The sequence below is a fragment of the Triticum aestivum genome, chromosome 1D (genome assembly GCF_018294505.1).
Source record: "Triticum aestivum cultivar Chinese Spring chromosome 1D, IWGSC CS RefSeq v2.1, whole genome shotgun sequence".
Lineage (NCBI taxonomy): Eukaryota > Viridiplantae > Streptophyta > Magnoliopsida > Poales > Poaceae > Triticum > Triticum aestivum.
In genome coordinates, this window is record NC_057796.1 from 182,245,709 (window position 1) to 182,317,797 (window position 72,089).

A 72,089-nucleotide genomic window follows, 5' to 3' on the forward strand; every position below is an offset into this window, starting at 1 on the left:
TGTTGAGAGGCGAGAAGCAAAAGGTGAACCACCCATCACCACTTGGGCGCAAATGAAAGATGTCATGAGAGCACGGTTTGTGCCAACCTACTACAACCGCGACCTCTTCAAGAAACTCCAACTCCTCAAGCAAGGAACCAAGAGTGTTGTAGAGTACTACAAGGAAATGGAGATTTCCATGTGTAATGCCCCGGATTCGATGCGCCAGGTGTCTTCCAGTTATTCGTTGTTGTTGCCATGTCATTTGCTTGCGTGTTGCATCTTGCCATGTCATGATCTGCATTTCATCTGCATGTTTTTCAAAACTTGCATCCGGTCTTTTTCCCCGTTGTCCGTTTCGTGTTTCGACACACTCGCCGCACCCGTCGCCCCTCTCAGACCTTGTTTCGTGAGAGGGAGAAAAACGTTCTCGGAATGGGTCGAGATTTGCCGAGTGGCCTTGGTATAGCACTAGTAGACCGCCCGTCAAATTTCGTTCCATTTGGAGGTCGTTTGATACCCCAACGGTTAACCGCGTAGCCCGAAGCCCCCTTCTCTTTGCAGCCCAGCACCCCTTCACCACAGCCCACTAGCCCATCCTAACCCCCTCCATGCTCTCGGTCGTTCGATCGCGATCGTGTGGGCGAAAACCGTGCCTCATTTGGACACTCCTAGCTCCCTATGCCTATATAAACGTCCCCTCCCCCTCCATTTTCGGGTCCAAAACCCTAGTCTATCACCTCCCCGCGCCACCGGACGCATCCGCCCCGCGCCGGACATGTCCGCCGCTCCCCTCCACGTCGCGCCGACCATTGGCAGGACGCCACGTCAGCAGCACCGCCGCCCTCGCCCAACCCCGTCGTGCCACGTCGCCGTCTCCACCCCCCCCCACCACCACCGCGGCCCGCCAGGCCCATCTCGGACCCGCTCGGGCCCGGACGAGCCGCCGCCGACCCCGCGCGCCCCGCCGCCCTTCGCCGGCGCCGGCCACCGCCTTTGCCGCCCGGCCCCGTCTCCGCGCCCCCGCGCCCTCCCTCACCGGGATCCGGCCGGATCCGTCCGCCCCCGGACCTCCCCGACCTCTCCCTCAACTCCGGCCGCCATCCCCTTCATCTCCGGAGAGATTCCGGCGAGATCCGCCGCGTTGACTCCCCCCCCCTCGAGGTCGATTTCTTCCAAGTCCCTGAGATTTTTGCATTATATACCCATGTTCATCGCATCATAACTTCATGTGTGAGGCTCCGTTTTGTGCGTGTGATACATCCAAATGTTCATCATGAGATTCTCTTAATTTCGTTCCATTGTGGAATGCTTGTTTGAGTTCATCTTGATGCCCTAATCATCGTTGCAAGAGTGCTATGTGATGTTAACTGCTGTCTATTATCAGAACTTGGTGATTTGTCTTTTTCATTGTATTTTGTGTGTGCATCCTATGAGCTTGATGTATACATGAGTTTTTAACTACATCATGCTATATTTACAAGGGTGCTTGTCTTGTATTTTTGTGCTCTATGTGGTGACTAGCACAAGCATGTCAAGTAGCCTCCGTGATGTTGCTGATTTCTGTGACTTCGTGATTTCTGCAAAGTCTGTAGCTGTAGCATTGTGATGCCATGTAAACCTGCTGCCATCATGAGTTCTATGCATAATCTGGAGATGTTCACTAAGGATGTTTTGTTATACATGTTATGATATATCCATCCATGCCCTTTTTTGCATTTATAGCCTGCTTTAGATTGTTGTTATCTTGCTCTCAACTTGCTAAATAATGTTGCTGTCAGCCTGTTAACATTAAGTTCAGTTTTGACATATGTTTTGCTAGTGATCCATGCACCCTATCACCATGCTATTGCCATTCTTAGCTTCATATTTATGCCATCTTGATGTTGATCACCTTTTCATGCCATGTGTTGCTCTGTGGTGAGTGGTTCAAGCTCACCAACATGCCTACTTATCGTTGTTTCTGCCATGAACTGTTATTTTCACTGTCTGAATCTATTTATGAAACTTGCTATGTTTACATGGGTGCCATCATATCTTTTGTGCCTTTTTGGCTCATGATCATTAAGGGACTTTTGTTCTATGAAATTAGTAGATTCAGGCCATGCCTTGTTTTGCTACTATCTGTTCCTGTAACATGTTGTTTGATAGCTCTAAACATTGCAACCTGATGTTATTTCTGCCATGTCCAGTGAATTCTGCTAAGTCTGTGAATCTGTTATTATTTGCAATCTTGCCATGTCCTTTTGAGCATGTTATAGTGGTTTTTGGAGATAGCTCAGTGTTCATGTTTTGTCATGATTTACCTGTACATCACGTCCATGCCTTTTTTATCATGTTGGATTGTTGTAGCATGTTGTTTTGATGCTTGCAAGATGCCAAGTTACTGTTTTGGACAGATTGTTGTTATATCTTGTTGGGAGTGTAAGTGTTGCACCGTTGCTCCGTTTTGAGCATGCTCTATATGAAACTTGCTTAGTTTTGCATGTAGCTTCATATTATCATGTTGCATCCATGTTTTGGAGTGTGTGCTTGATGTTTGCATTTATTTTGCATCAATGCCACGTTTATCTTGTGTTGCTCATATCTTCTAGGCCGTAGCTCCGAATCTAATGAACTTTATATGAAACTTGACTAGAATTTCGTGTAGATCATCTTGGTGCATCTTAACTTGCTGTTTAACAACTTAAACATAAGGTTTATTCAGATCTGGACCAATTTCTAAATTTGCATATGAGGACTTACCGGAATTGTCATATCTTATTTCCGGCCTCATTTAAACTTGCCTTGATGTGTTGCTCTTGTATGCATCATCTCTTGCCATGAGTAGCTTCAGGTAGCTTTGTCATGCATCATGCTTGGTTTTGTATCATGCCTTGTTATGTGTTGTGTGTTTACCTTGTTGTTTGCTTCTTTCCGGTTGTGCTTCTTCTCAATAGTTCCCGTTTCGTTGCGTTCGTGAGGATCCGTTCGTCTACGTTTGGTTCGTCTTCGTGGCTTCATCTTCTTCATGGACTCGTTCTTCTTCCTAACGGGATTTCAGGCAAGATGACCGTTACCTTCGATCTCACTACTATCATTGCTATGCTAGTTGCTTCGTTCTATCGCTATGCTGCGTTACCTACCACTTGCTTATCAAGCCTCCCAAATTGCCATGAACCTCTAACCTTTGTCACCCTTCCTAGCAAACCATTGTTTGGCTATGTTACCGCTTTTGCTCAGCCCCTCTTATAGTGTTGCTAGTTGCAGGTGAAGATGAAGTTGTTCCATGTTGGAACATGGATATCATGAACTTTGTTGGGATATCACAATATTCTATTATTTAATTAATGCATCTATATACTTGGTAAAGGGTGGAAGGCTCGGCCTTATGCCTGGTGTTTTGTTCCACTCTTGCCGCCCTAGTTTCCGTCATAGCGGTGTTATGTTCCTTGATTTTGCGTCCCTTACGCGGTTGGGTGATTTATGGGACCCCCTTGACAGTTCGCTTTGAATAAAACTCTTCCAGCAAGGCCCAACCTTGGTTTCACATTTGCCTCACCTAGCCTTTTTCCCTTGGGAGTCACGCATCCCGAGGGTCATCTTTATTTTAACCCCCCGGGCCAGTGCTTCTCTAAGTGTTGGTCCGAACCGAGCTGCCTGCGGAGCCACCTCGGGGAAACTTGAAGTCTGGTTTTACTCGTAGCTAGTCTCATCCGGTGTTGCCCTGAGAACGAGATATGTGCAGCTCCTATCGGGATTGCCGGCGCATCGGGCGGCTTTGCTGGTCTTGTTTTACCATTGTCGAAATGTCTTGTAAACCGGGATTCCGAGACTGATCGGGTCTTCCCGGGAGAAGGAATATCCTTCGTTGACCGTGAGAGCTTATAATGGGCTAAGTTGGGACACCCCTGCAGGGTATTATCTTTCGAAAGCTGTGCCCGCGGTTATGTGGCAGATGGGAATTTGTTAATGTCCGGTTGTAGAGAACTTGACACTTGACTTAATTAAAACGCATCAACCGCGTGTGTAACCGTGATGGTCTCTTTTCGGCAGAGTCCGGGAAGTGAACACGGTTTTTGGGTTATGTTTGACGTAAGTAGGAGTTCAGGATCACTTCTTGATCATTACTAGTTGACGACCGTTCCGTTGCTTCTCTTCTCGCTCTTATTTGCGTAAGTTAGCCACCATATCATGCTTAGTCGCTGCTGCAACCTCACCACTTTACCCCTTCCTTACCCATTAAGCTTTGCTAGTCTTGATACCCATGGTAATGGGATTGCTGAGTCCTCGTGGCTCACAGTTTACTACAACACCAGTTGTAGGTACAGGTTTTGCGATGATCATGACGCGAGAGCGATGTTTCTTGTTTTGGAGTTCTTCTTCTTCTGCTTCTTCTTCGATCAGGGGATAGGAGGTCGGCAGCCTGGGCTAACAGGGTGGATGTCGTTTGAGTTTCTGTTTATGTTTCATCCATAGTCGGATGTTGTTCTCATGTATATTGATGTATTCTTGCGGCATTTTTATGCCTCGTATGTATCCCCATCTATTATGTAATGTTGATGTAATGATATCCACCTTGCAAAAGCGTTTCAATATGCGGGTCTATCCTTGGTGGGACCTTCGAGTTCCTCTCGGATAGGGTCGCATATTGGGCATGACACCATGATACGAGCCAATGTCACGGAAGATGATGAGCAAACTATGGCACGTTTCTTGAATGGACTCAATCACCCTATCAAGAAGATTGCCGACTTCCAACCATACTCGAACCTCATCGAGCTAGTACACCAAGCTACAAAAGCGGAACGGCAAGTGCAAGATGACTTCAAGTACGCCAAGTACTCATCCAAGTCCTATGGCTTCTCCAACAATCAAGCGTCAACGACTCCAACACCTTCTACCTCAACCAAGCCATCTACAAGCAACGGCGACAAGTCAAGTTACAAGAAAACTTCGACAAGCTCAAGTCGTCATCCTACTACAAGCAACTTCAAGCCGAAAGCTTCTTCATCATCTACCCCAACCGATGAGACAATCAAGACAAGTTCCATCAAATGCTTCACATGTGGCGGCCGAGGCCACAAGTCCTTCGAGTGCACAAACAAGCGCACAATAATCCTCAACGATGACGGAACCTATGACTCAATGAGTGAAGGAGAAATGGAAGCCCTTGAGCAAGTGGCCATGCACCGGCAAGTGAACAACGAAGATGAAGATGATCAAATCTTTTGTGATGAAGATGATCAAATCTTTTGTGATGAAGATTCAAGTCCCGCTCTCGTTGTCTCCAAGGTCTTGACTCTTCAACATCAACAAGAAGAAGACCAAAGATGCCATATCTTCCACACCAAGGTCGGAATCAATGGAAAGTTCGTCAAGGTCATCATCGATGGAGGGAGTTGCCATAACTTAGCAAGCGAAGAACTTTGCTCTAAGCTCCAATTGGTCAAGATGAAGCACCCGCACCCCTACAAGGTTCAATGGCTAAGCGACAATGGCACCATCCAAGTCGAGCATAGGGTACAAGTTTCTTTCAAGATCGGAGCTTATGAAGACACTTTGGAGTGTGATGTCCTCCCGATGACCGTTTGCCAACTTCTTCTTGGACGGCCATGGCAATATGACCGAGGTGTCATCCACAACGGGCGCACAAACCACTATAGCTTCAAAATGAAAGGGAAGGAGTTCGTGCTACGACCTATGTCTCCAAGCCAAGTGCTCGCCGACAAGCAAGCCACCCATCATGGAGAGAGTAGTGAGAAAGCGAACCACCAAAAAGAGAGTGAGCGCCACAAGCCAAAATTGAGTGCCTCCACGATGAGTGACAAGAAAAACTTAGTTCTATTTGCCACCAAACATGAGATGAGAGAAGTGTGTGAGAACCCATCAAGTGTCCTACACTATGTCCTATTGTGCAAGGACGAGGCACCAAAAGCAAACACATCTCACAATCTTCCTCTAGTGTTGTCTTCTTTATTGCAGGAATTCCAAGATGTTTTCCCCGACGAGCTACCTCCGGGTCTACCTCCACTACAAGGCATTGAGCACCAAATCGACCTCATCCCCGGAGCACCTCTACCTAACAAGGCCCCATATTGCGTCAACCCCGAAGAAACCAAAGAAATACAAAGGCAAGTAAAGCATCTCATAGATCATGGACATGTGCGTGAAAGTTTGAGTCCTTGTGCCGTACCGGTCATTCTTGTGCCAAAAACAGACGGTAGCTTTCGCATGTGTTCCGGTTGTAGACCTATCAATGCTATCACCGTTCGATATAGGTACCCGATTCCACGCCTTGATGATATGCTTGATGAACTTAGCGGTGCCACTATCTTTTCCAAAATTGATCTTAAAAGTGGTTACGATCAAATCCGCATACAAGAGGGTGATGAATGGAAAATCGCCTTCAAAACTAAGTTTGGTTTGTATGAGTGGTTAGTCATGCCATGGGTTTATCGGAAGCACCCAGTACTTTCATGCATCTTATGCATTATGTGTTTCGCCCTTACATTGGTGAATTTGTTGTTGTCTACATCGATGATATCCTTGTTTTTAGCAAATCTTTCAAAGAGCATGTCACCCACCTTCGAACCGTGCTACAAACTCTTCGAAAAGAGCAACTTTATGCTAATATGGAAAAATGCATCTTTGGTGTTGATAAGCTTGTTTTCTTGGGTTTTGTAGTCTCTTCTAAGGGTGTTCATGTTGATGAATATAAGATCAATGCTATTAAAACTTGGCCCCAACCAACTAATTTGCAACAAGTGCATAGTTTTCTTGGTTTAGCCGGTTTCTACCATAGATTTGTGAAGGATTTTAGCACCATTGCTTCACCTTTACATGCCTTGAGTAAGAAAAATGCACCGTTTGTTTGGGGATCATCCCAAGACACCGCATTCAACGAGCTTAAGAATTTTCTTACTCATGCTCCCGTGCTTGCATTGCCCAACTTTGACAAACCCTTTGAGATTCATTGTGATGCTAGTGGTAATGGCATAGGAGGTGTGTTAACGCAAGAGAAGCGCCCCATAGCATATTTTAGTGAGAAACTTTCCGGAGCGCAACTCAATTATCCTATCTATGACAAAGATCTATATGCTTTAGTGTGAGTTTTGCGTGAATGGGAACATTACCTGCGCCCTCATGAATTTATCATCCATACCGACCATGAAACGCTTAAATACCTTAAGGTTCAAACTAAGTTGAACAAGCGTCATGCTAAGTGGAGTGAATTTATTCAGTCTTTTCCTTATGTCATCAAGTATATTAAAGGTAAGGAAAATGTTGTGGCGGATGCACTTTCCCATATATGCATGCTTGTTACTACACTTGAGTTAAATGTCATTGGCTTTGAGAATATAAAAGACTTGTATGAGCATGATCCTACTTTTGCTATCCCTTATGCAAAGTGTTTGACGCATCCATCTTGGGAACGATATTACATCAAGGATGGTTATCTTATGAGAGCTAACAAACTTTGCATTCCCGAGTCTTCTATTCGTTTGTTGCTTTTGCAAGAATATCATGGAGGAGGACTAATGGGACATTTTGGACGCGACAAGACACTTGCTACGCTCTCCAAGAACTATTTTTGGCCAAAGATGTTTCGCGACGTCAACCGCTTCACCAACAGATGCTCTACATGTCGCAAAGCTAAGTCTAAAGCTCAATCTCATGGCCTTTACATGCCACTTCCAATTCCATATCAACCATGGGAAGATATTAGCATGGATTTTGTGCTTGGTTTGCCTAGAACTCGAAATGGCAAGGATTCCGTGTTTGTTGATGTGGACCGATTCTCTAAAATGGCACATTTCATTCCTTGCAACAAGATAGATGATGCTTCACATGTTGCCAATCTCTTTTATAGGGATATCTTGCGACTTCATGGAGTGCCAAAGACGATTGTCTCAGACCGCGATGTCAAGTTCTTGAGTTACTTTTGGAAGACTTTATGCGCCAAGCTTAGAATCAAGCTACTCTTCTCCACGGCATACCATCCACAAACCGACGGCCAAACGGAGGTGACGAACCGAACACTCTCCACTCTACTATGCGTCTTGATCAAGAAGAAAATCAAGGAGTGGGAGGAGTGCCTACCTATCGCCGAGTACGCCTACAACCGTGCAAGACATAAGACTACCGGCAAGTCCCCCTTCGAGGGCGTCTACGGCTTCAACCCGTTGTCCCCATTGGACATTCTACCTCTACCACTACAAGAGCGCATCAACATGGACGCGAGTGCCCGAGTCAACTACCTCAAGAAGATGCATGAAGATACAAGGCACACCATCGAGCGCCAAGTACAACGACTCGCGACCAAGCTCAACGTCAACAAGCAACCCATGATATTCAACATTGGAGATCTTGTGTGGCTACACCTTCGCAAGGAACACTTCCCTCAAGAACGCAAGTCCAAACTTCTACCACGAGCCGATGGACCCTTCAAGGTGCTTGCACGCTACAACAACAACGCCTACAAGATCGACATTCCATGCGACAAGTACTCCGTGAGCGACATCTTCAACATCAAAGATCTTTCACCGTACCATGGTGATGAGGATTTCGATCCGAGGTCGGATCTTTCCCAAGGGAGGGGAGATGATGCGGAGCATCCCAAGGTCATCCCCATGGACCAACCTACGTCTCCCATGACACCACTTGGACCCATGACAAGAGCCCGAACAAAGGCTATCGAAGATAAGGTGAACTCGCTCCTTTCCGAACTACTACTTTCGACACATGAGACATGGCTACTACCTCAAACGGAAACACTATGTGTGCTTAGGTACTTGGAGGATAACCATGGAACATCTACATCCATTGGACAAGACGGCGAGGACACCAAGTGCGAAGGACAAGAAGAAGGATTGTCGAAGAAACTACAGCCACCGGACGACCGGTCGGGACCGGACGTCCGACGCCTGAAGCTCCACATGGCCAAGTCCCAGCCAACACAGGCTACAGCGAGCGGACATCCGGCCAGGACCGGACGACCGGCCACACCCTCCAGCTAGCGGACGACCGACAAAGTCCGGACGTCCGGCGACTCCGCACCCGAGCCAAAATTAACGGAAGTCCGAAGCCACCGGACGTCCGGCGCATCCTTCACAGAACGGATTTAGCGGAAGTCCGACGACTCCGGACGTCCGGTTCCCCGTGAGCCACCGGACGACCGGTCCCCAGCGGACGTCCGGTACCTGTCTGCGCACACTTTCGTGGCCGAAGCCCATGTACCCCTTCACTTCGCCCCTCTTTTGCACTAAGACTATAAATAGACCTCTTCCTCCTCCTAGTTAGGGTTAGCATTGGTTTAGCTCATATGTGAGATAGAGCATTGCTCATCCATTACGGATCTACTCCACGAGAGAGACTGCGGCCCCTCTACGGAGAAGATCCCCTTGGATTCAAGACCCCCTCTTGGGTGGCCCCATCAAGACCTCCTCACGGAGAAGAACCGGTTACCTTTGTATCGTCCTTTGTTGATAGTGGATCTTGTATCTCCTCTCGTGTTTCGAGAATCTAGCACATGTGTGACCTAATCTCGTTGGTTTGAGTGTTTTATCTTGTGTTTTCCCTCGTTTTCCCCTCGTGTTCTTCATGTTCTTAGTTGGGATCCGCTCCTTTCGTGAAAGATCTGCCGTATAGGGTTCCACCCTACATCACAGGTGTAGAGGCCCGCTGCACGGGCTCAATCGCATTGGAGGTCGTCTTCGGATCCCCGGACAACTTCAGAAGCGAAGAGTTGATCTTCGATATCGTCCCCTTCCGCAGTGGCTACCACGCACTGCTCGGACGAACCGCATTCGCTCGATTCAATGCGGTGCCACACTATGCTTATCTCAAGCTCAAGATGCCCGGACCACGCGGCGTCATGACAGTCAATGGAAACACGGAGCGCTCCCTCCGTACTGAGGAGCACACCGTGGCCCTGGGAGCGGAAATACAGAGCGGCCTTCTAAGACATAATTTTAATTCAACGACCAAGCTCCCGGACACTGTCAAACGCGTCCGGACTACTCCGCAGCATGACAAGCCGGGTCATCAGGAGCTAGACTAGCAATTCGACCTCCGTCTCAGCCCCGACCAAGTGGCGGCATACGTACCACGCGTACATAACTATGCACTGAAAATACCATGGGCAGAGACGGAGGCATAACCAGATTGTGGTCGACAATATGGCTTGGCCTTCTCTGGACACACATACTTTCACTTTTCTTTTTTATCCTTTTTAGGTTTCTTTTCCACAGGCCCCTCGCGGCGGCCTGCTCAGCGGTCCTTTCGAAGGACGGATACACCAAGGCAGCAAGTAGCACATACGCGTGGGGGGATTTCTGGATGTCACCCTCGACGATCATTCTACCTGTTTTCAGGACCCGCACGCAGCTCCCCCTTGGCCTTGGCATGTTAAATAGCCAGGTTGCTTATCGCACTATTTGTACAAATACGTTTTGACATATCAATCAAATTATAACGAGAACTGTTCACGGCCCAACTTATGTGGCACTAGCTTACAATTTCATTTTATGTCGTTATTCTTATCAATTGCACACGTACACTTTGGTACGTTTTAATTGGCCAGGGGCTTCACTACGCTCCATACTATGGCAACAAAGTCCGAACACTTTTATAGTACAGTTCGGCGCCCCAAATTTCAGCATTATATGCATTGGCTCCGAATCATGTCTTTGGTCAATAGTTGGGTTGCCCGGCTCCTGTGCTTAGTACCTTACGTTCCGCTCTATCGGCTAGGGTAGTAAAGGGAGAACTACTGCGATTGTGTCCTAGTTTATCCAGATGAGCACCTCAGTAGAGAAAGCCGAAAACTGACTGTCATGATGCGGCGTGAGCCGGTCAGCTGTTCGGAGGTTACAAATCTTTCGCGATTTTTTTCCGCATTATGCGACGGATCGGCCTTAGTCCGATCAGGTGTTTACATCACCCTAGTCCGGATTAAATGCTAACTAGGGGCTGCACCTACATCTTTATTGTCGAACTCCTATGGCTAAGTGAGGGTGATAAAGCCACATAGTCCGATTGCCTGGTTCGTTGCGCTAAACACCTCCTTCAAGGACCAAATTTTTGGATCAAGAGTGTTTAGATTCCATCCCGAACACCCCCGTACTACCTACGTGGGGGCTGAAGCCGACGACTGGCCAACTCTCAGATTTAATAAAAACGGCCGCACAGGAGATAAAATTTTAATAATAACAAGCATTATATTACATGACAGCTTTGTTCCACCATACAGGACAGGATAACATGAAAGTATTTCATTCAAAAATAATGTCCTTAGCACATTGCTCCGCTACAGTGCGGCATCCCTCCAGGACATCTTCAAAATACCGCTCGGGCGTCCGGTTCTCCTTGCCAGCGGGTGGTCCCTCGGTCGCGAGCTTGACAGCGTTCATCTTCGCCCACTGCATCTTGACGCGGGCGAAGGCCATCCGCACACCCTCGATGCAGACCGACCGCTTGATGACGTCAAGCTGGGGGCAGGCATCGACCAGCCGCTTCACGAGCCCGAAGTAGCTGCTGGGTATAGCTTCGGCAAGCCACAGCTGGATTGTTAAATCCTTCATGGCTAGTTCTACCACCCTATTCAGTTCGACCAGCTGCTTTAGCTGGTCGCTAAAGGGCACCGGCTGTTCTGGCGCAAGGTATTGCGACCAGAACAGCTTCTCCATCGAGCTCCCCACTTCAGCTCGGAAGAACTCTGCAGCGTCGGCCACACTACGCGGCAAATCCGCAAATGCTCCTGGAGAACTCCAAATCCGGGTTAGTAAGAGATACCTCTTCTTCACATATTTGCTCTACATAATGAAGGCCTTACCCGCCGCAATCTTCTTGGCCTCTTGAATCTCCTGGAGAGCGCCCTGGGCTTCAACCCGGGCATCTTGTGCGCTTTGGCGAGCCTTGGCGAGTTCAGCCTTTTGATCCGCAATATTGCGCTCCAAGGACTCGCATTTCTTCACGGCGTCCTGGAGCTCTTGCTGGACCTCACCGACCCTGGCCTCGTGTTTTTCACGGGCGGCCTGCTCCTTTGCCGCTTTCTCTTGGGCCTCGGTCAGCGCCTTCTTGAGGGTTTCCACCTCAGTCGCCACTCCTACAAATACCATGACACTATAGTCAACATAAATCATCAATCCTTTCTAATATACAGCAGGTCATTACATACCTTGCTTATCCTCCAGCTGCTTCCTTGCTTGGCCGAGCTCCTCCTCGGCCCACTCCAGCCTCTGCTTCAGTCCTGAGGAAGCATGAGAAGTCGCGGCCAGCAGCGACACCTGCTTATTCACATAGACATATATGGTTAGTCTCTTGCGAAAACTATTTGATCCTCTGTTCGGCTCTTCTTTCCGAACACCGGACAGAGTCTCAGGGGCTACTGTCTATACTGTGACTTTCTTTTTACATAATTGCGTCGCTTACCTCAAAGCCTGTCAGAAGGTGGGTGCAGGCTTCGGTCAGTCCGCTCTTAACAGACTGAACCCTCTCAATCACCGTACCCATGAGGGTGCGGTGTTCTTCCATGATAGAAGCGGCTCGCGGAGCTTCCATTAGAGTATCCGGTGCCTCTGGATGGACAGAAGTCACCAGTGGGATAGGTACACCCCCTTCTTTCAAAGGAGGTTGCCTGCTTGATTCCGGAGCCGCATGGGTCTCTGGAACAGTATTCGGCTGGGGGCCGCGCTGGATATGGCCCCCATCGCCAGTCTCCAAGGGGACTTGCTCCCCCAGGTGTCCGGCAGCCAAGGTTTCGCCCTCCGGCACCATCCTAATAGCCCTCTGCGTCTCTCCCTGGCCCGTGAAGATCCTTCAGGACACCGCCTCGGCGTCGTCCGTGGCCTTGGGAGAGGTGACTGTCGCCAGCGAATCCCTATCCATAGCCTTTGGATCCAGCGAACCCCTCGATGAGGATCGCTGGGAGCTGTTGTGGGCCGGACTGCAGCACGTGATTTGACGTATTAGAATTACGAGATAGAAGAGTCGGACATATAAGTACGTTAGAGCCCTCGAATACTTACGACGGCCGGGGGCCGGCTTATCCCTGGGGCGCCACTCCGAGCTGTTGTCGGTGTCCGGCGCAGTGTCGTCCGCAAGGGAGGCTCTCCCCCTCTTGGACACTTCGGCCTCCAGACGCATGGAGGCCGCCTTTTTCTTCCTTCCCCCCTCAGGGGGGAGTTGCTTTCTTCCTCTCCTCCTCCTCGTCGTTGGTGGCGGGTGAGGACTAGGTCTCGGCGTCTTCGGAAGTCACGTCCGAAGTACCCTTGTGACGAAGGCCACTCTGGCCCCCTTGGCCTTCTTCTTGGCCTTCTTCTCCGGCGCCTGGTAGGGCGCCGGAACCAGCATCTTCGACAGAAGTGGAATCGCTGGGTCTTCGGGCAGCGTAGCCGGACTCTGGATCAGCTCCGCCTTCTTCGTCCAGCCCTAAAAAAGTAAAGACGGGGAAGCTTAGACATGCCCCTCGAGTATGTAAGTAAAGGATACACCTTGAAAACATGGAAAAACTTACCGGACTGGCGGGGTGGGTCAGGTTGACCCACGGTCTTTGGTCTCCTTCAGCCAGGTTTTGTCGTCCTTGAAGAGCACCTTCCAAATGCCTTCGTGCGTCACGCCGAAGAAGTGTTGCAGGGTCTGGTGCTTGGCCGGATCAAACTCCCACAAATTGCAGGTCCGGCTTTGGCATGGAAGGATCCGGCGAAAGAGCATCACCTCGATCACATTGACAAGCTTGATGTTCTTGTCGGCCATGCCCCTAATGTGCGTTTGCAGCACTGTCAGCTCGTCCGACGAGGCCCAGTCTAGGCCCTTCTCTAGCCAGGAGGTGAGCCTCATCGGGGCCCCGGACCTGAACTTGGGAGCCTCGGCCCAGGTGGTGTCACGGGGCTCTGTGACATAGAACCACTGTTTTTGCCACCCTTTGACAGTCTCCACGAAAGTGCCTTTCGGCCATACGACATTGGGCATCTTGCTCACCATGAAGCCTCCGCACTCTGCGTGTTGGCCGTCCACCACCTTCGGTTTCACATTGAAGATCTTCAGCCACAATCCGAAGTGGGGTGGGATGCGGAGGAAGGCCTCGCACACGACAATAAATACCGAGATGTTGAGGAAGGAGTTGGGGGCCAGATCATGGAAATCCACCCCATAGTAAAACATAAGTCCGCGGACGAATGGGTGGAGTGGAAATCCTAGCCTGTGAACGAAGTGGGGAATGAACACTACCCTCTCATGGGGCTCCGAGGTAGGGACGATCTGTCCCTCGGCCGGAACCCGGTGGGCGACCTACTTGGCCAAATATCCGGCCTCCCAGAGCTGGGTGATGTCCTTCTCCTTGACGGAGGAGACCATCCACTTGCCCTGCACTCCGGATCCAGACATGATCGGAGTGCTTTCTTGAGGCGGAAGAGATGAGGACTTGGGCACTGGAGCTCGAGAATGGGCGGGCAGAGAGAGAGAGAAGGCATGGGTGAAAGGGGATGAATCCTTATCCCTTTATAAAGGCAGCGAATATCAAGCGCCTCCCCACTCGCCTTAAAACTCGCCTGTTTCCCAAGGGTCGCGTAGACAACACGGTTGGATTACCCACACCCATATTGATGAGAATCCCGCAATAAGGGGACACGATCTCTGCTTTGACAAGACGTGCCAATGAAACCGCATCTCAAAACGTGGAGCGGCAGGCCGAAAAACGGTTTGAAATAATGACCGGGTGGTGACGTGATGTCACGCTACAAAAAGTTGTCAGTAGATTGGACTCGTGAAATATTATACTCTCTGTGGTTGTGTGTGGTACTTGTTTTCCAAAGTCGAACACGTTCTTTGTGTTCGAAGGCTGTTTTGGAGTATTCGGAGGAGGAACCCACCTTGCAATGCCGAAGACAATCAGCGCGCCGGACACCTCGTCATTGAAGCCTGGTTCAGGGGCTACTGAGGGAGTTCTGGACTAAGAGGTCCTCGGGCGTCCGACCTATTGGATATGGGCCGGACTGATGGGCTGTGAAGATACAAGACCGAAGACTCTTACCCGTGTCCGGATGGGACTCTCCTTGGCGTGGATGGCAAGCTTCGTGTTCGGATATGAAGATTCCTTTCTCGGTAACCGACTTTGTACAACCCTAGTCCCCTCCGATGTCTATATAAACCGGAGGGTTTAGTCCATAGAGACAATCATAATCATACAGGCTAGACTTCTAGGGTTTTAGCCATTACGATCTCGTGGTAGATCAACTCTTGTAATACTCATATTCATCAAGGTCAATCAAGCAGGAAGTAGGGTATTACCTCCATAGAGAGGGCCCGAACCTGGGTAAACTTCGTGTCCCCTGTCTCCTATTAACATCGACCTTAGACGCATAGTTCGGGACCCCCTACCCGAGATCCGCCGGTTTTGACACCGACAGCTAGTAGGAAGACGATGCGGATGATAACCCGACAGGGGGTTTTCTCCTTCTGGAGAGGTGTCTTTGCAGTAGAACCAGGTGAAGTTCCAATCCTTTGGGTGAGTCGGCAGGGTGGCGGCTGGGAAGGTCACATCTCTCCACCTTTGAATTGAAACGCCTCCGAGTTCAAGACTAAGCCCGTCGGGCATCTCAGTTTTGTGGTTGATATAGAAATGATCTCTGAACAGATCTATAGAGGGTTCTTCGCCAAGGTATACCTCATGGAACACTTGAAAATTGCATATATTGGAAACAGAATTGGGACCAATATCTTGAGGATGAAGGTTGTAAAAGTGCAGCACATCTCGAAAGAATTTTGAGTCGGGCCGGGAAAAACCATGGAGCAAATGATCTGTAAAGACTATGACCTCACCCTCTTGAGGTTCATGAGGGCATTCAAGACCTAGAACCCGCCAATGAATGACCTCTCTTGCGGCTAAAACACCCATGGTCACATATTCATTAAGGGTTTCTTCGGTGATTTTGGAAGGGATCCAATCGCAAGTGATGGGTGTCTTAGTCATGATATGGTGGAAGTAACAAGGTTGTGGACAAGAAATAAATACGGTGAATTAAATATTGCAGTACAAGAGCTGTTTGCAAAAAATTTAAGCCGGCCAGAGGCTGGCGGGTCTCAAGAGTTTTATGTAAGCCGCCATATGTGGTACGGCGAGTCAGCAATCTGTAAAGATGGAAGTGCTAGAAATTCTGCTAAGTGTTGCATAAACAGATTTCCCAGATCGTAGCTATATTCATGGATCTATGGCAGTTCAGAAAAGAAAAGCTATTCTTAAACCTAAAACATGGAGGATGGACTACTGTGTTGAGAGATGAATCTCAGAATAGAGGAATGGATCTACGATGAAAGGCGGTTACTAAAAATTGCCACCGCATGGTTCTTATGTTCTCTTGGGATCCAAACAAGCAGTGTATTGGACGAATCACAGGCGAGCGCGTTGTATGCCGACGAACACTGATGAATGGAGAAAACCCTAATGCTGATTGAAAGCAGGGGAAGACGAATAGGGATAGGTTGATGCAGATGAACAGCGGAAGGGCGCCGTGTTTTTTCTGGTCAGACTCAGGTTGATGCAGCTGTCGAGTGGAGTCGTTGGTGAGAGTTGAGAAAAGGGCCCCCTATCCCTATTATTAAGGAAGTGATAAAATGGCATGCACGAAAATCGAGGAGGCAGAATGATTATCTTCGCAATGCGGGCGCCTCGATTCTTGGAAGGCCCATTAAGATAAAGATTCGTTATGATATCATGGGTTCTGTGCATATTTAATGCGCATGAGGTCATGGAGGGTTACAATGATTCCGTTTACATGATGTCACGTCGGCTTACGATGGTTCGGCTCGTGTGGTATTACGACAGGTTATAGTGGTTTATTTCAAGGTTTAACATTGGTGGATAGTCTGTTAATTAAAGCAGTGAAGATTGACATGAACAAGTTCAAATCAATCTGGGACCTAATGTTGGGGATATAACCCCGAGGTGTGACCCGCCATGCTGGGGCCGGGTTACACCGTTGGCGATTTAATACAAAGAAGATTCAAGGAGGCCCAAGAAGAAGTAAGAAGACGGCGACTCATAGAGGCAGGCCTAGTGGGGGCCCAAGACCCGAACGCGTGAACCGCCATATGGTGGCTTGCCTGCTAAGGCAAAGCGATTTAGAAACCAGGCCGGTCACGTTGTGTGATCCGGCTTGGACTCTTGTAAGCCGTCGGGCTTCGACCTGTGTATATTAAGGTGAAACCCGATGGCGGAATAGGCCAAGAAACAATCAATTGAGAACTAGGTCAAGCGTATTCGCTCCCTTGTAACCGAAACTCAAGCAATACAACTAGAAGCAGGACGTAGACTTTTACCTCATTGTGAGGGGCCGAACCTGGGTAAATCCTTTGTGTCCTTTGTCCCGTTCAATCCCTTCGAGCTAACCTACGTTGCGATGGCTCCACACCTAAGTCCTTTTGATAGAGGCAAAGGTGTCCCGTCTTTCGATGAGATGGTGGCTATCGTTTTTGATGGAGTAGACTTTGACGATCTGACTACGAACGTGCGAGGACATCGCGCCTTAGCAATCGCTAAACCAACTCCGAGAGGTTATTGACCACACCGGAGCACGATCAACCTCACCACGAGGGTCTATTTCCTGCAAGCAAACAAAGAACAAGCAAGAAATTAAGATTGCAATCAGGATATTGCGAATATAAGAGGAAAGCTTTATTGATCAAGGTGGGGTTCTGTGACATCTTGGTCTGGTCGTTGAACACAAACAAAGTGCGCGAAGTTGCAGCTATGGTGAACTTTTAATCTAAACAAAACCCAAAGTCTAAACGACGCCCTAAGGGTTGTATATAGGGAGGAAGAGGGGGGAATTTCGTGGCCCTTGGGGAAGGGGTCCGAAACCAACCCTATCTCTTGTTTCCCCACACATACGGACTCTAAAAACAGCCTATACTTATGTATTTCAAAATTACATGGGCCTAGCCCAATAATAAGGTGACACAACACCTATAATAGCCTCTGGACGAAATTCATGAAGTGGCATCTTGTATATTTCATCCAAGACTTCATGCACTCATTACGACGGCTTCAAAGTCCTGAAATCATCACTTGAAACTCAGTTCTTGTTTCCCTCGTGCATGCCATCATCTCCATGCTTGTTCTTGCTCCAATATTCATCCTTCTCCAAGCTAGGCCCTTCATTTGTAAGCAAAACAAATGTATCCAATTTAGGCAGCATCATATTCTCGTGAACATTAGAATCATTACCAAGAAACGAAAGTACCTGGTAATTTAATTGACGTGCACGAGCTCTAGTAATTGGTCCCGTATGTATAGTAGCAGGGGCTGTGGGTGTGATAATGGTATTGATGTCCTCATCATCCTCCCCTTCTTGAAATGAAGTTGTCCTCGACGGAAGCTCATCTTCCTCACCAAATAAGGCTTCAAATCTGCAATGTTAAAAGTGGGACTAACCCCAAAATCTGCAGGCAGCTCAAGTTTATATGCATTATCATTTATTTTCTCTAATACCTTAAAAGGACCATCAACACGTGGCATTAGCTTTGATTTGCGCAAATCAGGAAATCTGTCCTTATGCAAATGTAACCAAACAAGATCTCCAGGTGCAAACACAACATGTTTTCTACCCTTATCTCCAGCAAGTTTATATTTAGCATTCATACGCTCAATATTTTCCTTAGTTAATTCATGCATTTTTAAGATCAATTCAGCACATTGTTTAGCATCAAAATTAACCTTCTCCGAAGATGGAAGAGGCAAGAAATCAATAGGTGCACAAGGTAGGAAGCCATACACAATTTCAAAAGGGCACATCTTAGTAGTAGAATGCAATGAACAATCATAAGCAAATTCAATATGAGGCAAGCATTCTTCCCACATTTTCTTATTATTCTTCAAAATAGCCCTAAGCATAGTAGACAATGTTCTATTGACTACTTCAGTTTGTCCATCAGTTTGGGGGTGACAAGTAGTACTAAAAAGCAGATTAGTCCCCAACTTAGCCCATAAACATCTCTAAAAGTGGCTAAGAAATTTAGTATCACGATATGAAACAATAGTATTTGGCACACCATGCAAACGAATAATTTCACGAAAGAACAAATCGGCAACATTAACAGCATCATCGCTTTTATGACATGGTATAAAGTGTGCCATTTTCGAGAATCTATCCACGACAACAAATATGCTATCCCTCCCCTTCTTTGTTCGAGGTAAACCTAAAGCAAAGTCCATAGATATATCATCCCAAGGAACACTAGGTACAGGTAAAGGCACATATAAACCATGAGGATTGAGTCGTGACTTAGATTTTTGACCTGTAGTGCAGCGAGCAACAAAACGCTCAACATCCCGTCTCATCTTTGGCCAACAGAAATGTGTAGCAAGTATATCCTCCGTCTTCTTCACGCCAAAGTGTCCCATTAATCCTCCTCCATGCGCCTCCTGCAACAACAGAAGACGAACGGAGCTAGCTGGAATGCAGCTTGTTAGCCCGAAACACAAATCCATCGTTAACGGCGAACTTGTTCCATGTTCTCCCTTCCTTACGATTCTGCAATACATCTTTAAATTCACCATCATGCACATATTGGTCTTTGATGGTCTCCAAACCAAATATTTTAAAGTCAAGTTGTGAAAGCATAGTATAACGACGAGACAATGCATTGGCAATAACATTTTCTTTACCCTTCTTGTGTTTAATGACATAAGGGAAAATCTCAATGAATTCAACCCATTTAGCATGTCTCCAGTTCAGTTTTGCTTGACTTCTAATATGTTTCAAAGATTCATGATCAGAATGTATAACAAATTCTTTAGGACATAAATAATGTTGCCATGTTTCTAAGGTCCGAACAAGAGCATATAATTCTTTATCATAAGTAGAATAGTTCAAACTAGGCCCACTCAATTTTTCAGAAAAGTATGCAACAGGTTTGCCATCTTGTAATAACACACCTCCTAATCCAATTCCACTAGCATCACATTCAAGCTCAAAAGTCTGATTAAAATCAGGAAGTTGGAGTAAAGGAGCATGTGTCAACTTATCTTTCAGTATCGTGAAGGCTTCTTCATGTGCGGTACCCCAAACAAAAGGCACATCCTTCTTTGTAACCACATTGAGAGGTGCAGCAATGGTGCTGAAATCTCTCACAAAACGCCTATAGAAACTAGCGAGTCCAAGAAAACTCCTCACTTGTGTGACCATTTTGGGCTGCGGACAACTCTCAATAGCTTCAATCTTGGCTTTATCAACTTCAATTCCCTGTGGAGTAACAACATAGCCAAGAAAAGATACTTGGTCGGTGCAAAAGGTGCACTTCCCAAGTTTACCAAACAAGCGTGCATCACGTAAAGCAATAAAAACAGCAGGTAAATGTTCCACATGTTCCTCCAAAGATCTGCTATAAATCAGTATATCATCAAAATAGACTACCACAAATCGTCCAATGAAAGCACGTAAAACTTCATTCATTAATCTCATGAAAGTACTAGGTGCATTAGTTAACCCAAAAGGCATGACTAACCACTCATATAATCCAAACTTAGTTTTAAATGTTGTTTTCCATTCATCCCCAATTTCATACGAATTTGATGGTATCCACTACGCAAATCAACTTTGGAGAATATTGTAGAGCCACTCAATTCATCAAGCATATCATCTAGCCTAGGAATAGGATGACGAGAACTAATAGTAATATTGTTAATGCCTCTACAATCAACACACATACGCGATGTACCATCCTTTTTTGGCACTAGAATAATAGGAACAGCACAAGGACTAAGGGACACGAATATAACCTTTGTCGAGAAGCTCCTGGACTTGACGCATAATCTCCTTCGTCTCCTCTGGATTGGTACGGTATGGTGCACGGTTGGGTAGCGATGCACCGGGAATTAATTCAATCTGATGCTCAATCCCTCGAATAGGTGGTAATCCCGATGGCACGTCTTGTGGAAAGACGTCAGCGAACTCCTGCAAAATGTTAGTAACAGCAGGATGCAAAGAGTAAGGCACGTCCTCGAATGAAAATAACGCCTCTTTGCACACAAAAGCATAGCAAATAGATTTGCTAAAATCTAGCTCATCAATATCAGATTTGGTGGCAAGTAAACATGCACTTTTTAATTTAAATTCAGAAGCAACACTAGATGGTTTATTATCAGGCTTCATTTGTTGCTCAAATTCTTTTGCCACAATCTGATTTTCACTCTTTTTTTTCTCCTGTTTTGCTTTATTAGCTCTATTAATATCATCTTTCAAAATGGAATCAGGAGACATAGGAAGCAAAGTAATATGTTTATCCTTATGAACAAGAGTATACTGATTGTTTCGACCATGGTGGACAGAATTTTTATCAAATTGCCATGGCCTATCCAAGTAATAAGGAACTTGCTTGCATAGGTACCACATCACAATCAACATAATCAGCATATGTAGAGATACTAAAATGCACACGAACAGTACGTGTTACCTTAACCTTGCCGCTGTTGTTGAACCATTGGATGTAGTAAGGATGTGGATGTGGTCTTGTGGTGAGAGATAGCTTCTCCACCATCTCCATGCTAGCCAAGTTGTTGCAGCTCCCTCCATCTATGATGACAGGAACAGAACGTTCCTTCACAACTCCCTTTGTATGGAACAAATTATGCCTCTGATTTTGCTCAGCTTGTGTGACCTGCACACTCAAAACACATTGAGCAACTAAACATTCATACCTGTCAGCATCTTCAGGAGCCATGTATTGCATCTCATGATCAGAATCGTCTCCACCGTGTTCTTCATGTGTAATAAAAGCCAAAGTCTCCTCATCATAGTCACTAGTGGACTCATACCCACCATCCTAAGTAGCAATCACCACACGCTGAGATTTGCATTCTCTCGCATAATGACCTCTTCCCTTACAACGATGACAAATAATATCACTTGTGTGCCCTGTTGATGCCATGGAAGAAGAAGAGCTCTGTGCATGCCCGACAGGTGTGCTCTTGGCAGATAGTGGTGGTTCTGCCAGCTTTCTTGTATCACGGCTGGAGGTGGCAGCCGTTGGAGGTGCTGGTGCAGTGGAAGTAGAGGATGCAGGTGGTGTCCATGATGAAGGTCGACCTGCAGAAAAGTTAGTTCGCGCCAATGCCTGTCGATCCTGCACTTCACGTTCAGCTTTACAAGCAAGATGGAATAAATGAGTGATATTATTATACTCCTTATACTCTAGAATGGTCCGAATCTCTCTATTTAATACACCCATAAATGTGCAAGCATAGCTTCATTCTCCTCAACAATACCACATCTAATCATGCCAGTTTGTAATTCCTGATAATATTCTTCTACAGAATTTTTCCTTGTCTTAAACGCTGCAATTTTTGAAGTAATTCACGTTGATAATATGGTGGAACCCAACGAGTACGCATAGCAGTTTTCAAAGTAGCCCAAGTAGCTGGAATAGGATATAATCTACAATGTTCAGACCACCAAACACATGCAAAGCTAGTGAAAGCACAAACAACAGCAGGAACACGTCTCTCCTCAGGATATTGTAAACATGTAAATCATTGTTCAGTTTCTAACTCTCAAGTAAGATATATATCAGGAACATATCTACCCTCAAATGGTGGAATATTCAATTTTAGTTTAGGAAGATGGTCATGATCTCGTACCTTAGGTGGTGCAGCCCTACCGTTGCGATGATATGCATGAGGACGGCCTGGTGGTGGTGGTGCTGGTGGTTGCACGTAGTTCTGATTTTGATCAACCTCGTCCTCGTAATGGTCCTCCACCTCGGCAGTAGTAGCAGGAGCTACAGAAGCATCAACAGTAGGTACAGAGGCACCAGAAGTTTGACCAGGCTCAAGGGGAACGCGCTGTGCTCGTCCCACTTGATTTGGAAGGCGAGGTTGTTGTTGTTGTAGAGGTGCAACAGGTGCAGCGGGCGATGGTTGTGGAAGACGCGTGAGCAATTCATTAAACTTGTTATCAAGCTTTGTTTCGAACGCCTTCTCAATTCCATCTATCTTCTCCATGGCCTCTTCAAATCTGTTTAGCACATCTTCCACCTGTTCACTCATCATTTGCTGAAACTTATCATGTAACTCTTTGTTCGTCATGTTCTCCCCGTCAGTCTTGTCGGCTTGTGATCCTGCCATGGTTAGCAGCAATAGAAACACACAAGAATATGGTCCTACAGACTACTAGGAAGTGGTGCTGGTGTGTCACAAATTCGTCAAGCGAATCTCAAAATCTTACCAGTTCTTACCAAGCAGCAGGTGGTGATCGGCAACCGTTGTAGTAAAAACTCTCAAAAGCTTGGATAGGGCGATTGCCAGGGAGAGTCAAACGCTCGATGTAGATGTATGTGGAGCTGGGAAGGCTTATGATATGGTAGCAAAAAGGGTCAGCAATAATCAATTCAGAGATGCAAAGTTGAATAAACGCTCAACGACGGTACTGTGCTGGTCCTAGGCTAGACAGTAGTAGAGATGCGAGCCTAGAACACTAACAAAATCACGACACGGCACACAAACAAGGCAAAAGCCCACTCTAGGAAAAAAATTGCTCTTTTTTCGAGCTCTTTTTTTTCCGAAAAATCATAATAATGTCGAGTGTCTCAAAACTCTTCCCAAGTCAAATTGACAGGATAGGCACGAAATTTTGTTTGACTAATTTTTTTTTCCGAAAATCAGGGCAGCGACGACGAAAAAGTGCGACAAAAAAATTACTATGATGGCGAGTGTCTCAAAAGACTCGGAAAAGCCTTAAAACAGGATAGGGAAAAAAAATCCGGTCGCCGAAATTTTGGCCTAAAAACTGCCCGGGGGTCTCCAGACTTTTTTTTCTGAAACCTACTCAGGCAAGGAAACACGAATCGGAAAATAGATGGATCTCGAAGACAAACCTAATATGAAAAGATCTCGGATTGGTGGTGGATATATGGTGGTAGGATATGGCAGTGGTAGTGGTATATGGATACAGATCGGTGGTGGTATATGGATACGGATCGGTGGTGGTATATGGTAGTGGTGGTGGTATATGGATACGGATCGGTGGCATATGGCTGCTTTGGTGGGGTATGGCAACGATGGTGGTATATGGCAGCAGTGGTGGGATATGGCAGCAGCGATGAAGATGGTGCGGCGGCGGCGTGACAAACTGTGACAGAACTCGAAACTCTAAAGGTCTAGACGCTAAGACCAGCAACTAGACACGACGATGCAACCGCAAATTCAACAAAGCAAAACCCTAAAAAGATTATGCAAAGGCTTAGATTGGTTCAGATATGATGAACTAACCCTAATTTTTTTGGCTTTTTCGTGGACTGTAGGTATGAAGAACAAACTCGATCTAAACTACGAAAAACTGTAAAATCTCACCGAGCAACCTGGAAATCTGATACCACTTGATAGAGGCAAAGGTGTCCCGTCTTTCGATGAGATGGTGGCTATCGTTTTTTATGGAGTAGAATTTGACGATCCAACTACGGACGTGCGAGGACGTCGCGCCTTAGCAATCGCTAAACCAACTCCGAGAGGTTATTGACCACACCGGAGCACGATCAACCTGAACACGAGGGTCTATTTCCTGCAAGCAAACGAAGAACAAGCAAGAAACTAAGATTGCAATCAGGATATTGCGAATATAATAGGAAAGCTTTATTGATCAAGGTGGGGTTCTGTGACGTCTTGGTCTGGTCGTTGAACCCAAACGAAGTACGCGAAGTTGCAGCTTTGGCGAACTTTTAATCTAAACAAAACCCAAAGTCTAAACGACGCCCTAAGGGCTGTATATATGGAGGAAGAGGGGGGGGATTTTGTGGCCCTTGGGGAAGGGGTCCGAAACCAACCCTATCTCTTGTTTCCCCACACATACGGACTCTAAAAACAGCCTATACTTATGTATTTCGAAATTACATGGGCCTGGCCCAATAATAAGGTGACGCAACACCTATAATAGACTCTGGACGAAATTTGCGAAGTGGCATCTTGTATATTTCGTCCAAGACTTCATGCACTCATTACGGTGACTTCAAAGTCCTGAAATCATCACTTGAAACTCCGTTCTTGTTTCCCTCGCGCATGCCATCATTTCCATGCTTGTTCTTGCTCCAATGTTCATCCTTCTCCAAGGTAGGCCCTTCATTTGTAATCAAAATAAATGTATCCAATTTAGGCAGCATCATATTCTCATGAACATTAGAATCATTACCAAGAAACGAAAGTACGTGGTAATTTAATTGGTGTGCACGAGCTCTAGTAATTGGCCCCGTATGTATAGTAGCAGAGGCTGTGGGTGTAACAATGGTATTGATGTCCTCATCACCTTTCGCAAGGGCATCTGACGTGACAAAACCATGACACATACGGTTAATAAAATAAAATGTTTGCGATTTAATTACCTACTACCTTCATCCTGGTTTATAAGTCCTCTTTTTATTTTTGTGCCAAATTTTGACTAGAGATTTAACTAATAAAATACGAATGCATGTCACCAAAGATTATATCGTTCGATTCGTATTTGAAAATAGTTTCCAATTATATTATTTTTATAACATGCATTAATATTTTGTTAGTTAAATTTAAGGTCAAAATATGGCACAAAATATAAAGGGGACTAATAAACTAGGACGGAGGTAGTAGCACACGACCGCTCTCTATGCAGCGTAGCGAACGATTGTTCGACCGCCGTGTGATGTGGAACGCGACATAGTTTCACATCTTGCCGCCGGCTCACAACTGCCGGCCAGCTTGTGGACGACCATTCCCTGCATGTTCAATTGCTCTATGCGTGTGGTTGCTCGCGGTTGAGGCGGCTGCGGCGCGCTCTGCTCTCGCGTCCCTCTGCGCGCTCTGCATGCATCCCTCCACATGCGCTGCTAGTGTTTGGGGCCGGCGCATGATTCACGTGCATTTGTGCTGCCATTATGCATGCGGTTGCGCCAAGCGCGGCGCCACGACGCAGTTACCCGCTGCAAAAACTGCCATGCGGACGTGCCGAGAATCCAACGGCCATTTATTCCAGTGGCCATTTACCTTAATCTCTCGCGCCACACGACACAATAAGCACACCCATGACAACACATACAGAGGGGAAATCCAACGGCTCTAATGGCGCTCCTCGTGGCTCCAATGGTGCTCCTAGTGGCTCACGACGACAACGGGCGACAGTTCACCATGCATCACGTAGCGGACACCCACATGAGGGTGAAGGACCTCTTTGTGGTGTACACGAACGAGCCAGTCTCGGTGGAAAGCTCCATCCAAACTATGGAGCAGTTGCTTGCTGAGGACAAGTACCAAGTGGTCGGCTTCAACCTCGAGTTCATCGGTGGTCATGCCGGACATGATTAGAAGGTTGTCGTCGCCTAGTTGTGCGTGTGACATGACGTCCTCGTCTACCACTACCACCTGGCCACAAGGCCTTGTGAGCGTTTCGCCAGGTTTATCAATAGCCTCGACTACAGTTTCGCTACGGTGGACACCACCAACGATCTAAAAGTGCTCGAGGTTTCAGGCTTGGCCTGTCATAATCTTGTCAACATCCGTGACCACTACAAGGTCTGGGGCAGCACCAAGAACAATCAAAACTCCTTGGTTGACCTCGTCTCAGCCATCACCGACCCCTACTACATGAAGATGAAGGATGAGAGCAAGAAGAACATGATCGCCTGGCACAATGCCTGGGAGCAGAGACTAGATGAAGAACACGTCAAGTACGCGTCCAAGGATGCGTACACAAGATACGAGATGTACAGGAGGATCGTTGACATGAGGAAGTGCCTTCGTCCTGCCCCAGACAAGGGATCAAGCCACAGAGAAGTGGCGGCAGCATCACAAGAAGTAGATGATTAGATGATCATTTCTCCTAGTTTATATTGCATGTAATTGTTTATTGAGGTGTGTGCGAATGATTTGTATAGTCACTTATGTAATTGGATGTTTACTTTGGTTATATATGGTGTTCTTCCGTAGATATAGCAAGTCACATCGCAGACAGAGTAAACTAGGGCACCCTTCGGTGATGAATTCATCAACCGCTGACAATTGTATACCAGCAATTGTTTGCTCACAATACACATGGCTTATTAGCAGCAATCGTCTGTGTTATTATCGGTCTTCGCACACATCTCTGATTACGGATCTGTTTGTCGCGTATCACACATATGTTGTTCAGTTGAACCGTTTCTGTTGTCTTGGCTCATCGCAAATAGTTCACTAGAGTGAACTGTATGCCCTCTATCGCACACACCTTGATTTGACTGACCGTTTCTGTTGTGTTGCCTAATCACAAACAGTTCATCCGAGTGAATTGTATGTCATATATCGCACACACCCTCATTTGGCTGACCGTTTCTTTTGTTATGCTCATCACAAGCAGTTCGTATGGACCAACTGTACGTAGGATGGTGAGCTACTCGACCATGGAGAATGAGTTGTTGTGCGATGCGTGGCTGGCCATATCCGCGGGTTTCATAGGCAGGAGTAGAGGGAGCCCTTCTGGGAGCGAGTGCATGAAAAGCACATTGCGCCCTACGACATCTACATCATTCAACCACGCAACGTGAGGTCCTTATCGTATTGCTGGCACGCTATCCAAATCAGCGTCATCAAGTTTTGCAATGTGGTTCATCATCTCGAGGCAAGGTAGGCATTGCACGTGGCAGAGGACGAGATCGTAAGTTTTACTTTCTGTTGCTCAACTTGTTGATTGATTCACTCACTCAATGTTGGTCTACACATTATAAGTAGCTCGCACGCGTTGCCGTGTACCACAGGGTAGAGGAACGGCCATTTATGTGCACACACTCTTGGATGAAGCTGAAGAGGAGTATGTGGAACGACATGATCTGTTCATGAAAAACTTATTGGGGCATCCAGGATCTAGTTGAATTAGAGACATTATTGTACTAGAAATTTACATGCTGTATAGATGATTTGTGCTATTTTCTATCCGAATATTGATGAATATCGGCCGCTTTGCATGAATTTCGTCTGGTTAGTTAAAATACAGTTTGAAATACATGCGGCTACATTTGGATGGCATCCTTCTGCATCCGTGTCCGTGGACTGGTCCCTCTGTTTGCAAAAGGATGCGGGAGGAAATTTGCAGGTTGTATTGAAGATGCCGGCCTAGTATCTTACATGTTGATCCCCACTACTAACAATTCGCTTAACATGCACACTGTGCACATCAGCAGCCACGTCAGCTTTCAGCTTGCATAAACCAACCAATCGCATTGATTCCTACTACGGCCTTGCCTTACAGCTACGGACGGCGGTGAAAAAGACCAAAAATTTCCCGTCTCGCACGCCGCCGCTCATCCAGCACAGGGCATCCCAACCCAATCCGCTCGCTCAACCCGCACTATCGCTGGTCTTCGTCGCTCCTCCCGCACACCAACGCCGGAGCGCTTCCCGTCCGCCGCCCTTCCTCCTCTCCTCCTCCTCCGGTTGCGCCCTGCGCCCGCGGCGACCATGCCTCCACCGTGCCTGCCATGTGCGCCGCCGCCCGGCCGAATCCCGCCGCCACCTCAAGGCCAGCGCGGCTGCTAAACGCGCCATGGCCGCGACTTGGCCCGTGCGTCGCCCCGCCTCACAGCACATCATCATCCTGCACAGCCACCGGTCTTCGACGCTGCCGGTACAGTGTCTTCGTGGGCGCTGGCATGCGGGCCGGGCACGGTTCCATTGCTTCCCACACCAGGTCATTGAGGAGCAAGCCGGCTTGGGCTGGGGGCACCCCGTTCCTCTGCTCTGTGCCTATAGGCGCGATTGGGACGCGGGTCGTCCCCCATTCAGTCACCGCACCTGCCGCCTAGAATGTCAGGTTGTCGAGCCTCTGTCCGCCGTTGCTCTCCTCTGCTGCCGTCATCGGTGGCGAGGAGCCCGGTCCCATTAGTACCAACGTCTTCCCTGTACTCAGACATTCCGGTTTGGCACATATCTTATCAGGTGAGCACCGCCGCATTTACTTCACTGCTAATGACTAAGCGTCTGAAGTTGGAGGTCATGTAATCCTGTTGTTCTTCGCTAACGTTTCTTTTGGTGACGCTAACCACGCAGCCCAATCCTGAACGCCTGTGCAGCACAATGCTCCAAATGGCCACACTTTTGTCTTCTCCGTTGCCAATACGACCAATGAATAAACGCTTCTCCTAAAAAGCAAAGCCAATAAACCCTTCGGCTGCAGGTCATTGATGATTCACACTTCACTTCCTCTCCCCATGACCTCCACAAGAAACTGATGGATTCCCATTTAAATTGGGTGCTCCACCTTATCTCATTTTATTCCCATCGTCCTTCATACAGGTGGCCGCCTGCCATCCCAACTCCCTCCCCTGTCCTCCTCGACATTCCCTATGACACATGGCCGATTGAATCATATTTGGGATTCCTCGGGTACTGTGGGAATTGGACGCTCAGACCCCATCTTTGTTGGAACCGCAGCCCTCTAGCTACCTCTCCTCTCACTTGAATGGAGGTGGAAGAAGAAGAACAGTGGACACAAGGTTTTCCGGCCGGCGCACGAACGTCCCAATCCTTTTCTTCTTTACAGTGGCTACATGGCTACACTCGGCTCCGCTCGATCAATACATCAGGGGGGCCTTTTATACCCGGCTGCACACACCAGCACACGCACCGTCCGTCACACGCGGCCACTAACAGCACTAACTAATTAGCTCACGCATGCACCAACTGCACGCTCACCGCACCAGCCACTACCTACATGCACGCCTAGATCCATCCTCTTCCAACGGCCACATGACCCGCCATGCATGTAGCTAGCCAGCCACGGCTGCGCCACTCAACGCGGCCAGTCCAACTGATCCCTACAGCCGCTACTACACACACGACTAAACACAGAGCTACGGCCGCGCGCACGACGCATGCAGTGGCATGGCTTATTTCTAACAATCTTGGTTTCATTCCCATCTCCCATTTCTCAGTTAATCAAGCCTTTTGCTGTTCATAGTAGTACAGTTGCAGATCATCTCCTCACGGAGTGACGGTGAGGGTGGATATGGCTTATTGTTCTTCTTTCCAGTAACTTTGCAGGTATATACTGAATTCGGCAGAATTCTCAGTATCCAAGCCATGTAATCACATCGCCATGTTGATAGCTCAGGTACAGTCATCTCCAAGTATGCGTATTGATTATTTATAGAGATTCGTTGAACTATTTTCTTCAGAGAAAAACCTTTCATTACTTTCATTTGTTAGTAAATATGTATTTCGTCAACCAGTATATGAATCATGCCTTTCTCAACATACTCATTGATGAGATCAGTTTACTAGCCATGAGATATCCCAATCCGATGCCTTCAACAATAGGATATTTAAGGCCACTTAATTCTTACAAATCGGACATTTGCACACAATGTGTCCGTTTTTATCTCCTAATATTAAAATAAAATTATCTGTAGCGAAGTCCCACTACAACGTGTACCAGGGTTTTCATGGTCCCTCCATTCCCAAACTTCCTCTGCTATGTTGCTTCTATATTATATCGTGCACTTGGTATGCTGATTAGTTTGGCAGTGCCTTCCTTGGATATATTCCCAAACTTCCATTAGCTGATTACAGGTTTCTAATAATTAATTTTATCAAAGCCTTATGTTTATAAGACTGAACAAAATGGATGTCCCATTTATTCACAGGGTCACGCTGTTCGACGGGTTTGTGACGTCTACATGGACCACGCCACCGATCATGACCACATAATCTAATCCCTCGACCAACTGCAGTTACTGCTACCGAGAAGTGAGAACCGCCGCAGGTATATATGCAACTCAACAGAGATTTGTTAGGTTCATGAAGCAACCTAAAATCTTCAGTTCTGCGGTATGATATATTCAATTTCTCGACAACTCATTTGATTATCATGTTCTTGGTACCAACCAAACAACATCCTCTCAATGCTAATGTTCACTAACTCAACTGCCAAACGAAGAATCCTCATCCAAATTGAACCTTTATCCGTATCCGTCAGTTTTTTATCCCCTTCTTGGTTCCTTGCAGGTTGAGGTACTATTTTGAAACAAATGGCATTTAAAGATCCATCTTTAAGGAGCAATCTTTGAACCCTTAAATCTCAGGGGGTACTCAACATTCTGGAAGACATTTTACTACCATTCATTTTTACTACTATTTTCTTAGTTACATGTATAAAACTGAGTAAATAGCTAATTGGGGTTTGAACGAAGAATCATATTTTATTTCATATATTTTTTCATGTTACTTTGTTCTACTTTATTATGCCTTATGCTGCTGATAGTCACTATTTCTTTGTCGCATGCCTGAACTTATTAAACACACATAGTCTCTGTTTCTTTGTCACAATCATGGCCACACATGTGTGCTCTTTAGAAAATTTCTACTGCATTCTAACTTCACTTTAGGTAAACTTATCTGTACAAATTTCTGCACCAATGTTTTGGTATTGTAATATTAATCTTGTCTTTTGTACGACAATAAACTACGTCGATTCTACCCTCTAATATCATTTATTTTGCGATAGATCACTATGATTTATTTCTATACCAAGGGCTACTATACTGAATGATTTAGTTCCTGATGTTAATCCTTTTTATATGGCCTTTTGACTATTTCAGAAGCAATCGGTGCCAGAACTATTCCAACTTTTGGGCCATATTGCTATCTTCACTCACATTCCACGTTGTGTTTTCTAACATCTTATATTAGCAAATGTAATTATCATTTTTAAATCATCATGGCGGTGTGTTCATGACCTGTTAATGGTGATGTAGGTCATAGCGTCGGGTATGCTCAAAATTGCTTTCTTTCCAATAAATAATTAAGGCACTACATTGCAGTTCATGATTGCTAACACCATTGTTAATGCTACAACGTTCCACAATACATTATATATGTATACCACAAATGACCACATTTGATTCCATGTATGTGAAATCCATCATATAATTGATTCGAGTTGTTATCATCTTTGTGATGTGGATGTTGCTTGGAAAAATTACAACAAAGTCCCGCGGCAACATATATAATGTAAGACGTTTTTTGACACTATACTAGAGTTAAAAAACGTCTTACATTATGGGACCGAGGGAGTAGTTTTTTTCATAATGTCACTCCCTCCCTGAGGCAAATTGTACTGAACTTATGTTTTTTCCATGGCCTTTTTGCTGTTCTGAATCTTCTGTTGTTGAATCTGAATCTTAGTAGGAGTAACATTATTTTCCTGCCGTCATTTTCAGTATTTTATTTGCATCTATCGTTTCAATGTCCTTTTCTCATCTTTTTCTAGGATATTTTCTTTGTTTTCTTTCAGAAAAGTTATGTTTACATAAAAAATAAAATCAACGGTTTTTTGATTCCTTTGTTCACAAACCATGGAAGGTAACATGGAGTGGCTGCTTACATGGGGTATGGCCGTATGGAAGGTAACATGGAGTATTGTTCACAAACCATACTTCGAATCTTCGATGGTTTCAGTGTGTTTGTTTTCTGTTGCTGCATTTTACTGCTTCGGCTACCCAGCTCAAAACAGAGAACTAGTATGGGTAGGGGTGCAACACGGTGCCCGATCCGCCCCGCCCCGCCCAATATTCAAACTTGGAGAATCTAGTTCTAGTTAAGTTGCAGTGGGTTAGTTTAATTTGTACTGGACTATGCGGGACGCCGCGCTGTGGGGAGGGGGTGGTCGTGGTGTTGGAAGTTTAATTTCCAGGGAAACCCGGCTCGTTAGCATAGCGGTGGTGCGGGACAAATCCGGGGTTGAGCGGGCTAGCAAAAGAAAATTCGATTGAGGCCACCAAAATAATCAGTCGAAGTTTTTCTTTTGCAAACTGAACACAAAACAAAGTTGCACACGCGTCATTGAAGTATTGGTCCAAAACTTTGACTGAGAATTTATACATATTTTTGGGATTTCTACATATGAAAAAAAAATTCAAAAAAGAAAAACCCGTGCCGGCAGCATGACAGAGACGAGGAGTAGCCATGACATAGCAGATGAGACACGAGGATCAAACTGGTGGCTGAGGAATCCAGAATGGTTGAGAGGTTGGGAGCGGGAGTGTCAAGAAGTAACGGTGATGAAGACAGTACACTAAGGTCCTGTTCGGAGACCCGCCACTCCACCACTCCGCTCCCGGAGTTGGAGTCAAAAGGCACGGAGCTGGGAAAGAGATGCTCCAGCTCCTCGTATTTTTAGGAGTTGGAGTGACTCCAAACAGGGCCTAAGCATCGTGTTTATATATAGAAAGTGAAGGGCTTGCTTGAGTATCTAAGCTAATTTAGATCTTTCCTGTTTTGTGCAACGTCCAAAACGTGGGGTCGTGCTTAAATTTCTCACCTTTACGCGCAAACATTAGAAGGGGAAAATGCCGGGTTTAGAGGACTGCAAGGCAGACATTCTTCTTCCTCCTTTCTCTCTCCTCTCTTCCCCACGTAGAGAGAGAGAGGGAAAGAGAGGAAGGCCGCCCCCTCTTTCCTACCAAGAACCACATTTCGCCCTCCAATCTTCGCTGCAGATTCTAGCACACCTTTTGATCGGTTTTTCTCCAGTCTCAGTTTGGGCAATTTGGAGCTTCCTGGGCAAGTTTCCGCGCTGGTATCCGTCTCGAATCTACCCCTGGAAAAAAAATCTAAACATTCTTGTGCCAATCTGAAAAGTTCTTGAAATAAATTACTTGAGTTTTGAAAGAAATTTTGGATGTGGATAATTATGCGCAACAAGTATGCTTACATTTCTACTACAAAAAGAAACCTTGACTCTTGATTGTGAATTATATTTGTGCAACCTTTTGCAAGATAAAATGCTTATTTTTTGTTTCACTATAACATTTAGAATTTTTGTGCTGACATTTCCATCTTTTCTATGTAAAAATCAGATATTTGTCTTCCTTCTGAAACAAAGGTTGCATCTTTCTTGCATTGGCACTCCCAATCCTGCATCTTTCAACAAGTTGTGTCATTTGGGTGCCTTGGTGTTGCCGAGACGTACTGTAGGTTTTCTCAAGCTAAATGTTGCATATGAATTTTGATGAACATTGATCACCAATGGCTGTGAAAACTGGTGTGAGGTCTCAAGACTTCTCGCAGCGGTTCTGGTACACCTTGTCTCGTGCGATCTGTGAGCTCTGCGTGATCATATTGCTCCATGTGGCTGCTACAACGTCATATGTGGCCACAAGGTTGGCACACATCAGCAGGCTAAGGGCGCCATGCACCATGTGCTCAAGACTGGACCAAGCCCTCCATGGAAAGGCATGGTTCTCCGCTGATTTGGTGTGTGCTGCCCATAGGTCCGAGATATCATCTTTGGCATACTGCAAGAGTCACAACAATCTTGCACATTCAGCTGATCTCTGCAAGAGATGCCATGCTGCATGCACCCTGGCAGGCTTTGTCGATGAGGTTAATTCTCGGTCTGGATCGAGGTCTAGACAGTTATGTTCTTGTTGTTTGGAGCCATTCAAGAAGGCGTGCATCGCACATAAGCTTTATGAAACTGCAGATGTTAAGGGCCCCTCACATAATGTGCATGGTTTGGACGAAATCAAGCAGAGGAGCCAAGTTGTTGTGATAGAAAAAATCAATCCTGCCATGCCACCCAAGTTTGTACCTGAACAGGTCTCTACAGATCATTCAAAAGTTAAAGGTGAGTTTACGAATCTGGATTGATGTACTTCTTTTATCTCTAAATTCTTCACTAAAAAACTATTGTAATGTATCATTTCTGGAAATCTACTGAGCGCATCCATATTGTTTTCATGTATCATTTGTAGTGGGTATTGAGGAAGTCAGGGAGTCAGATGCTTCACCAGGCACATATGAACAATCTACAAAGGATAATGGTGCTTCTTCAAATGCTGGTTTGGCAGCAAAGCCTGCACCCAATGCGTCTTCCCTGCCTTCGCGCATTTTCGTCGATCGCAACAACAGTATTAAGAACACTTTCGTTGGTAGGGTCAATCTGCCATCTCCTCGCCCATCAGAGATAATCTCTGCCCGGGATAACAATTCTACTACTCAACAAGAAGTGAAGGCACTCCTTACTCAGATGTCCTCTGTAAGGGGCCTTGACTATTCTTGGACTGAAGGAGTAAGTAGTACTGATACCATGATTCAGAATGATGAAAGCAATGGTACCAGCAGGAGGCCATACCTCGAGAGAAATTACTCTGTGTTGGAATCATCGGATGCAAACCTTGGTATTTGTGAAGCTGAAGGAGAGATCTCACTGGAGAGTTTGAAGCGGCAGATTGAGATTAACAAGAAGTCAATGCTTGTCCTTTACAAGGAGCTTGAGGAAGAAAGGAGCGCTTCGGCGATTGCAGCTAGCCAAGCCATGGCCATGATCAACAGATTGCATGAGGAAAAGGCTGCAATGCAGATGGAAGCACTACAATATCTTAGGATGATGGAAGAGCAGGCTGACCATGACCATGAAGCGATACAGAATCTACACGACTTGCTTACAGAGAGGGAGAAAGAATTACTTGACATGGATGCCGAACTAGATAGTTGTCGAAGGCTACTCCAGCATGACCAGTTTAATGGGGGGAATTTTGATGATACAGTGGACAATACACCCGGATATGACAAGAATGTGTCATTTGATGTCTTGAATGCATCGGATTTCATGACGAGCACCATGTCAGGTTTCGAAGAAGAAAAGGCATACATTTTGGAATCACTGGGCAGATTGGAGGAAAAGCTTCGCATTTCTACATACAAGCTTGCTTCTGATGATGCCAAAAACATTCAAGAGACATTGCTTGGAGATCATATAGGGGATGAATCAACTTCTTTTCAGCAATCAATTGAGCAGAAGGACAAGGATGAGTGTTCATGTTCTCCTTTCGACAACGAAAAAATAAGTGGCCTAAACAATCTTCAGGATGAAATTTCACTCTTGGATACACGATTGAGGGCCCTTGAAGATGATCATGAGTTTCTCAAGCGGGTACTCAGTTCCCTCAAAGGCGATGGGCTTCAGTGTGTACGAGACATAATGAGCCATTTACATGAGTTGCGAAGAGTTGCAGCTCAATGAAGAGAACATGTTTTGTCTTGAGTTGAGAAGTCTACCAACTCTTCTCAGTTCCATAGTTGAAACATTTACACACTCTGATCTTGCCTTTTCCAGCAGTGCCTCTCGTGTGGAGATTTACAGCCTGACAACGACAATGCTTCCAGTTAGTCCCCGATGTGGCGTTGATTATAAATTGCAGTGCTGGGAACATCCAAGCTTGTGTAAGATCATCCGTTATTCTATGATTCTAATCTGGCTAACTCTGGAAGGGAGCGCCCACTGACCAAACATATCCATCTCTTGTTTTTACCTCGTTGCTATTCTTTTTGTTGCCACTACAGCAAATCACTGATATAGAAAAGAGAAAGAAAAACATCTCTTGTATTTTGATCATCTGATGGGTGCTCAAATTAGGAGCAAGCTTGTAAGTGTACATGTGATGAAATGCTTGGGGTTCTTGCCAAAAAATATATTTTAACTAGCAACATGATATTGATGTTGATGCCAAACCAGTGCAATCTCTTGCTTTTCCTATGTTAAGATTGTGTCCTCAAACTATAGATACATGTGTCTTCATTTTGATATTGTAAACTAATATTGCCTAATAGTCTACTTGTACTTAAGAGTTAAACATTCAACAAACCATATCCAACAACTTTATTGTATATGTCTTATGTCCGCATATTGTTTGGAACTTTTTCTTCATGCCTTTGGACTTCAAAAATTGCATCAATAACTTCAACAAATTAGACTGCCCAGAGTGGGAGTAACTTCAGCGGTAACATAAGGTCCAACTTAGCAAATTTTCTTATGTGGCAATGATTTAATAAGGAGAGAGATGATTTGAGTAACATATCTAGTCACTCACACAACATACACTGGTGCACGTCGGTCCTAAACAAACGGTTTTTTACCCCTTTCTGCGACGGCATTTGGAACCGTCGCCAAGTGAGTGTGGGCCATAGAGGGGTCCTTCCCACACGACCCAGAAACCGTAGGGGATAGGGAGCCTTGATGCATACAGTTGTCCCTATATAACCGTTTCCGATATCTCGAATATCCCAAATGCTTCATCTACTCGTTTGTGCTTGCATTGCCATCGCAGTCGGAGTTTTGTGGTTCTGCCTAAAACCAGGCAGATTCCAGGCATGGGAGTTTTCCAGGCAGATTCTAGGCACGGGAGTTTTACGTGCCTGACATATCACAAACAGTTCATGATTATAAACCGTGTATGATGGGTAGACAATCACACACATTTAGTTTTCCCGCACCGTATGTGATAGTGTCTGACATCACACACGCTTTGCAAACGGCAACTGTGTGCATGCTTGCACACGTTTCCTCTCTATGAACCGTATCGGATAATGGTGTATATCGCAAACGTTTGTGTTTTACCAACCGTGTGTGCCGTAATGACCTGCGCAACGTAATTTCGCCCTAATTTAATTGCTGCTATTTAAAATTGTACCTAATTTAAACTTGAAAGTAGGCTATAGCTTTATTCATATCCATCAGGTTCAAACAACCAATGCATTATTCGATTCACAGGTACATATGTTTAAGAATTATATAAGCACCAAATAAAGAATGATGTACCAGGGTTTTATACTTGTACTATTACAGATGGTAAAGAAAGAGGCGACAAACATTCCAGTTGCTGACCAAGGTGAAGCGGAATGGCCCTATTGTGCTCTCCTGGATGCAGAAGGCATGCAGGACTCTAGTCCAACCCCTTGTGATGGCCGGCCGCCGATCATGTAGTTTGAGAGGTAATCTTGAGTAAACTGCTTCAGGATCTACTGCAAAAGAAAAAAGATTCAGATATTGTCATCTAACACAACTCATTACGGGTAGTAAAATGAAGGCTACATGGTTCTTACTTACCATCCTGCAGTTCGCTGTTGGCTTGCATAAAGTGTAAACAAATAGTTCGATTGACATCTTTTGACCCATTTTAATAACAATCTTTATCAGTTTCCTCACTTGATGCTGGTTCATGAATATCTCATTGCCCCATACGCAGAAAGGGTCGAAGTGTGGATCTTTAACAATGATATATGTACCTAAAAGCACCAAGTTAATATTAGAAGCTAAACAACAGTTGAAAAATGATGTAGTACAACACTCCATCCATCCCATTATATAAGATTTTATTACATGTATATCTAGACATCATCAGAACATTAAGGTAACACTCTTCCTTGTTGCTATATAGCCTGGGATTGCATATTTAGTCATTCAGTACAATGCATGTTGCTAAACAAGAATTGAAAAACGAAAAGGCATGTTAACTGCAATATCCTTAACAACAACAAAATATCGTAATTCATAGTGGTATTGTTGAAACTGTTATTGATGAAATTGAACTGCACGACAAATAATTGCACATATAGAGCATCACATTGTGAAGAGCTGAAATAAACAAGTCATAAGGACATCTTTAGGTGATCATTAAAAAGTTAAAGGACTAAAACCCTTAGTGGATATATATATATAGGATGCGGCTAATCTGCTCCCGAGCTCATTTGAGCTCGGGATGAACAGTAAAATAAAAAAAAATAAAAAACATTTCGAAAAAATCTGAAATTTTTTTGGGTGCAAACATTGACAAAAGTTCTCAATGCTCACAAAATTTCATCACAAAAAAACATTCGTGGAAGTCACAGAAAAAAAACAAAATTGGTGCTTTAAAAATGTTATTTCCAAAAGCATTTTGGAGTACTGATTTTGTTTTTTTTTTGCCACGACTTGTACGAATGTGATTTCGAGCTGAAATTTTGCAAACCCTTAGAACATTTGTTAAAGTTTACCCTAAAAAAATTCAGATTTTTGGACTTTTTGTATATATATATACTCCAGCAATTTTTGGCCTTTTCTAGTCGATCCCCTAAACTTAAGGTTGTAAACTTCAATTTGATCAAGTTCAAAGCAGGTTCAACCGAAAGTAGCATGCATTCAAACATAAACATAGATAGTTTTGCATAACCGAACATAAAACATAAATTTAAACTAAGCTAAACTACTTTCGGTCGAAGTAGAGGTCGAGCCAATCCTTCCTCGTCATGTACGGTGTGCGGCGAGCCGGGTCCGGGCCAGTACCGTCGTCGGGGTCGTTGGGGAAGGCACTCTGATAGAGGCAAAGGTGTCCCGTCTTTCGATGAGATGGTGGCTATCGTTTTGGAGGAAGTCGACTTTGACGATCCGACTACGAACGTGCGAGGACGTCGCGCCTTAGCAATCGCTAAACCAACTCCGAGTGGTTATTGACCACGCCGGAGCACGATCAACCTGACCACGAAGGTATGTTTCCTGCATGCAAACGAAGAACAAGCAAGAAACTAAGATTACAATCTGGATATTGCGAATATAAGAGGAAAGCTTTATTGATCAAGGTGGGGTTCTGTGACGCCTTTGTCTGGTCGTTGAACAAAAACGAAGTACGTGAAGTTGCAGCTATGGCGAACTTTAATCTAAACAAAACCCAAAGTCTAAACGGTGCCCTAAGGGCTGTATATATGGAGGAAGAGGGGGGAATTTCGTGGCCCTTGGGGAAGGGGTCCGAAACCAACCCTATCTCTTGGTTCCCCATACATACGGACTCTAAAAACAGCCTATACTTATGTATTTCGAAATTACATGGGCCTGGCCCAATAATAAGGTGACGCAACACCTAGAATAGCCTATGGACGAATATTATGAAGTGGCATCTTGTATATTTTGTCCAAGGCTTCATGCACTCATTATGGTGGCTTCAAAGTCCTGAAATCATCACTTGTAACTCCGTTCTTGTTCCCCTCGTGCATGCCATCATCTCCATGCTTGGTCTTGCTCCAGTGTTCATCCCTCTTATCCATGACATGCCCTTCATTTGTAAGCAAAACAAATGTATCCAATTTAGGCAACATCATATTCTCATGAACATTAGAATCATTACCAAGAAACGAAAGTACCTGATAATTTAATTAGCGTGCGCGAGCTCTAGTAATTGGTCCAGTATGTATAGCAGCAGGAGCTGTGGGTGTAACAATGGTATTGATGTCCTCATCATCCTCCCCTTCTTGAAATGAAGTCGTCCTCGACGGAAGCTCATCTTCCTCACCCAAATAAGGCTTCAAATCTGCAATGTTAAAAGTAGGACTAACCCCAAAATCTGCAGGCAGCTCAAGTTTATATGCATTATCATTTATTTTCTCTAACACCTTAAAAAGACCATCAGCACGTGGCATTAGCTTTGATTTGCGCAAATCAGGAAATCTATCCTTACGCAAATGTAACCAAACAAGATCTCCAGGTGCAAACACAACATGTTTTCTACCCTTATCTCCAGCAAGTTTATATTTAGCATTCATACGCTCAATGTTTTCCTTAGTTAACTCATGCGTTTTAAAAATCAATTTAGCACGTTGTTTAGCATCAAAATTAACCTTCTCCGAAGATGGAAGAGGCAACAAATCAATAGGTGCACGAGGTAGGAAACCATACACAATTTCAAAAGGGCACATCTTAGTAGTAGAATGCAATGAACGATTATAAGCAAATTCAATATGAGGCAAGCATTCTTCCCACATTTTCTTGTTATTCTTCAAAACAGCCCTAAGCATGGTAGACAATGTTCTATTGACTGCTTCAGTTTGTCCATCAGTTTGGGGATGACATGTAGTACTAAAAAGCAGTTTAGTCCCCAACTTAGCCCATAAACATCTCCAAAAGTGGCTAAGAAATTTAGTATCACGATCTGAAACAATAGTATTTGGCACACCATGCAAGCTAATAATTTCACGAAAGAACAAATCAGCAACATTGACAACATCATCGCTTTTATGACATGGTATAAAGTGTACCATTTTCAAGAATCTATCCACGACAACAAATATGCTATCCCTCCCCTTCTTTGTTCGAGGTAAACCTAAAACAAAGTCCATAGATATATCCTCCCAAGGAACACTAGGTACAGAAAAAGGCATATATAAACCATGAGGATTGAGTCGTGACTTAGCTTTTTGACATGTAGTGCAGCGAGCAACAAAACGCTCAACATCCCGTCTCATCTTTGGCCAAAACAAATGTGTAGAAAGTACGTCCTCCGTCTTCTTCACGCCAAAGTGTCCCATTAATCCTCCTCCATGCGCCTCCTGCAACAACAAAAGACGAACGGAGCTAGCTGGAATGCATAGCTTGTTAGCACGGAACACAAATCCATCATTAACGACGAACTTGTTCCACGTTCTTCCTTCTTTACAATTCTGCATTACATCTTTAAAGTCAGCATCATGCACATATTGATCTTTGATGGTCTCCAAACCAAATATTTTGAAGTCAAGTTGTGAAAGCATAGTATAGCGACGAGACAATGCATCAGCAATAACATTTTCTTTACCCTTCTTGTGTTTAATGACATAAGGGAAAGTCTCAATGAATTCAACCCATTTAGCATGTCCACGATTCAGTTTAGCTTGACTTTTAATATGTTTCAAAGATTCATGATCAGAATGTATAACAAATTCTTTGGGGCATAAATAATGTTGCCATGTTTCTAAAGTCCGAACAAGAGCATATAATTCTTTATCATAAGTAGAATAATTCAGACTAGGCCCACTCAATTTTTTAGAAAAGTATGCAACAGGTTTGCCATCTTGTAATAACACACCTCCTAATCCAATCCCACTAGCATCACATTCAAGCTCAAAAGTCTTATTAAAATCAGGAAGTTGGAGTAAAGGAGCATGTGTCAACTTATCTTTCAATACCGTGAAGGCTTCTTCCTGTGTGGTACCCCAAACAAAAGGCACATCCTTCTTTGTAAGCAGTGCAGCAATGGTGCTAAAATCTCTCACAAAACGCCTATAGAAACCAGCGAGTCCAAGAGAACTCCTCACTTGTGTGACCGTTTTGGGCTGCGTCCAACTCTCAATAGCTTCAATCTTGGCTTTATCAACTTCAATTCCCTGTGGAGTAACAACATAGCCAAGAAAAGATACTCGGTCGATGCAAAAGGTGCACTTCCCAAGGTTACCAAACAAACGTGCATCACGTAGAGCAATAAAAATAGCACGTAAATGTTCCAAATGTTCTTCCAAAGATTTGCTATAAATCAGTATATCATCAAAATAGACTACCACAAATCGTCCAATGAAAGCACGTAAAACTTTGTTCATTAGTCTCATGAAAGTACTAGGTGCATTAGTTAACCCAAAAGGCATTACTAACCACTCATATAGACCAAACTTAGTTTTAAAAGCTATTTTCCATTCATCTCCCAATTTCATACGAATTTGATGGCATCCACTACGCAAATCAACTTTGGAGAATATTGTAGAGCCACTCAATTCATCAAGCATATCATCTAGCCTAGGAATAGGATAATGATAACGAATAGTAATATTATTAATGCCTCTACAATCAACACACATACGCGACGTACCATCCTTTTTCGGCACTAGAATAATAGGAACAACACAAGGAGTAAGGGACTCGCGAATATAACCTTTGTCGAGCAGCTCCTGTACTTGACGCATAATCTCCTTCATCTCCTCTGGATTGGTACGGTATGGTGCACGGTTGGGTAGCGATGCACCGGAAATTAAGTCAATTTGATGCTCAATCCCTCGAATAGGTGGTAATCCCGATGGCACCTCTTGTGGGAAGACGTCAGCGAACTCCTGCAAAATATTAGTAACAGCAGGGGGCAAAGAGGAAGGCACGTCCTCGAATGAAAATAATGCCTCTTTGCACAAAAAAGCATAGCAAACAGATTTGCTGAAATCTAGCTCATCAATATCAGATTTTGTGGCAAGTAAACATGCACTTTTCAATTTAATTTCAGAAGCAACACTAGATGGTTTATTATTTGGTTTCATTTGTTGCTCAAATTCTTTTGCCACAATCTGATTTTCACTCTTATTTTTCTCCTGTTTTGCTTTATTAGCTCTATTAATATCATCTTTCAAAATGGAATCATGAGTCATAGGAAGCAAAGTAATATTTTTATCCTTATGAACAAGAGTATATTGATTGTTTCTACCATGGTGTACATAATTTTTATCAAATTGCCATGGTCTACCAAGTAATAAGGAACATGCTTGCATAGGTACCACATCACAATCAACATAATCAACATATGTAGAGATACTAAAATGCACACGAACAGTATGTGTTACCTTAACCTTGCCGCTGTTGTTGAACCATTGGATGTAGTAAGGATGTGTATGTGGTCTTGTGGTGAGAGATAGCTTCTCCACCATCTCCATGCTAGCCAAGTTATTGCAGCTCCCTCCATCTATGATCACGCGAACAGAATGTTCCTTCACAACTCCCTTGGTATGGAACAAATTATGCCTCTGATTTTGCTCAGCTTGCGTGACCTGCACACTCAAAACACGTTGAGCAACTAAACATTCATACATGTCTGCGCCTTCAGGAGCCATGTATTGCGTCTCATGATCAGAATCATCTCCACCGTGTTCTTCACGTGTAATAAGAGCCAAAGTCTCCTCATCATAGTCACTAGCGGACTCATACCCACCATCCTCAGTAGCTATCATCACACGCTGAGATTTGCATTCTTTCGCATAATGACCTCTTCCCTTACAACAACGACAAATAATATCACTTGTGTGCCCTATTGATGCCATGGAAGAAGAAGAACTCTGTACAGGCCCGTCAGGTGTGCTCTTGGCAGATAGTGGTGGTTGTGCCTACTTTCTTGTATCACGGCTGGAGGTGGCACCTGCTGGTGTAGTGGAAGTAGAGGATGCACGCGGTGTCCATGATGAAGATCGACCTGCAAAAAAGTTAGTTCGCGCCAATGCCTGTCGATCCTGCACTTCACGTTCAGCTTTACGAGCAAGATGGAATAAACAAGTGATATTATTATACTCCTTATACTCTAGAATGGTCTGAATCTCTCTATTTAATCCACCCATAAAACGTGCAAGCATAGCTTCATTATCCTCAACAATACCACATCTAATCATGCCAGTTTGTAATTCCTGATAATATTCCTCTACAGAATTTTTTCCTTGTCTTAAACGCTATAATTTTTGAAGTAATTCACGTTGATAATATGGTGGAACCTAACGAGTACGCATAGTAGTTTTCAAAGCAGCCCAAGTAGTTGGAATATTATTCGGATATAATCTACGATGTTCAGACCACCACACACAAGCAAAACTAGTGAAAGCACAAAGTGCAGCAGCAACACATCTCTCCTCGGGATAGTCTAAACATGTAAAACGTTGTTCGGTTTCTAACTCCCAAGTAAGATATATATCAGGAACATATCTACCCTCAAATGGTGGAATATTCAATTTCAGCTTAGGAAGATGGTCATGATCTCGTACCTGAGCTGGTAATGCAGCCCTACCATTGCGATTATTTGCATGTGGACGACCGGGTGCTGGTGGTTGCACGTAGTTCTGATTTTGATCAACCTCATCCTCGTAATCTCCTGCATAATCATCCTCCTCATCATCAGCAGCAGGAGCCACAGAAGTATCAACTGTAGCACCAACAGGTTGGCCAGGCTCAAGAGGGACACGGCTCACTCGGCGGAGGGCTGTTTCGCGATGGGGAGGTAGTCGTCGTCGTCGTCGTCGTCGTTGTTGTTGTTGTTGTTGTTGTTGTTGTTGTTGTTGTTGTTGTTGTTGTTGTTGTTGTTGTTGTTTTGTTTTTGTTGTTGTTGTTGTTGTTGTTGTTGTTGTTGTTGTTGTTGTTGTTGTTGTTGTTGTTGTTGTTGTTGTTCTTGTTGCAGAGGTGCGGCAGGTGCAGCCGGTGGTGGTGGTGGTGGAAGACGCGCAAGCAGTTCATTCAATCTGTTATCAAGCTTTGTTTTGAACGTCTTCTCAAGGCCAGTTATCTTATGCATGGCCTCTTCAAAATTGTTGAGCACATCTTGCACCTGTTCAGTCATCATTTGCTGAAATTTATCATGCAACTCCTTATTCGTCATGTTCTCCCAGTCAGTCTCATCGACTTGTGATCCTACCATGGTTAGTAGCAATAGAAACACACAAGAATATGATCCTATAGACTACTAGAAAATGGTGGTGGTGGGTGTCACAAATCCGTCAAGCAAATCTCAAAGTCTTACCAGTTCTTACCCAGCAACAGGCGGTGATCGGCAACCGTTGTAGTCAAAACTCTCAAAGCTTGGATAGAGCAATTACCAGGGAGAGTCAAACGCACGACGTAGATGTATGTGGAGCTAGGAAGGCTTATAATATGGTAGTAAAAAGGGTCAGCAATAATCAATTCAGATATGCAAAGTTGAATAAACGCTCAACGATGGTACTATGCTGGTCCTAGGCTAGACCGTGCTAGAGACGCGAGCCTAGAACACTAACAAAATCACGGCGCTGCACGTAAACAAGGGCAAAGCACACTCTGGAAATTTTTTCTGCTCTGTTTTTTTGGCGCTCTTTTTTTTCTTTGTTGCGCTCTTTTTTTTTTTGCAAAAATCACTATAATGGCGAGTGTCTCAAAACTCTTCCTAGGTCAAAATGACAGGATGGGCATGGAATTTTTTTTTATTATTTTTTTTCGGAAATCTGGGCAGCGACGACGAAAAAGTGCGACAAAAAATCACTATGATGGCACGTGGCTCAAAAGACTCAGAAAAGCCTAAAAATAGGATAGGGAAAAAATATTTTTGGTCGCCGAAATTTTGGCCTAAAAACTGCCCGGGGGTCTCCAGACTTTTTTTTTTCTAAAACCTACTCAGGCAAGGAAACATGAATCGGAAATTAGATAGATCTCGAAAACAAACCTAATATGAAAGGAACTCAGATTGGTGGTGGATATATGGTGGTGGTATATGGCAGCGGTGGTGGTATATGGATACAGATTGGTGGTGGTATATGGATAGGGATTCAGAGCGGTGGCGGATAAGCGGTGGTGGTAGGTGGCAGGGGCGATGATGATGGTGCGGTGGCGGCGTGACAACTTATGACCAGAACTCGAAACTATAAAAGACTAGACGCTAAGACCAGCAACTTGACACGACGATGCAACCGCAAATTCAACAAAGCAAAATACTGAAAAGACTATGCAAAGGCTCAGACGGGTTCGGATAGGATGAACTAACCCTAATTTTTTTGGCTTTTTCGTGGACTATAGGTATGAAGAACAGACTCGATCTAAACTACGAAAAACTGTAAAATCTCAGCGAGCAACCTGGAAATCTGATACCACTTGATAGAGGCAAAGGTGTCCCGTCTTTCGATGAGATGGTGGCTATCATTTTGGAGGAAGTCGACTTTGACGATCCGACTACAAACGTGCGAGGACGTCGCGCCTTAGCAATAGCTAAACCAACTCCCAGAGGTTATTAAAAACGCCGGAGCACGATCAACCTAACCACGAAGGTCTGTTTCCTGCAGGCAAACGAAGAACAAGCAAGAAACTAAGATTGCAATCTGGATATTGCGAATATAAGAGGAAAGCTTTATTGATCAAGGTGGGGTTCTGTGACGCCTTTGTCTGGTCGTTGAACACAAACGAAGTACGCGAAGTTGTAGCTATAGCGAACTTTGATTTAAACAAAATCAAAAGTCTAAACGGTGCCCTAAGGGCTGTATATATGGAGGAAGAGGGGGGAATTTCGTGGCCCTTGGGGAAGGGGTCTGAAACCAACCCTATCTCTTGTTTCCCCACACATACGGACTCTAAAAACAGGCTATACTTATGTATTTGGAAATTACATGGGCCTGGCCCAATAATAAGGTGACGCAACACTTAGAATAGCCTATGTACGAATATTATGAAGTGGCATCTTGTATATTTCGTCCAAGGCTTCATGCACTCATTATGGTGGCTTCAAAGTCCTGAAATCATCACTTGTAACTCCGTTATTGTTCCCCTCGCGCATGCCATCATCTCCATGCTTGGTCTTGCTCCAGTGTTCATCCCTCTTATCCATGACAGGCCCTTCATTTGTAAGCAAAACAAATGTATCCAATTTAGGCAGCATCATATTCTCATGAACATCAGAATCATTACCAAGAAACGAAAGTACCTGATAATTTAATTGGCGTGCGCGAGCTCTAGTAATTGGTCCAGTATGTATAGCAGCAGGGGCTGTGGTGTTGGGGAACGTAGTAATTTAAAAAAATCCTATGCACACGCAAGATCATGGTGATGCATAGCAACGAAAGGGTAGAGTGTTGTCCACGTACCCTCGTACACCGAAAGCGGAAGCGTTAGCACAACGCGGTTGATGTAGTCGTACGTCTTCACGATCCGACCGATCAAGTACCGAACGCACGACACCTTCGAGTTCAGCACACGTTCAGCCTGATGACGTCCCTCGAACTCCGATCCAGCCGAGTGTTGAGGGAGAGTTTCATCAGCACGACGGCGTGGTGACGATGATGATGTTCTACCGACGCAGGGCTTCGCCTAAGCACCGCTACAGTATTATCGAGGTGGACTATGGTGGAGGGGGCACCGCAGACGGCTAAAAGATCAATGGATCAATTGTTGTGTCTCTAGGGTGCCCCTGCCCCCGTATATAAAGGAGCAAGGGGGGAGGTGCGGCCGGCCAGGAGGAGTCCTACTCCCACCGGGAGTAGGACTCCCTCCCTATTCCTTGTTGGATTAGGAGAAGAGGGGGAAAGAGGTGGAGGAGAAGACGGAAAAGGGGGGGGGCGCCGCCCCCCTCTCCTTGTCCTGTTCGGACTAGGGGGGAGGAGCGCGCGGCCCTTGCCCTAGCCTCCTCTCCTCTTCTCCACTAAGGCCCACTATGGCCCAATAACTCCCGGGGGGTTCCGGTAACCCCTCCGGTACTCCGGTAAAATCCCGATTTCACCCGGAACACTTCCGATATCCAAATATAGGCTTCCAATATATCAATCTTCATGTCTCGACCATTTCGAGACTCCTCGTCATGTACGTGATCACATCCGGGACTCCGAACAACCTTCGGTACATCAAAACATATAAACTCATAATATAACTGTCATCGAAACGTTAAGCGTGCGGACCCTACGGGTTCGAGAACTATGTAGACATGACCGAGACACGTCTCCGTCAATAACCAATAGCGGAACCTGGATGCTCATATTGGCTCCCACATATTCTACGAAGATCTTTATCGGTCAGACCGCATAACAACATACGTTGTTCCCTTTGTCATCGGTATGTTACTTGCCCGAGATTCGATCGTCGGTATCTCAATACCTAGTTCAATCTCATTACCGGTAAGTCTCTTTACTCGTTCTGTAATACATCATCCCGCAACTAACTCATTAGTTGCAATGCTTGCAAGGCTTATAGTGATGTGCATTACCGAGTGGGCCCAGAGATACCTCTCTGACAATCGGAGTGACAAATCCTAATCTCGAAATACGCCAACCCAACAAGTACCTTCGGAGACACCTGTAGAGCACCTTTATAATCACCCAGTTACGTTGTGACGTTTGGTAGCACACAAAGTGTTCCTCCGGTAAACGGGAGTTGCATAATCTCATAGTCATAAGAACATGTATAAGTCATGAAGAAAGCAATAACAACAAACTAAACGATCAAGTGCTAAGCTAACGGAATGGGTCAAGTCAATCACATCATTCTCCTAATGATGTGATCCCGTTAATCAAATGACAACCCATGTCAATGGCAAGGAAACTTAACCATCTTTGATCAACGAGCTAGTCAAGTAGAGGCATACTAGTGACACTCTCTTTGTCTATGTATTCACACATGTATTATGTTTCCGGTTAATACAATTCTAGCATGAATAATAAACATTTATCATGATATAAGGAAATAAATAATAAATTTATTATTGCCTCTAGGGCATATTTCCTTCAGTCTCCCACTTGCACTAGAGTCAATAATCTAGATTACACAGTAATGATTCTAACACCCATGGAGCCTTGGTGCTGATTATGTTTTGCTCGTGGAAGAGGCTTAGTCAACAGGTCTGCAACATTCAGATCCGTATGTATCTTGCAAATTTCTATGTCTCCCACCTGGACTAAATCCCGGATGGAATTGAAGCGTCTCTTGATGTGCTTGGTTCTCTTGTGAAATCTGGATTCCTTCGCCAAGGCAATTGCACCAGTATTGTCACAAAACATTTTCATTGGACCCGATGCACTAGGTATGACACCTAGGTCGAATATGAACTCCTTCATCCAGACTCCTTCATTTGCTGCTTCCGAAGCAGCTATGTATTCCTCTTCACACATAGATCCCGCCACGACGCTTTGTTTAGAACTGCACCAACTGACAGCTCCACCGTTCAATGTAAACACGTATCTGGTTTGCGATTTAGAATCGTCCGGATCAGTGTCAAAGCTTGCATCAACGTAACCATTTACGATGAGCTCTTTGTCACCTCCATAAACGAGAAACATATCCTTAGTCCTTTTCAGGTATTTCAGGATGTTCTTGACCGCTGTCTAGTGATCCACTCCTGGATTACTTTGGTACCTCCCTGCTAGACTTATAGCAAGGCACACATCAGGTCTGGTACACAGCATTGCATACATGATAGAGCCTATGGCTGAAGCATAGGGAACATCTTTCATTTTCTCTCTATCTTCTGCAGTGGTCGGGCATTGAGTCTTACTCAACTTCACACCTTGTAACACAGGCAAGAACCCTTTCTTTGCTTGATCCATTTTGAACTTCTTCAAAACTTTGTCAAGGTATGTGCTTTGTGAAAGTCCAATTAAGCGTCTTGATCTATCTCTATAGATCTTGATTCCCAATATATAAGCAGCTTCACCGAGGTCTTTCATTGAAAAACTCTTATTCAAGTATCCCTTTATGCTATCCAGAAATTCTATATCATTTCCAATCAACAATATGTCATCCACATATAATATCAGAAATGCTACAGAGCTCCCACTCTCTTTCTTGTAAATACAGGCTTCTCCAAAAGTCTGTACAAAACCAAATGCTTTGATCACACTATCAAAGCGTTTATTCCAACTCCGAGAGGCTTGCACCAGTCCATAAATGGATCGCTGGAGCTTGCACAGTTTGTTAGCTCCCTTTGGATCGACAAAACCTTCCGGTTGCATCATATACAACTCTTCTTCTAGAAATCCATTCAGGAATGCAGTTTTGACATCCATTTGCCAAATTTCATAATCATAAAATGCGGCAATTGCTAACATGATTCGGACAGACTTAAGCATTGCTAAAGGTGAGGAGGTCTCATCGTAGTCAATCCCTTGAACTTGTCGAAAACCTTTTGCAACAAGTCGAGCTTTATAGACAGTAACATTACCGTCAGCGTCAGTCTTCTTCTTGAAGATCCATTTATTCTCAATTGCTTGCCGATCATCGGGCAAGTCAACCAAAGTCCACACTTTGTTCTCATACATGGATTCCATCTCAGATTTCATGGCCTCAAGCCATTTTGCGGAATCTGGGCTCACCATTGCTTCTTCATAGTTTGTAGGTTTGTCATGGTCTAGTAACATAACCTCCAGAACAGGATTACCGTACCACTCTGGTGCGGATCTTACTCTGGTTGACCTACGAGGTTCAGCAACAACTTGATCTGAAGTTCCATGATCATCATCATTAACTTCCTCACTAATTGGTGTAGGCGTCACAGGAACAGATTTCTGTGATGAGCTACTTTCCAATAAGGGAGCAGGTACAGTTACCTCATCAAGTTCTACTTTCCTCCCACTCACTTCTTTCGAGAGAAACTCCTTCACTAGAAAGGATCCATTCTTAGCAACGAATGTCTTGCCTTCGGATCTGTGATAGAAGGTGTACCCAACAGTCTCCTTTGGGTATCCTATGAAGACACATTTCTCCGATTTGGGTTCGGACTTATCAGGTTGAAGCTTTTTCACATAAGCATCGCAACCCCAAACTTTAAGAAACGGCAACTTTGGTTTCTTGCCAAACCATAGTTCATAAGGCGTCGTCTCAACGGATTTCGATGGTGCCCTATTTAACGTGAATGCAGCCGTCTCTAAAGCATAACCCCAAAACGATAGCGGTAAATCAGTAAGAGACATCATAGATCGCACCATATCTAGTAAAGTACGATTACGACGTTCGGACACACCATTACGCTGTGGTGTTCCGGGTGGCGTGAGTTGCGAAACTATTCCACATTGTTTTAAATGTAGACCAAACTTGTAACTCAAATATTCTCCTCCACGATCAGATCGTAGAAACTTTATTTTCTTGTTACGATGATTTTCAACTTCACTCTGAAATTCTTTGAACTTTTCAAATGTTTCAGACTTATGTTTCATTAAGTAGATATACCCATATCTGCAAATCATCTGTGAAGGTGAGAAAATAACGATATCCGCCACGAGCCTCAACATTCATCGGACCACATACATCTGTATGTATGATTTCCAACAAATCTGTTGCTCCCTCCATAGTACCGGAGAACGGCGTTTTAGTCATCTTGCCCATGAGGCACAGTTCGCAAGTACCAAGTGATTCATAATCAAGTGGTTCCAAAAGTCCATCAGTATGGAGTTTCTTCATGCGCTTTATACCGATATGACCTAAACGGCAGTGCCACAAATAAGTTGCACTATCATTATCAACTCTGCATCTTTTGGCTTCAACATTATGAATATGTGTATCACTACTATCGAGATTCATCAAAAATAGACCACTCTTCAAGGGTGCATGACCATAAAATATATTACTCATATAAATAGAACAACCATTATTCTCTGATTTAAATGAATAACCGTCTCGCATCAAACAAGATCCAGATATAATGTTCATGCTCAACGCTGGCACCAAATAACAATTATTTAGGTCTAATACTAATCCCGAAGGTAGATGTACAGGTAGCGTGCCGACGGCGATCACATCGACTTTGGAACCGTTTCCCACACGCATCGTCACCTCGTCCTTGGCCAGTGTTCGCTTAATCTGTAGTCCCTGTTTTGAGTTGCAAATATTAGCAACAGAACCAGTATCAAATACCCAGGTGCTACTGCGAGCTCTGGTAAGGTACACATCAATAACATGTATATCACATATACCTTTGTTCACCTTGCCATCCTTCTTATCCGCCAAATACTTGGGGCAGTTCGGCTTCCAGTGACCAGTCTGCTTGCAGTAGAAGCACTCAGTCTCAGGCTTAGGTCCAGACTTGGGTTTCTTCTCTTGAGCAGCAACTTGCTTGCTGTTCTTCTTGAAGTTCCCCTTCTTCTTCCCTTTGCCCTTTTTCTTGAAACTGGTGGTCTTATTGACCATCAACACTTGATGCTCCTTCTTGATTTACCTCCGCAGCCTTTAGCATTGCGAAGAGCTCGGGAATCGTCTTATCCATCCCTTGCATGTTATAGTTCATCACGAAGCTCTTGTAGCTTGGTTGCAGTGATTGAAGAATTCTGTCAATGACGCTATCATCCGGAAGATTAACTCCCAGTTGAATCTAGTGATTGCAGTACCCAGACATCATGAGTATATGCTCACTGACAGAACTATTCTCCTCCATCTTGCAGCTGTAGAACTTATTGGAGACTTCATATCTCTCAATCCGGGCATTCTTTTGAAATATTAACTTCAACTCCTGGAACATCTCATATGCTCCATGACGTTCAAAACGTCGTTGAAGTCCCGGTTCTAAGCCGTAAAGAATGGCACACTGAACTATCGAGTAGTCATCAACTCGTGACTACCAGGCATTCACAATGTCTGCAGTTGCTGGCGTAGGTGGTACACCTAGCGGTGCTTCCAGGACGTAACTCTTCTGTGCAGCAATGAGGATAATCCTCAAGTTACGGACCCAGTCCATGTAATTGCTACCATCATCTGTCAACTTTGCTTTCTCAAGGAACGCATTAAAATTCAATGGAACAACAGCACGGGCCATCTATCTACAATCAACATAGACAAGCAAGATACTATCAGGTACTAAGTTCATGATAAATTTAAGTTCAATTAATCATATTACTTAAGAACTCCCACTTAGATAGACATCTCTCTAATCCTCTAAGTGATCACGTGATCCAAATCAACTAAACCATAACCGATCATCACGTGAAATGGATTAGCTTTCAATGGTGAACATCACTATGTTGATCATATCTACTATATGATTCACGCTCGACCTTTCGGTCTCAGTGTTCCGAGGCCATATCTGCATATGCTAGGCTCGTCAAGTTTAACCTGAGTATTCCACGTGTGCAAAACTGTCTTGCACCCGTTGTAGATGGACGTAGAGCTTATCACACCCGATCATCACGTGGTGTCTGGGCACGACGAACTTTGGAAACGGTGCATACTCAGGGAGAACACTTTTATCTTGAAATTTAGTGAGAGATCATCTTATAATGCTACCGTCAATCAAAGCAAGATAAGATGCATAAAAGATAAACATCACATGCAATCAATATAAGTGATATGATATGGCCATCATCATCTTGTGCTTGTGATCTCCATCTCCGAAGCACCGTCATGATCACCATCATCACCGGCACGACACCTTGATCTCCATCGTAGCATCGTTGTCGTCTCGCCAATCTTATGCTTCTATGACTATCGCTACCGCTTAGTGATAAAGTAAAGCAATACAGGGCGATTGCATTGCATACAATAAAGCGACAACCATATGGCTCCTGCCAGTTGCCGATAACTCGGTTACAAAACATGATCATCTCATACAATAAAATTTAGCATCATGTCTTGACCATATCACATCACAACATGCCCTGCAAAAACAAGTTAGACGTCCTCTACTTTGTTGTTGCAAGTTTTACGTGGCTGCCACGGGCTTAGCAAGAACCGTTCTTACCTACGCATCAAAACCACAACGATAGTTTGTCAAGTTGGTGCTGTTTTAACCTTCGCAAGGACCGGGCGTAGCCACACTCGGTTCAACTAAAGTTGGAGAAACTGACACCCGCCAACCACCTGTGTGCAAAGCACGTCGGTAGAACCAGTCTCGCGTAAGCGTACGCGTAATGTCGGTCCGAGTCGCTTCATCCAACAATACCGCCGAACCAAAGTATGACATGCTGGTAAGTTGTATGACTTATATCGCCCACAACTCACTTGTTTTCTACTCGTGCATATAACATCAACGCATAAAACCTGGCTCGGATGCCACTGTTGGGGAACGTAGTAATTTCAAAAAAAAATAATTCCTACGCACACGCAAGATCATGGTGATGCATAGCAATGAGAGGGGAGAGTGTTGTCCACGTACGCTCGTAGACCGAAAGCGGAAGCGTTAGCACAACGCGGTTGATGTAGTCGTACGTCTTCACGATCCGACCGATCAAGTACCGAACGCACGGCACCTCCGAGTTCAGCACACGTTCTGCCCGATGACGTCCCTCGAACTCCGATCCAGCCGAGTGTTGAGGGAGAGTTTCGTCAGCACGACGGCGTGGTGACGATGATGATGTTCTACCGACGCAGGGCTTCGCCTAAGCACCGCTACAGTATTATCGAGGTGGACTATGGTGGAGGGGGGCACCGCACACGGCTAAAAGATCAATGATCAATTGTTGTGTCTCTAGGGTGCCCCTGCCCCCGTATATAAAGGAGCAAGGGGGGAGGTGCGGCCGGCTAGGAGGGGGAAAGAGGTGGAGGAGAAGAAGGAAAAGGGGGGGCGTTGCCCCCCTCTCCTTGTCCTATTCGGACTAGGGGAGGGGCGCGCGGCCCTTGCCCTGGCCGCCTCTCCTCTTCTCCACTAAGGCCCACTATGGCCCATTAACCCTCGGGGGGTTCCGGTAACCCCTCCAGTACTCCGGTAAAATCCCGATTTCACTCGGAACACTTCCGATATCCAAATATAGGCTTCCAATATATCAATCTTCATGTCTCGACCATTTCGAGACTCCTCGTCATGTCGGTGATCACATCCGGGACTCCGAACAACCTTCGGTACATCAAAACATATAAACTCATAATATAACTGTCATCGAAACGTTAAGCGTGCGGACCCTACGGGTTCGAGAACTATGTAGACATGACCGAGACACGTCTCCGGTCAATAACCAATAGCGGAACCTGGATGCTCATATTGGCTCCCACATATTCTACGAAGATCTTTATCGGTCAGATCGCATAACAACATACGTTGTTCCCTGTGACGCCCGGATAATTATGCTACAGTAAACCTACGCAAATGATGCCACGTCACCTCTGTTAGTGTTGATAATCTCGCGTTAGTTCAAAACCGGATCAAAATTCAAATTCAAAATATGGCAAAGAACAAAAGTTTTCAAAAATATTAAAACTAAAATGTTCGGGGGGATTCAAATAAATCATGGATAATTATGATGGAGAAAACCACACTTATATAAAATCTTTAAATACTCTAAAATGAATAAAACAGTAGTCAAAACAATTATTGAAATGCCTTTTATAATTAATAAAATGTTAAACTTCTAGTTAGGTGTTAAACTTTTTATCGCAGTGGGTTTAGTGGTAGTACTAATTTAGGGATCATTTTGTACTTTACAAAACTAAAATAAAATGAGGAACAAAATAAAACAGAAAAGAAGTAAGATACAAAAAAACAAAAGGAAACTAAAATCCAAAAGAAAAGAGACAAAAGGCCCCCCGGCCAACTGGGCCAACGGCCCAGCCAGCCAGCCCACTGGCCCAACCGGCCCCTCACCCCTGCTTAACCCCCCGACCCCAAACCCTAACCGATCCCCACTCCCCCCCGAAATATCTCCCCTGCCTCCCCCGATCTGGATCGAGGAGGCGCTCGACCCCGCCGCCACTGGAGGCCACCGCCGCCGACCGCCCCCGCCGGCCTCGCCCTCGCCTCGCTGGAGCGCTGCCTCGCCGGCCTGCCTCCTCCTCCTCGCCGGACTGCGCCTCGTCACCGCATCGCCGTCGTCCCCGTCTCCCCCTCGACCCCCACTGCCGTGACCCTGCATACCCACGGTGAGGCCACCGGCCTCTGTCGCCCGCCCCCTCTCCTCTCGGTCACCGCCGCCCCGCTCGCGCTCCGGCGCGCCCAGACGCGCTCGCCCGCGCGCCCGCGTCGACCTCGCGCCGCGCGCCCCCCTTTCCCCGTGCGCCCCGCGCCCGAGCTCCGGGCGGGCTCGCGTCCGCCGCGCTCCTCTCCGTGCCGCCCTGCCCGCGGGCTGTGCCGCCGCCGTCCCGCTCCGGCCACTCCGGCCCCGACGCCCTTCCCTCCTTCGGCGACCCCGCCCGCACGCCCGCAGCCTCGCCTCCGCCGTTCGTCTCTGCTCTGCCCGCGCTGCTCCGCCGCCGCTCCGGTGGCTCGTCGGAGCCCCGCCTCCCCTGGCCCTGGCCGTCGGCGCTGTCGTGCGCCGTGCGCGCCCAGCGCCCCACCCCGTTGCCCGTTCGGGCCGTGCCCGATAACCCGCACCCGCATCGCCCCCCCCCTCTGGGCCACTGCCAGGTGGGCCTCGCCCCACCTGAGCCACTGGCCACTGGGCCCGACCCCCTGGCCCAATGACAAACGGGCCCCAGCGCCCTAGAACGGTTTTTATAAAAAATATATAAATAAAATAAATTAATAATAATAATAATAATAAATTAATTAATAAAAATATTAAATAAAATAATAAATAAAATAATAAATAAAATAAATTAATAATAATAATAATAATAATAAATTAATTAATAAAAATTAATAAATAAATAAATAAAGAAAATAAAAATAAAAATAATTTTAATTAATTAATTAATTAATTAACTAAATTAATTAAGTTAATTAATCCTGTTTAATTTAATTAAACAGTAATTATTTAGCTAAGCACTAATTAACCTAAACAGTGAATGACAGGTGGGTCCCACTGGACCCACATGTCAGTTTGACTTAGTCAACCCCTGTTGACTGCTGATGTCAGCATGACATCATGCTGATGTCATAAATCCAAATTTCGAATTAAATTAAATAAATAATTAAATTCCAGAAATTAATAAAATCTTTAGAAAATCATATCTTTTAATCCGTAACTCGGATTAAAATATTTTCAACATGAAAGTTGCTTAGAACGACGAGACGAATCCGGATACGCAGTCCGTTCGTCCACCACACCTCCCTAACCTATCGAACTCGCAACTTTCCCCCTCCGGTCCATCTGTCCGAAAACGCGAAACATCGGGAATACCTCCCGGATGTTCCCCCCCTTCGCCGGTACCACCTACTGTCGCGTTAGGACACACCTAGCACCGCTCATTGTCATGTCACGCATCGTCATGCTTATGTTTGCATTGTATTTACTGTTTCTTTCCCCTCTTCTCTCCGGTAGACTACGAGACCGACACTGCTGCTGCCTAGTTCGACTACGGAGTCGACGACCCCTCCTACTTGCCAGAGCAACCAGGCAAGCCCCCCCCTTGATCACCAGATATCGCCTATTCTTCTCTATACTGCTTGCATTAGAGTAGTGTAGCATGTTACTGCTTTCCGTTAATCCTATCCTGATGCATAGCCTGTCATTGTTACTACAGTTGTTACCCTTACCTGCTATCCTACTGCTTAGTATAGGATGCTAGTGTTCCATCAATGGCCCTACACTCTTGTCCGTCTGCCATGCTATACTACTGGGCCGTGATCACTTCGGGAGGTGATCACGGGTATATACTATATACCTTATATACATGACACATGTGGTGACTAAAGTCGGGTCGGCTCGTTGAGTACCCGCAAGTGATTCTGATGAGGGGGCTGAAAGGACAGGTGGCTCCACCCCGGTAGAGGTGGGCCTGGGTTCCTGAAGGCCCCCGACTGTTACTTTATGGCAGAGCGACAGGGCAGGTTGAGACCGCCTAGGTGAGAGGTGGGCTTGGCCCTGGTCGGCGTTCGCGGATAAACAACGTGCTTAACGAGTTCTGGGTATTTGATCTGAGTCTGGCCATTTGGTCTATACGCACTAACCATCTACGTGGGAGTAGTTATGGGTATCCCGACGTCGTGGTATCAGCCGAAGCTCTTTTGACGTCAGCAACTGAGTGGCGCGCGCCGCATTGGACCGTAAGCTCGCGCTTGTATTAAGGGGGCTAGGTCTGCTTCCGGCCGCGTACGCAACGCGGAGGTGTGCATAGGGCGATGGGCCCAGACCCCTGCGCGCATAGGTTTAGACCGGCGTGCTGACCTCTCTGTTGAGCCTAGGTGGGGCTGTGACGTGTTGATCTTACGAGGCCGGGCATGACCCAGAAAAGTGTGTCCGGCCAAATGGGATCGAGCGTGTTGGGTTATGTGGTGCACCCCTGCTGGGAAGTTTATCTATTCGAATAGACGTGTCCCTCGGTAAAAGGACGACCTGGAGTTGTACCTTGACCTTATGACAACTAGAACTGGATACTGAATAAAATACACCCCTTCCAAGTGCCAGATACAACCCGGTGATCGCTCTCTAACAGGGCGACGAGGAGGGGATCGCCGGGTAGGATTATGCTATGCGATGCTACTTGGAGGACTTCAATCTACTCTCTTCTACATGCTGCAAGATGGAGATGGCCAGAAGCGTAGTCTTCGACAGGACTAACTATCCCCCTTTTATTCTGGCATTCTGCAGTTCAGTCCACTGATATGCCCCTTTACACATATACCATGCATATGTAGTGTAGCTCCTTGCTTGCGAGTACTTTGGATGAGTACTCACGGTTGCTTCTCTCCCTCTTTTCCCCCTTCCCTTTCTATCTGGTTGTCGCAACCAGATGTTGGAGTCCAGGAGCCAGACGCCACCCTCGACGACGACACCTACGACGCTGGAGGTGCCTACTACTACGTGCAGCCCGCTGACAACGATCAGGAGTAGTTAGGAGGATCCCAGGCAGGAGGCCTGCGCCTCGTTCGATCTGTATCCCAGTTTGTGCTAGCCTTCTTAAGGCAAACTTGTTTAACTTATGTCTGTACTCAGATATTGTTGCTTCCGCTGACTCGTCTGTGATCGAGCACTTGTATTCGAGCCCTCGAGGCCCCTGGCTTGTATTATGATGCTTGTATGACTTATTTATGTTTTAGAGTTGTGTTGTGATACCTTCCCGTGAGTCCCTGATCTTGGTCGTACACATTTGCGTGCATGATTAGTGTACGGTCAAATCGGGGGCGTCACATTCCCTTTGTCATCGGTATGTTACTTGCCCGAGATTCGATCGTCAGTATCTCAATACCTAGTTCAATCTCGTTACCGGTAAGTCTCTTTAGTCGTTCTGTAATACATCATGCCGCAACTAACTCATTAGTTGCAAGGCTTGCAAGGCTTATAGTGATGTGCATTACCGAGTGGGCCCAGAGATACCTCTCCGACAATCAGAGTGACAAATCCTAATCTCGAAATACGCCAACCCAACAAGTACCTTCGGAGACACCTGTAGAGCACCTTTATAATCACCCAGTTACGTTGTGACGTTTGGTAGCACACAAAGTGTTCCTCCGGTAAACGGGAGTTGCATAATCTCATAGTCATAAGAACATGTATAAGTCATGAAGAAAGCAATAACAACAAACTAAACGATCAAGTGCTAAGCTAACGGAATGGGTCAAGTCAATCACATCATTCTCCTAATGATGTGATCCCGTTAATCAAATGACAACCCATGTCAATGGCTAGGAAACTTAACCATTTTTGATCAATGAGCTAGTCAAGTAGAGGCATACTAGTGACACTCTCTTTGTCTATGTATTCACACATGTATCATGTTTCCGGTTAATACAATTCTAGCATGAATAATAAACATTTATCATGATATAAGGAAATAAATAATAACTTTATTATTGCCTCTAGGGCATATTTCCTTCATGTGGGTGTAACAATGGTATTGATGTCCTCATCACACTCCTCCACTCGTCGACGTCGATCTCCTCGTCCTCGGGGCCCACCTCGACGCCCTCCGTGGCGCCGTCGCCGGCACCTTCGACCTCGTCATCAGAGGAGAGCGCGATAACCTCGTCCACGCCGCCGTCCTCGCCGCCTTCGACCTCGTCATCGGAGGAGAGCGCGATAACCTCGCCGCCCTCCGCGCCGGCAAAAATCGCCCGCTCCGCCTCCATGAGCTCCGGGTGCTGCCGGCGGAGCTCTTGCATGTAGGCCTCGTCGGCGTCCTTGGCCTCGAGGCGCTCCCATGCCGCACGGTCCTCCCGCGCCATAGCCGAGCTCGAGGTGGAACGAGGTGGACCGGACGTGTGCCGAATGCGAAATTGATCCTAGCCACTGCGCCGTGGTAGCGAACCTAATGAGGACATCAATACCATTATTACACCCACAACCCCTACTGCTACATATACTGGACCAATTACTAGAGCTCGCGCACGCCAATTAAATTATCAGGTACTTTCGTTTCTTGGCAATGATTCTAATGTTCATGAGAATATGATGTTGCCTAAATTGGATACATTTGTTTTGCTTACAAATGAAGGGCCTGGCATGGAGAAGAGGGATGAACACTTGAGCAAGACCAGGCCTGGAGATGATGGCATGCGCAAGGGGAACAAGAACGGAGTTACAAGTGATGATTTCAGGACTTTGAAGCCACCATAAGGAGTGCATGAAGCCTTGGACGAAATATACAAGATACCACTTCATAAATTTCGTCCAGAGGCTATTCTAGGTGCTGCGTCACCTTATTTTTGGGCCAGGCCCATGTAATTTCGAAATACATAACTATAGGCTGTTTTTTGAGTCCGTATGCGTGGGGAAACAATGGTTAGGGTTGGTTTCGGACCCCCTCCCTCAAGGGCCACAAAATTCCCCCCTCTTCCTCCATATATAAAACCCTTAGGGCGTCGTTTAGACTTTGGGTTTTGTTTAGATTAAAGTTTGCCATAGCTGCAACTTTGCGTACTTCGTTTGTGTTCAACGACCAGACAAAGGCGTCACAGAACCCCACCTTGATCAATAAAGCTTTCCTCTTATATTCGCAATATCCAGATTGCAATCTCAGTTTCTTGCTTGTTTTTCGTTTGCCTCCAGGAAACAGACCTCCGTGGTCAGGTTGATCGTGCTCCGGCGTGGTCAATAACCTCTCGGAGTTGGTTTAGCGATTGCTAAGGCGCGACGTCCTCGCACGTTCGTAGTCGGATCGTTAAAGTCAACTTCCTCCAAAACGATAGCCACCATCTCATCGAAAGACGGGACACCTTTACCTCTATCAAGTGGTATCAGAGCAACGAAATTTTTTTGACTATTTTTTTTCAGAAATCAGGGCAGCGACGACGAAAAAGTGCTACAAAAAATCACTATGATGGCGAGTGTGTCAAAAGACTCAGAAAAGCCTAAAAATAGGATAGGGAAAAATATTTTTGGTCGCCGCAATTTTGGCCTAAAAACTGCCCGGGGGTCTCCAGACTTTTTTTTGAGACCTACTCAGGCAAGGAAACACGAAACGGAAAATAGATGGATCTCGAAAACAAACCTAATATGAAAAGAACCCAGATTAGCGTGATGGCGGTGGACTGTTTCGCGACGTGGAGGTAGTCTATTTTGATGATATACTGATTTATAGCAAATCTTTGGAAGAACATTTGGAACATTTACGTGCTGTTTTTATTGCTCTACGTGATGCACGTTTGTTTGGTAACCTTGGGAAGTGCACCTTTTGCACCGACCGAGTATCTTTTCTTGGCTATGTTGTTACTCCACAGGGAATTGAAGTTGATAAAGCCAAGATTGAACCTATTGAGAGTTGGCCGCAGCCCAAAACGGTCACACAAGTGCGGAGTTTTCTTGGACTCGCTGGTTTCTATAGGCGTTTTGTGAGAGATTTTAGCACCATTGCTGCACCTCTCAACGAGCTTACAAAGAAGGATGTGCCTTTTGTTTGGGGTACCGCACAGGAAGAAGCCTTCACGGTATTGAAAGATAAGTTGACACATGCTCCTTTACTCCAACTTCCTGATTTTAATAAGACTTTTGAGCTTGAATGTGATGCTAGTGGAATTGGATTAGGAGGTGTGTTATTACAAGATGGCAAACCTGTTGCATACTTTTCTAAAAAATTGAGTGGGCCTAGTCTGAACTATTCTACTTATGATAAAGAACTATATGCTCTTGTTCGGACTTTAGAAACATAACAACATTATTTATGGCCCAAAGAATTTTTTATACATTCTGATCATGAATCTTTGAAACACATGAAAAGTCAAGCAAAACTGAACCGTAGACATGCTAAATGGGTTGAATTCATTGAGACTTTCCCTTATGTCATTAAACACAAGAATGGTAAAGAAAATGTTATTGCTGATGCATTGTCTCGTCGTTATACTATGCTTTCACAACTTGACTTTAAAATATTTGGTTTGGAGACCATCAAAGATCAATATGTGCATGATGCTGAATTTAAAGATGTATTGCAGAATTGTAAAGAAGGTAGAACATGGAACAAGTTCGTCGTTAATGATGGATTTGTGTTTCGTGCTAACAAGCTATGCATTCCAGCTAGCTCCGTTCGTCTTTTGTTGTTGCAGGAGGCGCATGGAGGAGGACTAATGGGGCACTTTGGCGTGAAGAAGACGGAGGATATACTTGCTACACATTTCTTTTGGCCAAAGATGAGACGGGATGTTGAGCGTTTTGTTGCTCGCTGCACTACATGTCAAAAAGCTAAGTCACGACTCAATCCTCATGGTTTATATATGCCTTTGCCTGTACCTAGTGTTCCTTGGGAGGATATATCTATGGACTTTGTTTTAGGTTTACCTCGAACAAAGAAGGGGAGGGATAGCATATTTGTTGTTGAGGATAGATTCTCGAAAATGGCACACTTTATACCATGTCATAAAAGCGATGATGCTGTTAATGTTGCTGATTTGTTCTTTCGTGAAATTATTCGCTTGCATGGTGTGCCAAATACTATTGTTTTAGATCGTGATACTAAATTTCTTGGCCACTTTTGGAGATGTTTATGGGCTAAGTTGGGGACTAAACTGCTTTTTAGTACGACTTGTCACCCCCAAACTGATGGACAAACTGAAGTAGTCAATAGAACATTGTCTACTATGCTTAGGGCTTAGGGCTGTTTTGAAGAATAATAAGAAAATGTGGGAAGAATGCTTGCCTCATATTGAATTTCCTTATAATCGTTCTTTCAATTCTACTACTAAGGTGTGCCCTTTTGAAATTGTGTATGGTCTCCTCCCTCGTGCACCTATTGATTTGTTGCCTCTTCCATCTCCGGAGAAGGTTAATTTTGATGCTAAACAATGTGCTGAATTGATTTTAAAAATGCATGAGTTAACTAAGGAAAACATTGGGCGTATGAATGCTAAATATAAACTTGCTGGAGATAAGGGTAGAAAACATGTTGTGTTCGCACCTAGAGATCATGTTTGGTTACATTTGCGTAAGGATAGATTTCCCGATTTGTGCAAATCAAAGCTAATGCCACGTGTTGATGGTCCTTTTAAGGTGTTAGAGAAAATAAATGATAATGCATATAAACTTGAGCTGCCTGCAGATTTTGGGGTTAGTCCCACTTTTAACATTGCAGATTTGAAGCCTTATTTGGGTGAGGAAGATGAGCTTCCGTCGAGGACGACTTCATTTCAAGAAGGGGAGGATGATGAGGACATCAATACCATTGTTACACCCACAGCCCCTACTGCTACATATACTGGACCAATTACTAGAGCTCGTGCACGCCAATTAAATTATCAGGTACTTTGTTTCTTGGCAATGATTCTAATGTTCATGAGAATATGATGCTGCCTAAATTGGATACATTTGTTTTGCTTACAAATGAAGGGCCTGGCATGGAGAAGAGGGATGAACACTGGAGCAAGACCAGGCCTGGAGATGATGGCATGTGCAAGGGGAACAAGAATGGAGTTACAAGTGATGATTTCAGGACTTTGAAGCCACCATAAGGAGTGCATGAAGCCTTGGACGAAATATACAAGATGCCACTTCATAAATTTCGTCCAGAGGCTATTCTAGGTGATGCGTCACCTTATTTTTGGGCCAGGCCCACGTAATTTCGAAATACTTAAGTATAGACTGTTTTTAGAGTCCGTATGTGTGGGGAAACAATGGTTAGGGTTGGTTTCAGACCCCTCCCTCAAGGGCCACAAAATTCCCCCCGCTTCCTCCATATATACAGCCCTTAGGGCGTCATTTAGACTTTGGGTTTTGTTTAGATTAAAGTTCGCCATACCTGCAACTTCGCGTACTTCGTTTGTGTTCAACGACCAGACAAAGGCGTCACAGAACCCCACTTTGATCAATAAAGCTTTCCTCTTATATTCGCAATATCCAGATTGCAATCTCAATTTCTTGCTTGTTCTTCGTTTGCCTGCAGGAAACAGACCTTCGTGGTAGGGTTGATCGTGCTCCCGCGTGGTCAATAACCTCTCGGAGTTGGTTTAGCGATTGCTAAGGCATGACGTCCTCGCACGTTCGTAGTCAGATTGTCGAAGTCAACTTCCTCCAAAACGATAGCCACCATCTCATCGAAAGACGGGACACCTTTGCCTCTATCAAGTGGTATCAGAGCAGCGAAATTTTTTTGACTATTTTTTCGGAAATCAGGGCAGCGACGACGATAAAGTGCTATGAAAAATCACTATGATGGCGAGTGTCTCAAAAGACTCAGAAAGCCTAAAAATAGGATAGGGAAAAATATTTTTGGTCGCCGAAATTTTGGCCTAAAAACTGCCCGGGGGTCTCCAGACTCTTTTTTTTCCGAGACCTACTCAGGCAAGGAAAGACGAAACAGAAAATAGACGGATCTCGAAAACAAACCTAATATGAAAAGAACCTGGATTAGCATGATGGCGGTGGACTGTTTCGCGACGTGGAGGTAGTCTATTTTGATGATATACTGATTTATAGCAAATCTTTGGAAGAAAATTTTGGAACATTTACGTGCTATTTTTATTACTCTACGTGATGCACGTTTGTTTGCTAACCTTGGGAAGTGCACCTTTTGCACCGACCGAGTACCTTTTCTTGGCTATGTTGTTACTCCACAGGGAATTGAAGTTGATAAAGCCAAGATCTCGGCGACCCACGTCCCCCGCCGCCACTGCCAGACCCCGAGGTAGGACTTCGTCGGCTGCCGGGTCCGAGGGAGGATGGGGAAGTCCTCGAACCGGCGTAGGGGCGCGGCGGCGCGCGGATCGGGGGACCGGCGACAGCGGATCGGGCCCGCGGAGGACGACGGGGACACCTCGACGGCCACCTCGCCGGCGTCGGGCGAAAAGGCCGCGATAAACCTCTTTTTGGCCATTGGCTCCTCGAGCTCCCCGGCACACGGGCAGAGGTTGAGGATGGAGGCGCCGGCGATGGCGGCGACCTAGCAATGGTTTCGAGGGTTGTGTGTGTCTGTGTGAGTGGAGGCTTTGGGGTGTGTGTGGAGGGGGGTGGCAAGGTTGTGTTTGAGGAAATACTGTGGCAACTGAAAATTTTACTAGGCGGGAGTAACAAGGCGGGGCTACTGAAAATTTGGATCAAGGGCGAGCAGATATTTTTGAGATTGCGAGGGATGCAGAGGCGGGAGTAAAATGCCGGGGCTACTGAAAATTTAAATCAAGAGACTGGAGCAGAGCGGGAGTAACAGACATGGCACACGGTCCGCACATACTAATCGTGTGCTATCAAACATTAAGACCTTCCAAGCGCTAGATATTTTCGAGATTGCGAGGGATGTAGAGGCGGGAGTTTTTTGGGAGTGAGCTAGTGTGCTTGACACGCCGACTGTGGAGTGTAGCCGACGCACCTTCTCTCGTAAGCCATAGGCGTACTATACACCGACGATGCTCCAAGATATTTTGTACTACTTCTCACACGGTTGGTGATAATAAACTGTGTGGGATCTACTTGATTTGAATTACAAAATGGGGTCACAGCGGCAATGGATGCTGTTTGAATTGCTAGACCTTTTATCTGCTGTGAACATGCAACTATGTGTGTGTCATAAAAGAATTGGAATTATTCAGGGTTCGTTTAGACATTTTATACAATAAACTGGTTTTCTAGCCATTTCACATGCACAATTCAAAATTAAACTACATGCACATGCTCCGGTGCATACAAATTGGTTGAAAAAACAAATATGTGTCCTTCAGTGCATGCTTAGGTCCCATGCAAGAAATGGGAATGAATTTTTCGGGGTTCGTTTGGCCTTTTTTATACATTAACTGTGTTTTCTAGGCATTTTATGTGCATAATTCAAATTTGAACTACAAGCACATGCTCCAATGCACCAAAGTTGGTTGAAAAATCACATGTGTGTCCTTGGGTGAATTTCCAGGTCCCATGCAAGAGATGGGAATGAATTTCAAACACCAGGGCACTGTTGATTGCCGGCAAAATGTTGAGATGCCTGGTTTTTAAATTCTAGTAAATCCAAAACTCGTCTGAAATTCATAAAACTTGGCATGCTATCATGGAGCGGCATCAACATGCCGTGGTAAAAAATTTGTCCCATTTGGGGTAGGTTCGGGTATAAGCTTTTCACAAACCAGAGCTTCTCACAACAAGCATGATGGTTTCTATAGGGAACGTCCCACCTTTGGGGATGAAAGATATCCATTGCCTCTTATTACCTTCAAAAAATTTCTAGTGTCAACATAGAACAAGAGGAGTGTTGTGTCAATTTTTGTGATTTTTAGGGTTCGTTTGGACATTTTTATGCATTAACTAGATTTTCTAGGCATTTTATGTGCATAATTCAAATTTGAACTACATGCACATGCTCCAATGCACTAAAGTTGGTTGAAAAATCAAATCTCTGTCCTTGGGTGAATTTCTAGGTCCCATGCAAGAGATGAGAATGAAATTCAAACACCAGGGCATTGTTGATTGCCGGCAAAACGTTGAGATGCCTGGTTTTTAAATTCTAGTAAATCCAAAACTCGTCTGAAATTCATGAAACTTGGCATGCTATCATGGAGCGGCATCAACATGCCGTGGTAAAAAAATTGTCCCATTCGGGGCAGGTTCGGGTATACGCTTCTCACAAACCAGAGCTTCTCACAACAAGCATGATGGTTTTGGTAGGGAACGTCCCACCTTTGGGTACGAAACGATATCCATTGCCTCTTATTGCTTTCAATTTTTTTCTCGTGTCAACATAGAACAACAGGAGTGTTGTGTCAATTTTTGGGATTTTTGGGGTTTGTTTGGATATTTTTAGGCATTAACTGAGTTTTCAATGCATTTATGTGCATAATTGAAATTTGAACTACATGCACATGCTCCAGTGAATATAAATTGGTTGAAAAATCAAATCTGTGTCCTTGGGTGCATGCTTAGGTCCCATGCAAGAAATGGGAATGAATTTCAAACACCAGGGCGCTGTTATTGCCGGCAAAACATTGAGATGCCTTGTTTTTAAATTCTAGTAAATCCAAAACTCCTCTGAAATTCATGAAACTTGGCATGCTATCATGGAGCGGCATCAACATGCCGTGGTAAAAAAATTGTCTCATTTGGGGCAGGCTCGGGTATAAGCTTCTCACAAACCAGAGCTTCTCACAACAAGCATGGTGGTTTCGATAGGGAACGTCCCACCTTTGGGGACGAAACGATATCCATTGCCTCTTATTGCTTGAATTTTTTTCTCGTGTCAAGATAGAACAACATGAGTGTTGTGTCATGTTTTTGGATTTTTCGGGGTTCGTTTGGACATTTTTATGCATTAACTGAGTTTTCAATGCATTTATGTACATAATTCAAATTTGAGCTACATGCACATGCTCCAGTGCATATAAATTGGTTAAAAAATCAAATCTGTGTCCTTGGGTCCATGCTTAGGTCCCATGCAAGAAATGGGAATGAATTTCAAACACCAGGGCACCGTTGATTGCCGACAAAACATTGAGATGCCTGGTTTTTAAATTCTAGTAAATCGAAAACTCGTCTGAAATTAATGAAACTTGGCATGCTATCATGGAGCGGCATAAACATGCCGTGGTAAAAAAATTGTCCCATTTGGGGCAGGTTTGGGTATATGCTTCTCACAAACGAGAGCTTCTCACAACAAGCGTGATGGTTTCGGTAGGGAACGTACGTCCCACCTTTGGGAACGAAACGATATCCATTGCCTCTTACTGCTTTCAAAAAATTTCTTGTGTCAACATAGAACAACAGGACTGTTGTGTCAATTTTTGGGATATTTCGGGGTTCGTTTGGATATTTTTATGCATTAACTGAGTTTTCCAGGCATTTTATGTGCATAATTCAAATTTGAACTACATGCACATGTTTCGGTGCATATAAATTGGTTGAAAAATCACATGTGGTTCCTTGGGTGCATGCTTAGGTCCCATGCAAGAGACGGGAATGAATTTCAAACACCAGGGCACTGTTGATTGCCGGCAAAACGATGAGATACCTGGTTTTTAAATTCTGGTAAATCCAAAACTCGTCTGAAATTCATGAAACTTGGCATGCTATCATGGAGCGGCATCAACATGCCGTGGTGAAAATTTTGTCCCATTTGGGACAGGTTTGGGTATAAGCTTCTCACAAACCAGAGCTTCTCACAACAAGCATGATGGTTTCGATAGGGAACGTACCACCTTTGGGGACGGGACAATATCCGTTGCCGCTTATTGCTTTCAAATTTTTTCTAGTGTCAACATCGAACAATAGGAGTGTTGTGTTTAATCTTGGAATTTTTCGGGGTTCGTTTGGCCTTTTTTTTATACATTAACTCGGTTTTGTAGGCATTTTATGTGCATATTTCAAATTTGAACTACAAGCACATGCTCCAATGCACTAAAGTTGGTTGAAAAATCACATGTCTGTCCTAGGCTGAATTTCTAGGTCCCATGCAAGAGATGGGAATGAATTTCAAACACCAGGGCACTGTTGATTGCCGGCAAAATGTTGAGATGCCTGGTTTTTAAATTCTAGTAAATCCAAAACTCGTCTGAAATTCATGAAGCTTGGCATGCTATCATGGAGCGGCATCAACATGCCGTGGTAAAAAATTTGTCCCATTTGGGGCAGGTTCGGGTATAAGCTTCTCACAAACGAGAGCTTCTCACAACAAGCATGATGGTTTCCCACCTTTGGGAACAAAACTATATCCATTGCCTCTTATTGCTTTCAAAAATTTTCTAGTGTCAACGTAGAACAACATGAGTGTTGTGTCAATTTTTGTGATTTTCCAGGGTTCGTTTGGACATTTTTATGCATTAACTAGATTTTCTAGGCATTTTATGTGCATAATTCAAATTTGAACTACATGTACATGCTCCAATGCACTAAAGTTGGTTGAAAAATCAAATCTGTGTCCTTGGGTGAATTTCTAGGTCCCATGCAAGAGATGAGAATGAAATTCAAACACCAGAGCACTGTTGATTGCCGGCAAAAGGTTGAGATGCCTGATTTTTAAATTCTAGTAAATCCAAAACTCGTCTGAAATTCATGAAACTTGGCATGCTATCATGGAGCGGCATCAACATGCCGTGGTAAAAAAATTGTCTCATTCGGGGCAGGTTCGGGTATATGCTTCTCACAAACCAGAGCTTCTCACAACAAGCATGATGGTTTCGGTAGGGAACGCCCACCTTTGGGTACGAAACGATATCCATTGCCTCTTATTGCTTTCAAATTTTTCTCGTGTCAACATAGAACAACAGGAGTGTTGTGTCAATTTTTGGGATTTTTCGGGGTTCGTTTGGATATTTTTATGCCTTAACTGAGTTTTTAATGCATTTATGTGCATAATTCAAATTTGAACTACATGCACATGCTCTAGTGCATATAAATTGGTTGAAAAATCAAATCTGTGTCCTTGGGTGCATGCTTAGGTCCCACGCAAGAAATGGGAATGAATTTCAAACACCAGGGCACCGTTGATTGCGGGCCAAACATTGAGATGCCTGGTTTTTAAATTCTAGTAAATCCAAAACTCGTCTGAAATTCATGAAACCTGGCATGCTATCATGGAATGGCACCCGACATGCTGTGGTATTTTCCTTGTCCATTTTGAGAGAAGGCGCACTCGAATAATGACAGCCAACAAAGGCACTTTAATATCTCAAACGTTTGTAGAATTCAAACCGTGTGCGTTCTGTTAACAATTCACGTGACGTCACGTGTCTTGGTTTTAATGGCTGTAGGAGGTGCCGTGCGGACAGCTGTTTGACCTTGACTGAACGGGAGGCGTGCGAGCGCAGTCCCGTGCGCAGGCTGACCGAGAGGCGTGCAAGCTGTCCTCCAATGCGCAGGCTCACCGGGAAGCGTGCGAGCTGTACGCTGTGCAGGCTCACTGGGAGGCAAGCGCTTTGACTTCCATGGCCGCCCGCCTTCCTCTCCATTAATGGCGCCCGAGCTGCTGTTTAATACGGGCGGCCTTACTGTTTGCCTCCCATTCCCCTCCCTCCCGCAGACCTTCACCAACGCCATGGCGCAGAACGATCAACTGCCACTAGTCTTCAAGTTTGGTGAAGTCGACTCCGAGCCGGAGGAGATAGAAAATAAGGAGGAATGGGGCCTCATGGACATGGCCCAGAACGAGTTGGCCGCGGCGGTTGCTACCCCCGCTCCCGTCCCAGCTCCCATCCCCGCCATTGTGCCAGCGACCATCCCCGTAGCATTGACGGGCTGGTCGCCGAGCACTATCACAGAGCTGGAAGCCGCGGGCGTCAGCGAGGTCTCCGCGGACCAGCGCGAGCTCGTGTACATGCCAGCGCCAGAGCCCGTGCCCGTGCGCGCCCCTCCACCCACTGTGGTGCCGGCCCCCGTGCGTTTGGCTGCACCCGCCGCGCCCGTGCCCGTGCCCCCCTCAGCGGCATGGGACGCTGCCGTCGACCGCTACCTCTCAGCGGCATCAGTTGCCATCCTCCCGCACCCCGCCCGTCGATCGCGCGACGACATGATGCTTGATTTACAAGTGAAGAACATTTTGTGCTGCCTTGAAGACTTCAACAACGGCGTCCCGGAGGAGGACAACGACAACGACGGCGCGGCACGCCGCCTCCGGCGCCGCCGGAAATAGTTTTTTGGGGTTTAATATTGTATCTCAAATTCTCGATCATATGAATATAAATTCGCAGTGTGACTGAATGAAAGATATGGTTTGAACGAACTTGCGTTTTTCTCTCTTAATGTACAGACTTATCAAACGATTTTCTTTTGAAAAAAGCGTCAATGGTTTTTAAATATAAAACACTCATCGCAAACGTTTTAGTTAGAACACCCGGATGCAAACCGACAGCTTCCCCAGGAAGCCAAGGGAAAATGTCCCGAGGAAGATTTCTGCATCCCTTCAACGCAAACGGTTGTTTTGCATGACCTGTGTGCAACCACGTACAAACAATTGGGTAAGATTTGCGTATTTGTCATTTTGGGTATGTTGCCATTTGTCAAACTGGAAATATTGACATTTGTTTATCTAGTAACATTGCCATTTGTCAACCTTGTAACACTGCGATTTGTCAAAATATGCAGCTAAAAATCACTAGCACTATCTAATTTTTGCAACTAAAATCACTAGCACTGTTCATATGGACACCACTAGCAGGCGTGAGTTGATGGACGCATATGCAAATGTACCATTGATGACATACAACAAGTCATCAGCCCACAACGACAACAAGGATACACGTTGGATTATAGATCATTTCCAACAAAACATTCTAGTAAAGTTTTTCTCACACAACGAATAACAAAGCGATGAAATGAACTTCAGCTCAAGCACTCGTCGGCGTTGGAAACACTTGCTTTGAACCAGAAGTGATTCTCTGGGAAGGGCCAGCTACTGTCAATCTCGAGACCAACGCATGAGTGATCATCCAGGCTGAAGCGGCCTATGTCAGGACCCATATTGGGACAGTAGGGAAGCATAGCAATGTCTGAGGTATAGATACAGTTGCTTCTCATAAATGGTAGAAACGTTATGTCAACAGCAGCTGGATCGCCTTCCACCATCATTGGATAGTTTTGTCCAAGGAAGAGCGAGTTTTCTCCAAGACTTTCAATACTAAACCAGGGAGAAGGTGCTGGCGCTAGTACACTAGTATCCATCCCGAATACCCTGCAACGGATGTTGGAATAGGTCCGGAGAGTGCGACCATGCGAGACAACACATGCTTCCTTGGTAACATCAGCAGTGCCCTGTATACAGATAAGAAGAGGTGATCCATCGGAATAAGTTGTCAGGCGCCACTGAGTATATGGGTCCAGCTCGTCCTCATGCTCGTGATCATCAGCATCGTCATCTCCCCCTTGGTTATTAAAATTTAAAAGTATAGGTGGTGGAATGTTTACAGGACCTTGGAAACACAAGAAGGTTAATTAACTAGTAAAGGGA

General features: G+C 45.1%; 1 protein-coding gene across 4 annotated transcripts; it reads left to right on the forward strand.

The window, feature by feature from the left end:
• The first annotated feature begins 28,199 nt into the window (after window positions 1-28,199).
• LOC123180882 (myosin-binding protein 1) lies at window positions 28,200-36,454 on the forward strand. 4 transcript variants are annotated; one of them, XM_044593064.1, is made up of 4 exons: window positions 28,200-30,053; window positions 30,586-34,568; window positions 34,696-35,987; window positions 36,063-36,454. In XM_044593064.1, the coding sequence occupies exons 2-3, from the start codon at window positions 33,968-33,970 to the stop codon at window positions 35,964-35,966; spliced, it is 1,872 nt and encodes a 623-aa protein (XP_044448999.1). In that variant the 5' UTR covers window positions 28,200-30,053; window positions 30,586-33,967; the 3' UTR covers window positions 35,967-35,987; window positions 36,063-36,454. The 4 variants fall into 4 exon arrangements, with proteins under 4 accessions (XP_044448999.1, XP_044448996.1, XP_044448997.1 ...); XM_044593061.1 differs by having other exon boundaries at window positions 28,201-30,053; window positions 30,586-33,518; window positions 33,799-34,568; window positions 34,696-36,454; XM_044593062.1 differs by having other exon boundaries at window positions 28,201-30,053; window positions 30,586-30,704; window positions 30,947-34,568; window positions 34,696-36,454.
• Window positions 36,455-72,089: the final 35,635 nt, after the last annotated feature.

Excerpts from the sequence above, each read along its gene's own strand:
- LOC123180882 (XM_044593064.1), top strand. The coding sequence starts at position 33,968 with ATGGCTGTGAAAACTGGTGTGAGGTCTCAAGACTTCTCGCAGCGGTTC. Across the intron at positions 34,569-34,695 it reads AGATCATTCAAAAGTTAAAG|TGGGTATTGAGGAAGTCAGG; the intron begins GTGAGTTTACGA and ends TATCATTTGTAG.